This window comes from Oncorhynchus kisutch, linkage group LG17 (assembly GCF_002021735.2).
Source record: "Oncorhynchus kisutch isolate 150728-3 linkage group LG17, Okis_V2, whole genome shotgun sequence".
Taxonomy (NCBI): domain Eukaryota; kingdom Metazoa; phylum Chordata; class Actinopteri; order Salmoniformes; family Salmonidae; genus Oncorhynchus; species Oncorhynchus kisutch.
In genome coordinates, this window is record NC_034190.2 from 31,831,025 (window position 1) to 31,900,016 (window position 68,992).

Consider the following 68,992-nt stretch of genomic DNA (forward strand, 5'->3'; position numbering starts at 1 on the left):
ATATAGCAAGTCAATTATCTCACATCTCTGAAAATATTTGTAATGTTGTACTTCTTGTTGACGAAATTCATGCTAATGTTAATGTTTTCGAGCTTGCGCTCAATAGACTCCCATTCCCTCTTTGAAGGAGAGCTCTCCTTGTCACATAATCGCCCAGAATGCACCGCGCGGCCCATTGACGTCGCATGGGCAACGGACACAATGGGAGTTAATGCGATTCGAAATTGAGTTTCCCATCTCCTCAAAAGTGTATCTGACAGGAATGAACTCAGTGTTGCACCCGGAAACATAATGTTAGTTGTAGTTTTCTGCGTTTACTGCTGATGGAGCTAGCGGTTTTGTGGCGGGTAAGATGAAGTGTTGTTTTGAAAACTCCTATTCATCAATTAATTTGAACATAGTAACGTTATTCGCCTTTTGGGAAATTCGTTTGTTTAAATGTTGTTCTGTTGAGAATAATTTCCAAGCTAGTATCAAAGGCAGTTTGTTAGCTACTTAGTTAGCTAGCTTAGGTTGCTAGCCGTCATACCATCACAACTGGCACTACGAGGATGCCATTGCCACTGATTGATGCCATGGCCAACACCACTCACTCAATGAGAGCTAACATTTGTTAACTAAAGCTAACTGTATGCAAACGTGTTCATATACATACCACCTCTAGCTAGCTAACGTAAGTACTTTACAGAAGCAGCTGGGCAGATAAGTATTTACATTTGGCTTTGAATGTTAGCTAATACTAGTAGGAGTAACGTTAGCTAACACTAGTGCCCATATGTATACAAAACATAGTGTGCGTCTCATTTAAACCAATCTGAGCTGACAACTGGACAGGTAAAATCGAATTATCTGTACTTACAAGCTAGGATATTCTATTCTGCCATATGGCTTCCCCCCATCTTGTCAGATCAGTGCAGATCAAAGGGTCCAGAGGACACAAGGATGGGGAGATACTTGAGACTAGTTGTACATGCACACCATAAACTCTTTCCATGGTTGTTCTCAATCAATCTCACAGATGGTACTACACAATGAGTCTGGTCCGAAAACGCAAGTCCAGCTCTCTCAAAGGCGGCCCTGCCAAGTCTATTAGGACAGGGAAACTACAGTCTACTAGAACACCAGCATCCTACAATGCATCATCACCACTCAGAACAGAGGCCAGTGCCATCGTTACCATTTCCACGGAGGAGAGAGTCCCGGAGATCCATGGGACATCATCGCCATGGAGACGGTCTCCCAGGTTCAAGAGTCATGGCCTGATTGGCCAGGTTCCCAGCTTAGACCTTCTAGTTGCTGAGGGTAAGTAGAGGAAAGGGAGACTGGCAAAGGAGAGTAGTTCTCACTTCACATTTAGCTTTTAATGATACGTTTTATCTATGTTTTGTGCCTCCTACCTAAGCAATTGATATATAGGTAAATATGTGAGGCTCTTGGCTTTGCAGGATCTCCAGGTCAGGTAGAGAATGAAGAGGAGGCAGGCCAATGCAGCCCTGCACAGTTCCCCCCTAAGACAGAAGAGGAAACAGACCTGGTCATCACAATGGGTGAGGAGAACCTATATCTATTAACTGCCCGCCCTTAGCAACTAATACTGAAACAGTACTCACATCTTGTATACAACATGAACAAGATAAGGAACGGTGCACAAAATGACCTTGGAGCAGGACCTTATCCACAATCGATCCTGAAGTTATCTCAGCTAACCATTTTCCTTTTATAGTATGAGTAAAGCATACTGTAGGAGGGCAAGACTGATTGACTCTCTCTCCTTCTCTGTCAGATGACAGGCAGGGCGGGGGACACAAGGGCAGCAGGAAGAAGGGAGGGGTAAAGAGGAAGAAGAGAGCTGCGGACGGAGAGGTGGGGGGCGGAGAGCAGGAAGGGGCCAGTCCAGAGCTGGAGATTGACAGGGAGCTGGACCGTGAACTAGAGAACAAGTCCAGACAACACAACTTGACCACGGCCAACGTCCGCAACATCATTCATGTGAGTGCAGAGACGGACCACTCACTACGACCCTACCACTAACTCACTCATAGCTGCAACCTTGCCAATGTTACTTATGCAGCTAGTGTGGCCTGTGGAAACGTTGATTTCCTACAAAAATAATTTGCCTACAACCTCACATACTGACAGACAAATACAGACAGACTGATTGTAAGCCTGGTTTTTGACCTTTGACCCACAGGAAGTGATCACGAATGAGCATGTGGTGGCTATGATGAAAGCCGCAATCAATGAGACGGAGGCCGTGCCTGTCTTTGTGAGTGTCAACCATTGCATTTCCATGTCCAAATGAAGACTTCTTCAGTTGGTTTCAGTTGAGAATTGACACGTTCAAGTCTCTGTGTGCACTTACATTTAACATCTTTCTCATCTACCTCTTAGGAACCCAAGATGACACGTTCCAAATTCAAGGAAGTGGTAGAAAAAGGAGTGGTGAGTTCACTGCCTCTAGTGTGTGCGTTTTAGCATATATTTAGATTTGCCATGTTATGCTATTGAGCCTCTTGAAATTCAATCTTTGTGTAATTTCAGGTAATTCCCACTTGGAACATCTCACCCATTAAAAAGGTCAATAAAGAGAAGGTAAGGGGATACCTAGTCAGTTGCACAACTGAATCCATTTAACCCAACACAATCAGAGAGGTGCGGGGTGCTGCCTTATTCGACATCCAGGTCATTGGCGCCTGGGGAGCAGTTGTTGTTGGTTAACTGCCTTGCTCAAGGGCGGAACGGCAGATCTTTCCACCTTGCCTTCTCAGGGATTCGAACCAGCGACCTTTCGTTTACTGGCCCAATGCTCTTAACCTCTAGGCGACCTGCCACCACCAATGAAAATCCATCAATCGTCCTGCTAATGCTGTTAAAGTTTAGTATCAAACACTTAATACCTGACTGGAAAGTATGGCACCGTACTAGAAAAGGCTGAAGTGCTTGTCCATTTTCAGGCCCCACAGTTTGTTGACATTCAACTAGCGGAGGAAGACTCCTCTGATGAAGAGTACTGCCCCGACGAAGAGGAGGAGGACGAGACAGCGGAAGATGTAAGAGATTCATAGGATTTGTCTGTCTTGTTGTGAGCTTGTGGCCTGAATTATTATTATTATTATTATTATTTTTTTTAAATCTTTAATGCATTGTAAGGCATTCATCATGCTTACGGAGTCATTGTTGAAGTTAAATAACCTATACAAAGTGGTTCCGCTGTATCACCTTTAGAATGCCATAGATACGTTATGATTGTATATTTCAGTTCTTTAAATAGAAAATGTGTTATTTCTATCTCTATAAGGGACTGTATTGAACTTTTTGTGTGTTGTAGACATTTCAGGAGAGTGACATGGAGAGCATGGCCTCTTCTCCTAGAGGAATCAGAGGTGGCTTCCACAGGGGAAAACACACACAGTGGGACGACGACAGGAGCGTCAGCCCCATGCAGGTGACACACTCTAAAATACCATTTTAAAGATTTTTTTATTTGTAAAAATATTTTTCTTTTTTTATGTCAAATGTAATAAAATCCAGAATATTGCCTTTTGTAAATAGCATAATATGCTCTTGTTATTCTATTCTTGTGAGATATGTTTATAGAACTCCTCCTTTCCTCTTAGGTCCAACGCAGCAGGTCCAGACACCTGACGGTGGAGGTAGTCCCCATGGGCCCTCCCCCTCCCCCCCAACCTTCCTCCTCCCATGGCCTCCAGGGTCCTTCTACCACCAGGGCCCCTCCAGACTTCAGCTTCCTGGAGAAGCTCCATGCCGTCGAGGAGGAGCTAGCCATCGGTCCAGTCTGCCTGGAGCCCTACCAGGTACCAGGGCGATTCCACGCCATGATAGGACGAAAATATTTGCGCTGTCTCAGATTGTTCGGGCAATTCTCACATAGAAACTTAATTGGGAGGAATGATATTTCACATGCTTTTTTTTTGTAGGGAAAATCTTAATTTTAGGTTACTTTTTAGACCTATACTGTACATGCCTCCTGTAAAACCCTATGATTTGTGAACCGAACATGATACATACAAACTCTTGGTGTCATTATCCTCCTTATATTGTGCTCTAAAATGTAAAAAAAATGTCACATTCATTTATTCAGCATTTATAATTATTAATATCTCAAATACCCTAATTGATTTTGTTTATTGTAAGACATATTGCTGAGGACAATATACTCTATCACATTTATAGTGTGGGCTCTCTGCTAATACTGACGGTATGATTTGATCTGGTAACCTCCTGCTTTTGCTCTCCCAACCCTGTCCACCTCTCCATATTGTCTTTCCTATGTCTGTTCCTCCCTATTCCTCTCCCTCCACCACCCTCTGTCTCCCCCTATCACAGCCACCCATGGCGGACGGTCTGATGGCGTGTCGTACTCGCTCCAAGAGGCCCCTCCGGGACGTCCCCATGGGCCAGCTGGAGGCAGAGCTCTGTGCCCCCGACATCACGCCTGACATGTACGGGTGTGGCTCCGCCCCCGAGGACCTTGAGTGGACCCACTGGCTTCAGGGCATCATGACCTCTGACATGTACAATGATGGTGAGGGGGTGGAGCATGTGTGCGCTGCTCAATTCCAAATCCACTCCAAGCAACTATTCTCAGCAGCTAGTGTAGATGGGACATTCTCACGAAGCTGTCAAAAAACAAAACCAATTCTCAAGTGTCATTTTTCACAAAATGTCCTCTTGAATCACTGCGATTAGGATCTGTACTTCTCTATTTCATAATTTATTATAGTTTTTTTTATCATATGTGTTTTACCAACATTTTCACAAAATTCTCATTATCCTATAAGTCCAAAAATAACAAATCAATATTCCTAAGAATTTTTACATTGCTCCCCTAATGAGTTAAACATAACACTGAAAATAAAATTGAAATTTTTCCCAATTTGAGCTCTTCAGCCAGTTCTGTAATGAGAAGGACAAGTGGGGTAAAAGGTGTAATGAGAAGGACAAGTGGGGTAAAAGGGGTGTTTTGAAAATATAAACCTAATTCTGAAGACCTATAAGCAAATAAGTTAACTTATGGGGGTGGCAGGTAGCCTAGTGGTTAGAGCATTGGGCCAGTAACTGAAAGGTTGCTGAATCGAATCCCCAAGCGGACAAGGTTAAAACCATGTCATTGTAAATAAGAATTTGTTCTTAGCTGACTTGCCTAATTAAATAAAGGTGAAATAAACTTTGGGAAACAATTACCCAGATATGAAAGGACCGGATATAAGCATTATGACAATTCTATTCTATCTAGAATCAAATCCAACTTTATTTATACAGCACATTTCAGACAGGAAAAAGGAAAAAAACAAATTCAAATAAAAGCTGAAATATTTACAAACATAAAAAATAAAATTTTTTGACAAAAATATAAATGCAACATGATTTTACTGAGTTACAGTTCATAGAAGGAAATCAGTCAATTGAAATAAATAAATTAGGCCCTAATATATGGATTTCACATGACTGGGCAGGGGTGGGTGGAGCCAGGTCCAGCCAATCAGAATTAGTTTTTTCCCCACAAAAAGGCTTTATTACAGACATACTCCTCAGCACCCGGATGTTGTCCTGGTCTGGCATGGTTACACGTGGCCTGCGGTTGTGAGGCCGGTTGGATGTACTGCCAAATTCTCTCAAATTATGTTGAAGCCGGTTTATGGTAGAGAAATTTAACATTCAAATCTCTGGCAGCAGCTCTGGTTGACATACCCGCAGTCTCCCTCAACTTGTGTTGTATGACAAAACTGCACATTTTAATGGCCTTTTATTGTCCCCAGCACTTTAATCAGCTTCTTGATATGCCATGCCTGTCAGGTGGATGGATTATCTTGGCAAAGGAAAAATGCTCACTAACAGGAATGTAAACAAATTTGTGCATTTGAGAGAAATATGTTTTTTGTGTGTTTGGAACATTTCTGGGAGTTTTTTTATTTCAGCTCATGAAACATGGGACCAATATATTTTTTTGTTCAGTAGTTGAATAGCCCTGTCACAGCTCAGTATATATCAGGGATGGGCAACAGTCCTCAGGGGCCTGATTGGTGACATACTTTTGCCCCTGCTAACACTCCTGACACCAAGAATTAACTAATGCAATTAGTTTAATCAGTTGTGTTAGCTAAAGGGCTGAGGGAAAATTGACACCAATCAGACGAACGAGGACGAGTTGCCCATCTCTGATCTATATAATATATAGTGTTACTACTCTTTGACTTACTGACTCTTGCACACAAACTCTTGCACTCTGTTCCTCTTTCTCAAATGTCCTTTCTCTTACTCTTTTCAGAGGAAGGCGACGATGATGACGACCCGGAGTATAACTTCCTGGCAGAGATCGACGAACCCGACGTTGAGGATTACCGTAACGACCGAGCCGTCCGCATCCCCAGTGAGTTACCATGGGGACCCTAGGGACGGAGCTGCCTAGCAGCCAAGAGATGGAGTCAACTCATCTAGGCTGTGACCATGTTGGGCGCTGACCCTCATCTCCCATTCTTCGTAATTATTTTTCAGAAAAGGAAGTGAACCAGTTGATGGAGGAGTTGTTTGAGACCGTAAGAGATTCTGTGTTATGTTGTTTCGTTAGCCTCTTTCTTTACCCCTGTGTTTCTGTTGTGTGGTTGTCTATGTGTTTATGTTGTCTGTGTGGTTGTCTGGGTTTATGTTGTCTGTGTGGTTGTCTATGTGTGGTGTATTTATCTCTCTCTGTGTGTTCCAGTTCCAGGATGAGCTCACTGCTCAGGAGCAAGATGAGGAAGGACACGAGGAAGAGGAGGAGAGGGAGGAAGAGGCGCCTGCCCTGGGGAAGCCCGCCTTCAGTACCCCACCAGATATCCCGTTAGTATACCCGCACACTTGTGCACGTCATATACACACTGTTCTGCTGTTGTTTTTGTTACGGTGTCATCTTCACAAGTACACTCTGCTGCAGGAAGTTTTGGGGTCAATTGAATTCCATTTCTCAAATCAAATTTGTAATTGTGTAGACTAACAGTAAAATGCTTAGTTACGGGTCATTTTCTAACAATGCAGTGTTGAAGAAGCAACAAAAATGAAATAGTGACACGGGGAATAAATACACAGTGAATAACGAATTCATTCAAAATGTAATTCTGAATATTAATGTCAACCTCTAATCTCAACCTTCAACTCACCCACCAACCTTTATACCTTCAACTCACCTACCCAGTGAAATTTTTTCAATCTCCAATCACAACCTTCATACCTCTGAGTGACAACTTTCAACCTTGTCTGATTTGACCGCTGTATAGCTGACCCAGTTTGACCTTTGATCTCTAGGTTGGGGGACCCCATGGCGGTGGTGACAGCAGGGCGCTACCGTACGGTGAAGGAGCAGCTGGCCGCCATCCGGCATCACCGGGCCCTGCTGGAGAGCCAGGGCCTTTTGGCCCCCAGGGCCCTTGTCACCAAACCCCGTGAGCCCCCACCTCCATTCACCCCCACCCTCTCCCACTGCCAGAGACTCCAACTGCAGCAGCAAGTCCAGCAGGTCTGTGGTCTTTGTCTTTGTTTTGTGGTTAATTCCACAAATTCAATTATATTTAAATTCCCTGTCCCTGTAAATTAATTTAATTCAATTCAAATTCCAGGTCAGTCTTTGAATTCAGAGATGATTCAATTCCTCTCAATTCCAATGTTAGGTAAATTCCAAGAATTCTATTCCCAATTAAATATTATCCCAAACAATTACACAAGTATGAATTAAATAGCCTCAGGCTTTCGGGCTGATTATGTCACTGTTTAGACAGCCTAGCTATACTGGAAATATAGGAATACATGTTTAAATAATTGCAGTCAATTGTTTTATACTAAGTGCATAAATTCCATTAACTGGGAAATTTACAAATATTTAATTTCAATTCTAAATTCCAATTGAATTCAAATTCTCCACTTCATGAGTGAATTGAATTGCAATTTCAAATTCAATTGGAATTGACCTGAACCCTGCGTTGTTACAGTTGAAGTCGGAAGTTTACATACACTCAGGTTGGAGTCATTAAAACTCACTTTTTAACCACTCCACAAATTTCTTGTTAACAAACTATAGTTTTGGCAAGTCGGTTAGGACATCTACTTTGTGCATGACACGTGTAATTTTTCCAACAATTGTTTACAGACAGATTATTTCACTTATAATTCACTGTGTCACAATTCCAGTGGGTCAGAAGTTTACATACACTAAGTTGACTGTGCCTTTAAACAGCTTGGAAAATTCCAGAAAATTATGTCTTGGCTTTAGAAGCTTCTGATTTAATAATAATTTACATCATTTGAGTCAATTGGAGGTGTACCTGTACATGTATTTCAAGGCCTACCTTCAAACTCAGTGCCTCTCTGCTTGACATCATGGGAAAATCTAAAGAAATCAGCCAAGACTTCAGAAAAAAAATTGTAGACCTCCACAAGTCTGGTTCATCCTTGGAAGCAATTTCCAAACACCTGAAGGTACCACGTTCATCTGTACAAACAACAGTATGCAAGTATAAACTTCATGGGACCACGCAGCCGTCATACCGCTCAGGAAGGAGACCCGTTCTGTCTCCTAGAGATGAGCGTACTTTGGTGAGAAAAGTGCAAATCAATCCCAGAATAACAGCAAAGGACCTTGTGAAGATGCTGGAGGAAACAGGTACAAAAGTATCTATATCCACAGTTAAACGAGTTCTATATCGACAATAACCTGAAAGACCGCACAGCAAGGAAGAAGGCACAGCTCCAAAACCGCATAAAAAAGACAGACTACGGTTTGCAACTGCACATGGGGACAAAGATCATACTTTTTGGAGAAATGTCCTCTGGTCTAATGAAACAAAAATAGAACTGTTTGGCCATAATGACCATTTGTTATGTTTAGAGGAAAGGGGAGGCTTGCAAGCTGAAGAACACCATCCCAACTGTGAAGCACGGGGGTAGCAGCATCATGTTGTGGGGGTTCTTTGCTGCAGGAGGGACTGGTGCACTTCACAAAATAGATGGCTTCATGAGGATGGAAAATTATGTGGATATATTGAAGCAACATCTCAACACTTCAGTCAGGAAGTTAAAGCTTGGTTGAAAATGGGTCTTCCAAATGGACAATGACCCCAAGCATACTTCCAAAGTTGTGGTAAAATGGCTTAAGGACAACAAAGCCTTGATCTCAATCCTATAGAAAATTTGTGGGCAGAACTGAAAAAGTGTGTGTGAGCAAGGAGGCCTAGAAACCTGACTCAGTTACACCAGCTCTGTCAGGAGGAATGGGCCAAAATTCACCAAACTTATTGTGGGAAGGCTACCCAAAACATTTGACCCAAGTTAAACAATTTTAAAGGCAATACACTCAATTAGTATTTGGTAGCATGTAAACTTATGACCCACTGGGAATGTGATGAAAGAAATTAAAGCTGAAATAAATCATTCTCTCTACTATTATTCTGACATTTCACATTCTTAAAATAAAGTTGTGATCCTAACTGACCTAAAACGGGGAATTTTTACTAGGATTAAATGTCAGGAATTGGGAAAACTGAGTTTAAATGTATTTGGCTAAGGTGTAAACAACAACAAAAATATCTAAATCAACCTACGTAGTAAAATCCTGGTCAATCCTGGAATCACAATGAAGATAACCTTTGTTTGTTTCTTGATCAGTAATGACTGTATTTTCCTCTGTCTGCAGCACGTCCAGCTCTTAACCCAGGTCCAAATGTTGACCAGCCCGGTGGCTGCACTGCAGAGCGAAGCTGCCACCACCAAGCAGTTCCTGGTGAGAGAGAAACATACTGACAAACACACTTTCACTGGTGCCTTCAGCTGCACCAACTTATAAACATACTCTCATTCTCTCTCTGATACTCCCACCATATCTCCCTCCTTTTCATCTCTCTCAAAATATATATATAGTTAATGTACTCCTTCCCTACCTCTTCCTCAGATGGAGTTACAGATGTTTGCCCAGCGTGGGGAGTTGACCCGGGGCCCAGTGGAGCCAGGGTTCACCAGTGTGTTCAACGCCTGTAACCTACAGGGGGCACTGTCACTGCTAGAGGAGCTCTCACTGTCCCCAATCCCTTACCAAGAAGCCCCTAACGAGCCACGAACACGCAGGAGAGGTAAGCGATCGCGAGAGCAATGGCGATAGTCAAATTGATGAGGTAAAGGCGACTTCTGACAAACATATACTCTGTTTCATTACAACATACCCGTCTCAATTGAAAATATTTGGACTCACTTAGGATGTTGGGCCTAATTCATGTTTGTTTTAATCTTTCTCACACTAACTGGTTCGTTGTGTGTTACCAGTCCGGAAGCATCCGTCGATGCCCCCCCAGCTGGCATGGCTGTTTGCCACGCGGCCCGTGTTCCTGTACCCCGAGCTGCTGCCCCACGTCAGCCTGGACCCAGCCCTGCATTCTGCTCGCTCCGTCAGCATGTTCACCGCAGGAGAGGACTGGTAAGAATCACCTATTAAATATAATGACTAAATGTTATACCCTCCTAGAATGCCCATATTACACTGTATATGCTCTGTTAAATGCACACCGTCCTAAACCAATTTGTTTCCGTAGTCCGTAAACTTGGAATCTAAATTATTTCTGTATGTATTATTGTATTATTTCTGTATGCTTTTTTGTGTTAACAACTCTCTGAGAAATAAACTAAGTCCGTAGGCTGAGTCTTTTGCTCTTTGCCATTTTGTTTTTCCAGCCTGATCGTCCTGGGCCTGAGGAACCTCGGGGAGACCCTCCAGCCCAAGGAGCTGCTGTGTCACTACCTGCTCCGTGCCAAGAAGGTCTCTCAGCTCCGTGACCACATTTTGGAGAAGTGTAAACCCACCCATGCCAACAACGTCATCAAGGTAGAACCTGGATCTACAAATTCTATACAGTATTACTAAAGTAAGTGTTAGTGGGACTATTTATTGTTTGGGGTAGTGCACACATTTTTCTAAATGACTTGTTTCTAGTTAGTTAGTTTGCTAGTTTCTTTAACTTGGACCTGTTCTATAGGCCAGGAGAGATTACAATCTACACTCTAGATTTCTTCACATAGACATACAGTGGCAAGAAAAAGTATGTGAATTACTTGGATTTCTACATAAATTGGTCATAACATTCACAACAATAGACAAACACAGTCTGCTTAATCTAATAAAACACACAATTATACTTTTTCATGTCTTTGTTGAACACACCATGTAAACATTCACAGTGCAAGGTGGAAGAAGTATGTTGAACCCTTGGATTTAATAGTTAAATAAAAAATAACTGGTTGACCCTCCTTTGACAGCAATAACCCACTCCAGAAGGCATATTTTCTTCTGTTGAAGCCATTCTGTTGTTGATTTACTTCTGTGTTTTGTATCGTTGTCCTGTTGCATCACCCAACTTTTGTTGAGCTTCAATTGGTGGACAGAGAGCCTTACATTCTCCTGCAAAATGTCTTGATAAACTTGGGAATTCATTTTTCCGTCGATGATAGCAAGCTGTCCAGGCCCTGAGGCAGCAAATCAGCCCCAAACCATCTTTCTCCACCATATTTTACAGTTGTTTTTTATGTTTGTGTTCTGTGCCTTTTTTTTCTCCACACATAGTGTTGTGTGTTCCTTCCAAACAACTCAACTTCAGTTTCATCTGTCCACAGAATATTTTGCCAGTAGCGCTGTGGAACATCCAGGTGTTCTTTTGCGAACTTCAGACGTGCAGCAATGTATTTTTTGGACAGCAGTGGCTTCTTCTGGGGTGTCCTCCAATGAACACCATTCTTGTTTAGTGTTTTACGTATCGTAGACTCGTCAACAGAGATGTTAGCATGTTCCAGAGATTTCTGTAAGTCGTTAGCTAACACTCTAGGATTCTTCTTAACCTCCTTGAGCATTCTGCGCTGTGCTCTTGCAGTCCTCTTTTCAGGACAGCCACTCCTAGGGAGAGTAGCAACAGTGCTATCTCCATTTATAGACAATTGGTCTTACTGTGGACTGATGAACATCAAGGCTTTTAGAGATACTTTAGTAACCCTTTCCAGCTTTATGCAAGTCAACAATACTTAGTCTTCTGAGATCTATTTTGTTCGAGGCATGGTTCACATCAGGCAATGCTTCTTGTGAATAGCAAACTCAAATGTTTAGTGTTTTTATAGGGCAGGACAGCTCTAACCAACATCTCCAATCTCGTCTCATTGATTGGACCACAGGTTAGTTGACTCCAATTAGCTTTTGGAGAAGTCATTAGCCTAGGGGTTCACATACTTTTCCCAACCTATACTGTGAATGTTTAAATGATGTATTCAATAGAGACAAGAGAAATACAATAATTTGTGTGTTGGTAGCTTAAGCACACTGTGTTTGTCTATTGTTGTGATGAAGATCAGATCAAATGTGACGACCAATTTATGCAGAAATCCAGGTAATTCCAAAGGGTTGACATACTTTCTCTTGCCACTGCATCCACTAACATGAACTAATACTCAACTAAATGTTAGCGTTGACCATCAACAATGCGAACGAATGGGCCTCAAAAAGTGCCTCTCCCTACGTCTTTTTCAGGCCTACCGGCTCCAGAAGGTGGTTCAGCCCATGCCAGTGGCCTGTGAACGAGTGAACCCGGGTGACCTGCGCCCCTCAGTGGAGAGAGAGGAGAGAGCCATGCCCGGATGGCTGGGGGTACCAACCAACACTTAGAATACTACTACTTGATCCCAATCACAAATCCACACCTAGGATAGTTAGAAACTATATTGTTGGCTATCTAGCATTCCAATTTTCTTAGGGGAGCTTCTACCGTATTGCAAACACTTACTGTCTGCTAACAATAAAGGTTGTTTCGGACTGAAAGTTTGTTTGTATCAGTTAAGATAAAAGTCAACTTTGTTTGGATATTTGGATAACTAAATAGTTCATATTGATTTAAATACATGTTCTATTCCTACAGAGAAGTTTGCCTTATATCTACGAAGCAATCGAAGATCTCAACAGCTCGCCAGATACAGAAACCATGTCGGCCTGTCAATCAAAGAAAGCCCCACTCAACACGCTTCTCTTCAGTTCTTCCAGGACCTTGGACTACCGCTTCCCACCCGCGACTCGCTACCCGCCCCAACTCCCCGACAGCCTTTCATTCCAGCGCTGCGGCTTCAGGCGCTGTCACCCTCCACCAGACTGTGACCTCTCGCTGTCCCTTGCTGTATCGCACAGCGCCCCCCACAGTCTGAAAAGTGGAACTACACGCTCAGAAAATAATCTGCAACCCATCCATCCTGCAACATCCAAACCTCCTCCTCTTCAGCATCCCACCAAGCCTCATCTGAAACATCCCCTCAGGCCTCAACCCAAACCTTCCCAGAAGCCCCTGCAAGTCATTCTCAATTTGCCTGCCCCAGTGGCTGCAGCTGTCCTTTGTCCCGCTCATTCCGCCAGGGTATTGGCCTCCCGATTGTCCCATTCCGCTCCATTGGCTGAAGACCAGGTTGCTGGGAAGTTCAGCACATTCGCCAACCTCCGCAGGCTGCCCAGGCTGCTGCCAGCTCCTCCACCCAACAACAAGAACCCTCCACAAACAAACCTGAATACTGTGACCCCTAACAGTGGCGCAAACCTCTTTTGGTTTTCACATATGAATAGTAGAACCGCCTCCACTAGTACCGAAACCCAAACCTCTGTCTCTACTACGAGTCCTATCGAACAATTCAAGGACAAATCCTCCAGGACCAGCCGGCGGGTGACGAAGGAACTCAAAAGCAGCCTGAAGAGTGAGGGTCAGCCCCAGCCTTCAGCCTCCCCGGAACCCCCTGCCCTGGACCAGGCTCTGACCCCTGACGACTATGTCACAGCTGTAATGGAGGAAGAGGGGAGAGATGAAGAGAAAGAGCACTGTGGCAGGGAAGAGGAGGATGGGGATGATTTTGGAATGACCCTCCTGGCCCTGTCTGAGTCCTCGGCCAGTCCTCCGGGGAGCGTTGACTGCATTGACCCCATGGAGGAGTCAGAGGAGGTGCAGGAGATAACGCTGACCCTATCACCTAGACCGTCGGGCATGGGGGACGGAGGGAGAGAGGGTGACGAGGGGATGGGAGATCAGGAGGTAGAGGAAGCAGTATCACCAGCCTCCGAGGTGTCCACGTTGTCTGTGCCAGAGCTGCAAGTGAGTGAGATCATGTGACACGTTGATATTACAACATATTAATAAATTGTATTTACCAAGTTCTTTACACGTATATCACACGCCTCATAGTTTTGGTTTGTGTGTTATCTTGCCTTTTAGGAGACGATGGAGAAACTGTCATGGCTGGCGTCGGGGGGGAGGTCAGAGGACTCGGAAGAAGGCGAACAATCAGGCACACCCTCAGGTTAGCGTCCCGCCAATCGTTAAAAACCACAACATGTAGGGGGACACACACAGTTTTTCCACTAGGGTCTTTTTCAGCAGCAGTGTCAAAGTTAGCAAGGGCGGCGGATGCGCTCTTCCTGGGGCATATCTATAGGTCTCCATTATAAATATTATACATTTTTTGCAGTATAGGCCACACTTTGCAGAAGCAGCCGCTGCTAAATGTGTATAGGGGGGAACACTTCACATAGAATTGAATAGGTTTATGAAATATATCGATGCTATCAGATTTCTACAAAGTCCTAGGGGTCTGTTTGGAATTAGGGGGGAGTCTTTCTCTTCTCCCATCTAACCACACCAGCTGGATTTGATGTCCTTCCCAGGCTGCTGTAGTAACACCCCCAACCCTCCCAGCTCAAAGCACGAGCAGCATCACACGGGAGAAGTTGGCAGCGAGGGCATGTCCAAAATCCCACCATTCCTCTGTGACTATGACGACGTACTCGACAGCGACCCCCTGAGGGAGAAGAAGGAAATGGCTTTTGCTCAGAATTATCTCAACAGGGTAAATAATAATTTATTTTATTTATAAAGCTCAATCCTCGCACCCAAAGTGCTTAAAAGGCTTTGGGCTACATTTTCTGTCTGATTAACACCCCTAGCATTGAGCGAAGTTGGCCAAAATAACCATTTGAAATGGACTGGGGTATCATTCAATCCGATATTACATCGGAATAAGGCAGCTTGCGATTGCATGCAGTTTATCACTTGCAATACGTTGTTGCACTATTTACAGTTATATCCACCCTCTCATCAACATCATTTAGATTTCTGCCTAAATAGACATACCCAAACGTGATTATTTTTCCTGAGATGGCTGTTAACAACTGTTGCGTAGTTTCAGAAAGGTCTGGAACTCACCTTTCTGGTAAAAAAAATAGAGTTATAAATTGCTGAGGTGTACTCACTTTGAGGACACAAGTTCAAGTACGTTGCACTAATATCAGATTTTTCATAATGATTTCTAAATATAGAAACAATCCAATTTTAAGCGACTTACTATAAGATTTCACCTTGGAACAGTGAATGATCCTACTTAGTGACAGTACAATATTGGCACAAGTTCATATAACTGACGAGAGACCTTTCTCCTAAACGTCCACTGAGCGGTGCAGAGACGCCATTCAAATGTGTGCAGATTTGTTACAACTGCAGCTTTAAGCAGGAATTCATTTCGGCCATCTGTGACCCAAGAGAAAGTGGTCTTGTTTAAATTCTATGAAATGTAGTCTTTTCCTGTTGAGAGCTGTCAATCTGACTGAGAATATCACAGTGAAATGAAACCTCAACTGTTGTATTTGCTAGACTGTCCCCTTTCATATACTGTCTCCCAGGCTGGGCTCAGTCACTCAGAGGAAGAACAAATCGATTATTTGTCTGGATAGGCCAGAAAATCACTCCTTATGCAAATGTGGGGTCTAAAACCTGACACTTCAAGTCAGCGCCGCTGAGAGAGTGGTAGCACAGAGCAGACAGATGGGGGTTTCTGGCACTAGAAGGAACAGGACCGTACGACATTCACAGAGCACTTTGTACACCAGAATGTCAGTCGGAACCAGTCCAGAACCGCCCAAAATCTCCTATATAGGGGACTTAACAGCTAAGAGGTTAAGAAATCCTTAATCCTACTGCAAATATAACTCTCTTGCTCTTTATGACCAGGTGTGCCATGCCCTGCAGGAGGTGCCGGGGCGTGTGAAGGAGTTTCTGGAGGTACTCTATGAGTTTGAGCAGGACGGAGATGAGCACACCTCTGTGGAACTCTTCACCAGGCTAAAGCCTGTTCTGAATGAGTGGCCGGAGCTGCTCCGAGACTTTGCTGCCTTCCTCCATCTCGAACAAGCCCAGGAGTGTGGACTGGTATGTGCTGGCTTGGCCTTCTATTCACTTTGTAAATACACACTTAGAAACTTGTCGTGTGTGTGTGTGTGTGTGTAATTTCATCAAAACTAAAGCCCACTGGTCTGTTATTTGTGTGTGACAGACAGTGGTCAGTGTTAATATTCCTTCTCCACCTGCCGTAGCTCGCAGAACAGCAGGCATTTGAGCGGAGCCGGCGCTTCCTGCGACAACTGGAGCTGAGCTTTGGGGAAACCTCCTCGCACTACTGCAAGATAGTGAGCGTCCTTCAAGGAGGCCCTACTCTCAGCCCTGCTGGCATCAAGGAGGTGTGCTGGGTGGTGCTACATTGATTTCACATGAGCAGCATGTTCTACTTTTTGTCTTGGAAAACGGCAATATAACATAATATCAAAGCTAGCGAAGCAGACGGGAGTGAAATATCATAGTGGAGGAGGGTCCATTTATTCATCAGAATCGAAAGGTAGTTTATTAGGACATTAGATGTCTCTTTCTCTATCTTTCAGATGAAAGCGCAGGTGGCCACCCTTCTCCAAGGTCACACCCACCTGCAGGGTGAGTTCTGGGGTTTTTTCAACGAGCTCCACATACGGCCCTTACTACAGTGTCAGACTGAGAACAGAGGCTGTGGTGATGTGATCAACACAAACTCCACTTCCCAGAGGTCATCAGCAGCAAATGCCAAGAGATGCCAAGGTCCTAAAACCCCAAAAGCCAAACGAGTAAGGGAGGATGAAGCGGACGAAGAGAAAGAAGGGGATCGCTCTAACCGCCCAGTTTGTGCCAAAAACATCTCGCTTACACCCAGTGGAGAGAAAGTCATCCTCTGGACCAGGTTAGAGCCATTGTCCTCCTGTTGTATGCTCGTTTAAGGTGTGGGGTGCAAAGTGTATTCTACCATTCTGGTGGATTGTCAAATAGATGCTTCGCAATAGAAATAATTGTATTAAATCTGGTTTCATTATTGTTATGTTTTAACAGGGAGGCAGACCGTGCCATCTTGACCGCCTGCCAACAGAAGGGAGCTAATAAAAGCACCTTTCAGGCTGTCTCCACCCAACTTGACAACAAGACAGCCAATGAGGTGAGAGAGAACCACACCCACTTCTATTTCTACCCCTAACCACTTCCCATAGCCCCACTATGGGGCTGAAAGAACAGGATAGAACCATAACCATGTTACTTCCTATTTAGATCTGTGAAGGGCCAGCAGCTAGACCAATGGGTACTGAAATGGAATTGGGTCTGTGTGATTTTAAGATGTTTCCTTTGAGGAGGTGGCCATTTGACCCTTTTATCCCGTTACTGTAACTTCCCTAAACATGTCTCCTCTAGGTTGGCGCCCGTTTCCAGGACCTCATGCGCCTGTTCCGTTTCTCCACGCAACGGGTCTGCTCCGATGAGGACGTTAGTGACACAGAGCAGCCAACCAGCAGCAGAGAGCCAGAACTGGACTGAACCAGACCCAACACCAAGGCTGCGATCAGCGGGGAACCATGTGGAACGTTCAAATGGACATATACTGAGCATGGCCCAGGGGAGGTGTACTGTTATAACAGTCAGCTGGACTGACCTGGGAGCAGTCCAAGCTACAGAAAAGGAGGAGCACTTGATTTAACAATGTCTGAATACTTGGCTGGGACTGTATAAGAATCTCTGACTCAACACTATAGGGGACTGCGAAGACATGTCTCCCTTTGATGGCACTATATGGGTCCACTAATGAGAGGATTTTTTACTATTATGTGCATGAGTGCCATGTGCAGGCCACATGAGGTTCCTGGTGCTATGAACCATGTAGGTGGGAGGAGGTGCAGCAAATGTGAAGTACAATTGTCTTGATATTATAAAAGTGACCGATTGCAGAATGTGTTAATTTGGTCGTGGCTCCACATAATATTTAGTTTGCTGTTGAGGGGATTTCAATGAAAACGGACACATATACAGTAGCACAATCATGTTGAAATGATCAGCTGAAATATATATGTAATATTTTGTTAAAGGGGAAAACGGGTAATTGATTTCCAACAACCAGGTCAGGCCCCATGCATAAGCGACATAGTCGCCTTGGGATCTCAACTTACTGTTGAGTTAGAATAGTAGAATACACAAGGTGCAATTTCGAAATTTGGTTGTGCATCAGCAGTTTTTCTCATATCAGTTACTGACAGTCACTAAATTAGCTATGTCAGCTAACCATTTTTAGATTGGTAAATTAGTCTTGCCAGCCCCCCCAACCCATTCTTGCCTAGGGCAGCCCATTTTCCAATTGTACAGTTTGCCATTGTGTTTTGTAATGAATCTACTGGTATTGAGTGGGTGGGCAATTGTGTATATTTGAATAAAATGTGCATATTTGTTTTACAGTGGTGCCTTCCAGTTTATTGTTGTGTTGAAATAAAACATGAATGGGATTCTTACTTATACTATTTGATGTCTGTAAATTGATGGCGTATATTTGGGACAGGTGCTCTGTACTTGAACTGTATGAAGCCTGTCATTTGGTCATGTGTGATGATATGGACCTTGGTTGCACTATGATTGACATCAACGTGGACCGATGTACTACTTACATCGCATCAATGTATGTCCTCCTCGACCAATGACAAGGTCAGTTTCCTTCATATTCCGTTTATGTCCCGCCTTTCAATTGTCCACTCGTCTTTTTCCGGAAAGAGGAGCCGCAGGGTGACAGCGAGGGTCCTCTTTTTCCACAACATATGTGCTCTTTGTTTCTGTATTGTATTTGATAATCCTGTTCACTTGAAGGATTTAGAAATATGGCTTCCTTTTTGTTGCTCATCCCTGCTTTCATGTTATCGGTTGTAATATTTTCTGGCGCGGTAGTCGCACGGGGTGATGTGCTAGAGCTAGGGGACGCAGATTTCGATTACCTGGCAGCGGAGCACGAGACGATGTTAGTGAAATTCTACGCTCCGTGGTGAGAAATGGAAACATTCCCTTATGTCTATATCCATTGTCATTTATAGACGTGCACTGTAACTTAAGGCAAATATGTAAGTACATTATCTACTCTAGGCAACTGTCCAAGACGTGTTCCGTTAGCCAGCTAACTATATTCTTTGTTTCAGCTGTCAAACTCAAGGCAAGTAGCTACTGTATCAACGCAAGCTAGCTAGTAGCATGTTGGCCGCTCTGTGCAAATAGTATCAGCTATTGATATGTTTTCAAAATTGGCTATATTATGTCTTTATAACCCCAATTTGCTTATGAGTTTTACAGGTATAACACATTTATACCCACGCATAACTATGGTAACATTTGTATTGCCTGTCACTTCATATTCAGTTCCTTGGATTATATCTCCAGTAATCTATTTTATCATTATTTGCTTCGCAGGTGTGGACATTGTAAGAAACTAGCCCCAGATTTTGAGACCGCAGCTAGTCGACTTAAAGGGACAGTGCCACTTGCTAAGGTATGATAGGGCTACCACACCACTTTGTCAGAATAGTTACCAATTTATTTTGTTTGCCAATTTGTGGTACAGTTGCTATTTATATAACCCAGGGACATTATATGAAAGGGGCTAATGTACTTTATATAGACCCCTTTCCAGTGCACGACACAGTGACGTCGACGTTCACGCACAGATGCACCCTACTCTTGGCTGCAGTAAGAAAGGCATCGAAGTATGCGCCCATGAAACATCCTGTATTTACGTTTTTATTACTTCTAAACAAAATCACTTTTCGGGGTTCTCATACGCTTACAATGATGTTTCGATTCTTGCTTGAAAAGTTGCTAAGTTTCTGTTTGGTTTTGATCTTTGCAAAATAACTTGGATGTAGCAGTTGTTTTGCTACATAGGCTGTAGCTAAAGCTAGCCAAAGAGCAATCTTTCTGGTTGAAGTGTTAAAAAAAAAAAGTATAATGCAGTTTATTTGCGATGATGACACTGATATTAAGCAGGACATTCACGCGAGCCTTAAAATATAATTGTAATCCAAAAGTAGTGTGAAATGCACTCCGAAATAGAGCCTTTCCCCAAAAAAAGAACTCCAATGTGTTTTGCCACCAACTTGTGCATATCGCCCTCTGCACATTGCCCTCCTGCAGCAATGTTTGAAAACACAGATGGGTCTATTGCCATCTCCCTATCGTTTTCTTTCTCCCACTTTTTCTCACTCGTCCTTTGCTTTCTATAATTGTTTTACTCTGACTATCTATCCCCTTCTCTCTCTCTACCTCCCCATCCTCTGCATCTCTTCTGTCCATCTCACTCTCTCACCCCTCAGGTGGATTGCACAGCGAGCCCAGACACATGCGGGCGTTTCGGAGTCACAGGGTACCCCACGCTCAAGATATTCAGAAACGGAGAAGACTCCTCGTCCTATGACGGACCACGCTCAGCAGGTGTGTGTGATTTTAAGCGTTATTTAAAGTACACTAATCACGTAGGCCTACTAATGCATTTGTCTGCATACAAACAGATGGGATTGTCCACTACATGAAGAAGCAAGCTGGGCCCAACTCGGTTACTATGCGTAGCGAGGCAGATGTCGAGGCCTTTGTCAACCACTTTGACGCCAGTGTAGTGGGTACGTCATACTCTAGAAGAGTATAGTTGCCTGTTTGTTCTTAACTGAATCTTTGGTTCCCTGAATCTGCACTTTTCACATTGGCCATCGTTTAATTGATGTCTACTGCTCTGAAAAGCCTTGTGAGAGGTGAATGCAACATGGTGGAAGCTAACACTGGCAGTGTTGGAAAGGGCTAATGTACTTTCTCTCCATACTTATCTCTCTCCTCCCAGGTTTCTTCTCTGGGCCTGACAGTGCTCAGCTGGCAGAGTTTCTGAAGGCGGCCGGCGTCATGAGGGACCACTTCCGCTTCGCCCACACCATCAACATGACCCTGGGCCTCAAACACGGGGTGGACACTGAGTGAGTGAGTGAGTGAGTGAGTGAGTGAGTGAGTGAGTGAGTGAGTGAGTGAGTGAGTGAGTGGGAGGGAGGGAGGGAGGGAGGAAGGTGTAGAGAGATGGGGAGGGATAGGAAGAGAATGGGAAGAAGTGAGCGTGATAGAGAACCCTGTTGAGGTAAATCAGGTGTCTTAGTGCTGGGCTATAGCAAAATTGTGTACACCCAGGAATGGACTGAGAAACACTGCTATAGTGTGACTGTACAAGGTGTGACCAACAGACTGATCAACTACTGTCTTATCGCTCTCTCCTGCGTCTCTCCAGGAGTGTTCTGCTGTTCAGGCCCCCAAGGCTGAGCGGTAAGTTTGAGGAGAGCGTGCTGCGCTTTACAGAGACCATCACCACCCACACACTGCGCCGCTTCATCAGAGACAACATGTAAGACTACTGCTCCCGTCTGTCTACTCTAAATCCATCACCTGAATGTCTGTTACATTAGTGTCTCTATCTCTCTCATATCACTCTCTCTTTTTCATATCCCCATCTCTCTTTCCCTCTCTACCTCTACTTGAGTGTCTAACGTTATTGGTCTTCCTGTTTCCTTTTGTCAGTTTCGGAATGTGCCCCCATCTGACCAATGAGAACAGAGATAAGCTGAAGGGGCAGGACTTGTTGACTGCGTACTATGATTTGGACTACCTTCGGAACCCCAAAGGCTCCAACTATTGGAGGAACAGGTTGGTACACCTCCAATACCACAACACTTTAACACTTTAAACCACATTAATATTAGATGACCCACACTTAATAGCAACTTTCTCTTTTAGTTCAGTTCTGTTTTTAATTTGATACTGAATTCATAGTAGGTATGTTATTGTATTGGTTACAATTGTTACACTCATTTTTTTTTAATGGGATGATATTGAGATACTATTATTACCTTACATGGTCATTGGGCAACATAAAGTGTGACCAAGTAGTAATGTAGATATGTATTTTGATTTTATCCTACATACAGTACATATAATACCTGAATTCCAAATATTGTATACAAGGTGGTATATAAGTCTCTTATCATTATTATTAAATGTCGTTAATTTTCTCTTCTCAGAGTGATGAAGGTGGGTTATCAGTTTGCGTCCCAGGGCCTGAGTTTTGCCGTGGCCAATCGCAGGGACTTTGTGGATGAGCTAGAGGAGGAGTTTGGTCTGGGTGCGTCGGACGGAGGAGATCTGCCCTTCGTAACCATCAGAACACAACAGGGCTTCAAGTACACCATGAGGGAGGAGTTCACGTGAGTTAGACATATACTCAGCAAAAAAAAGAAATGTCCCTTTTTCGGGACCCTGTCTTTCAAAGATAATTTGTAAAAATCCAAATAACTTCACAGATCTTCATTGTAAAGGGTTTAAACACTGTTTTCCATGCTTGTTCAATGAACCATAAACAATGAATGAACATGCACGTGGAACGATCGTTAAGACAATAACAGCTTACAGACGGTAGGCAATTAAGGTCACAGTTATGAAAACTTAGGACACTAAAGAGGCCTTTCTACTGACTCTGAAAAACACCAAAAGAAAGATGCCCAGGGTCCCTGCTCATATGTGTGAACGTGCCTTGGGCATGCTGCAAGGAGGCAATAGGACTGCAGATGTGGCCAGGGCAATAAATTGCAATGTCCGTACTGTGAGACGCCTAAGACAGCGCTACAGGGAGACAGGACGGACAGCTGATCATCCTCGCAGTGGCAGACCACGTGTAACAACACCTGCACAGGATCGGTACATCTGAACATCACACCTGCGGGACAGGTACAGGATGGCAACAACAACCGCTCGAGTTACACCAGGAACGCACTATCCCTCCATTAGTGCTCAGACTGTCCACAATAGGCTGAGAGAGGCTGGACTGAGGGCTTGTAGACCTGTTGTAAGGCAGGTCCTTGCCAGACATCACCGGCAACAGCGTCACTTATGGGCACAAACCCACAGTTGCTGGACCAGACAGGACTGGCAAAAAGTGCTTTTCACTGACAAGTTGTGGTTTTGTCTCATCAGGAGTGATGGTCGGATTTGCGTTTATTGTAGAAGAAATTAGCGTTACACCGAGGCCTGTACTCTGAAACAGGATTGAGGTGGAGGGTCCGTCATGGTCTGGGGCGGTGAGTCACAGCATCATCGGACTGAGCTTGTTGTCATTGCAGGCAATCTCAGTGCTGTGCGTTACAGGGAAGACATCCTCCTCCCTCATGTGGTACCCTTCCTGCAGGCTCATCCTGACATGACCATCCAGCATGACAATGCCACCAGCCATACTACTCGTTCTGTGCGTGATTTCCTGCAAGACAGGAATGTCAGTGTTCGCTGGCCATGGCAGAAGAGCCCAGAACTCAATCCCATTGAGCACGTCTGGGACCTGTTGGATCGGAGGGTGAGGGCTAGGGCCATTCCCCCCAGAAATGTCCGGGAACTTGCAGGTGCCTTGGTGGAAGAGTGGGGTAACATCTCACAGCAAGAACTTGAAAATCTGGTGCAGTCCATGAGGAGGAGATGCACTGCAGTACTTAATGCAGCTGGTGGCCACACCAGATACTGACTGTTACTTCTGATTTTGACCCCCTCCCCCCATTGTTCAGGGACACATTATTCAATTTCTGTTAGTCACATGTCTGTGGAACTTGTTCAGTTTATGTTTCAGTTGTTGAATCTTGTTATGTTCCTACAAATATTTACACATGTTAAGTTTGCTCAAAATAAACGCAGTTGACAGTGAGAGGACATTTCTTTTTTTGCTGAGTTTAGTTGAGGTTCTAAGTCTAACCTTTAAGTTCCACCACGTACAACCCTACTAATTATGTTTGTTGTTGAATCTATTTAACAGGAGAGATGGGAAGTCCCTTGAAAGATTCCTGGAGGATTACTTTGCTGGACGACTAAAACGTTACATCAAGTCGGAGCCCATCCCTGAGAAAAACAAGGGTCCCGTCAAGGTATGTTTGTTTGTCTATGTGAACGAGTGTCTGTATTTCTGTGTTATTATTCAATACTCAATCACAGTACATTTGTGTTTCTGATTTTGTTGTCGTGACAATTCACATTTATTGTTTGTGTGTGCGCGCCCACTCCCAGGTAGTGGTAGCAGAGTCATTTGAGGAGATTGTGAATGACCCTGAGAAGGACGTGCTGATTGAGTTCTATGCCCCCTGGTGTGGTCACTGTAAGAGCCTGGAGCCCAAGTACAAGGAGTTGGCAGAACAGGTGAGAAAGACTACATACACAGACTCACCAATGCCACGTTTTAAGTAATTTAAATCTAGAACAGAATATTTTATTTACTGCCACTGTTTACTATTATGGCTTTCCTCAGAACAATTGTATGCATTGAAAATTGTGATTTGTCAGTAAACTAAGGAAAAGAGCTAAAGCCAAGTAAACCCTTTTGTTCTCATTGGTTATTTCTCCTGTTTTCTTCTCAGCTCTACTCTGACCCTAATATTGTCATTGCCAAGATGGATGCTACAGCCAATGATGTTCCACAAGGCTTTGATGTGCAAGGGTGAGACACCACACTTTATCACCTGGTTATCCTTTCCCTTCTATCAGCTCTCGCTTATCTTTCCATTCATTTTCACCCTGTCTCTGGTCATTCATTCATTGTGTTTCTCTCGCTCTCTCATGTGTTGTTCTGTAGGTTTCCCACCATCTACTTTGCTCGGGCAGACAAGAAGGACCAACCCAAACGATATGAGGTGAAATCTCCCTGAACTGTTATTTCCATTTTACATAAGCAGACACAAACTAGTCATATACCAGTGTTTATATATATATATATATGAGAGAGAGATTTTTTTGCCGAAACATGCTTTTAAAGGGATAGTGCATGATTTTCGCAATGAATACCTTTTTGTACTTACCGAGTAAAATAAACTAATGGATACCATTTTTCTGTCTGTGTGCAGTTTGAAGGAAGTTGCTAACTGGCGTTAGCGCAATGACTGAAAGCAATGGCTCGCATAACTACTTCACCCACTAGATTTGCCACCGCTGCTGAAAAAAATCCTAGGGGAAACACTGCATATACTGATGTATCAAAGATTGTATATGTCGGGTTACAAAGGGAGCTTAAAATGTTTTCCTCTGTAATTCCAGGGAGCCCGTGAAGTGAAGGACTTCATCAAGTACTTGAAGAGCGAAGCCTCGCACATCCCCGTTGTCAGCGGCGTGAGAGAAGACTTGTGAACAGAAGTTAGGCGATGGCAGGGCTGTAGGATGGGAAATGTAGCTTGAGACCCCTGGAATTACGATTGTGGATACGCTGTTCCTGAAGAGTCACAACTTCTGCTGAGATTCTTTATTTCTGATGAAATAACACTCCAGAAACTCTACCCACAATGTTTTTTTTCCCTTGAAACAACAGATTTGAATGAAATCCAAGTTACATGTTTGACTCTCCAGGAACAGAGCCCCTTGTAATTGATCAGGAGGAGGAATAGCATTTATACAGAAGAAGAGAAACAATGACTGAGGACTGCCAGCTTCTAATGTCAAGTGACCTGGAAGAGAGATGAGGCTGATTTTCTTGTCATAAACCGAACCGAACCTTCCCAATTTCCATTCGTATAAAGGCTAAATCAAAATGTACATCAACGTCATGAACTCACCAAGGATCAGTGTGTTGCAGGTTTGTCATGCATCAAATACCGTGAGATTAATATATGCTGTATAATGATACTGTAATAACATCTATTTCTATATAGATCTTGACTTATCGTCTCTCCTCTATCTCAGAACTATCCGTCTTCCTTACCATCATAAGCCATACCATCCATTCCACCAATGATGCTTGCTTGTGTAAAATACTCTGAAATGGCTCCATATTTCCTAGTTCCAAATTTTTTTTATTCAGACGGGTATAAATACCCGCTGGTCTTTATATATGTGTGCTTGAGCTACTGAGTTGGTGTCATTCCAGACAGCACCAACCAACCACTTCACTCCTGATCTATCTGCCTCCTGACTGCATACAAAACCCAAAACATCCCAACCCATTCTCCTTTTCTTTTTTTTTTCCATGCCAATATCAAATTAACCATATTGGAAATACTGTAAAGGCAATATTCAGATTGGCAAAAATTACAAGTAGCCACTATGGTGTTCTTGAAAACAAATGTTTGCACCCTATGTTTTTGAATATTCAGGTTTCTATTTATGTTTCTAACATTATATGCCATTTTGCCAGGGATTTTTAGAGCAACTAACTTCTGAAAGGCCTATACGATGTTTGGATGTGGCTATGAAGGACAGGTGTGTGTGTGTGTGTGTGTGTGTGTGTAGTCATATTTATTGAATAGAGTATACAGGAAGCAACATACTTTGTACATAATGTGTGAAAACAAAGGATATTTGCTATCTTAATTGTCTCTTTTTGGACAGAGCCTTATAATTTATTGATGTACATGTTGCTAGAGTTTTGCACTCAGAGGACCCATTATCCTTACAGTATATTTATTTTTGATCTGCTAAGAAATTGAGATATGTCTTTGGCGTTTTCTCACTTAAATGATTCTGGTACCATTTTTTAAAAATCGGTCTTTGTTGTTTCTTTGACTTTCTTCTGGAAAACAGTCAGACAATAGTCTACTGTCGTACAACGTAGAAACACAGTTACCATACTTACATCAGTGAATACATATTTTGTTTTCTGGACACAGTGCAGCGTTTCCCAACTGGTGAGCCCCCCCCAAAAAAAAATATATATATATTTAAACAAACATGTTTTTTTGTGTTGGACATACTCATTGTCGGACATACTCTGAACAAAAATATAAACGGGACATGTAAAGTGTTGGTCCCATGTTTCATGAGTTGAAATAAAATATCCCCGAAATGTTCCATACGCACAAAAGCTTATTTCACTCAAATGTTGTATTTCTCCTTTGCCAAGATAATCCATCCACCTGACAGGTGTCATATTAAGAAGCTGATTAAACAGCATGAGCATTACACAGGTGCACCTTGTGCTTTGGACAATAAAGGCAACTCTAAAATGTGCAGTTTTGTCACACAACGCAATGCCACTGATGTTGCAAGTTGAAGGAGCGTGCAATTGGAATGCTGACTGAAGGAATGTCCACCAGAGCTGTTGCCAGATAATTTAATGTTCATTTCTCTACAATAAGCCACCTCCAAAGTCGTTTTAGAACATTTGGCTTTCTGTCTAACTGGCCTCACAACCGCAGACCACGTGTATGGCGTTGTGTGGGCAAGTGGTTTGCTGATGTCAACATTGTGAACAAAGTGTCTCATGCTGGTGGTGTGATTATGGTATGGGCATGCATAATCTACAGACAACGAACACAATTGAATACAATTGCATTTTATCGATGGCAATTTGAATGCACAAAATACCATGACGAGATCCTGAGGCCCATTTTTTAAGGTATCTTTGACCAACAGATGCATATCTGTATTCCAATTCATGTGAAATCCATAAATTAGGGCCTAGTGAATTTATTTCAGTTGACAAATTTCCTCATATGAACTGTAACTCAGTAAAATCAATGAAATTGTTGCATGTTGCGTTTATATTTTTGTTCAGTATAAAAACTATTAACACTAGGAAATCAGCTCAAAGTGATTTTAATTTTAAGAAATCTGTTCCGAAGTGTTCCCACACATAATAGAGAGACGTGATCGTATAGAAATGTAAGGAAGGTCTGAAATGATTGTTTTAGACAAATATATGTTTGGGCTTCTTGCGGTCAATTTGCAGTCTACAAATTATTTGTAATTGTGTTCCGCTCCAGAAAAAAAATGACTTGCTTCTGAATCTAGTTGACACCTGCATTAGTAGGGCGGCGCACAATTGGCCCAGCGTCGTCCGGTTTAGGCCGTCATTGTAAATAAGAATTTGTTCTTAACTGACTTGCCTAGTTAAATAAAGGTCAAATAAATACAACATAGTGGTTTGGTATTGTCATTATATCATTTTTTTCCTTCAATAAAATAAGAAGGGAAACATCCTGTAATACAGGTATCCTTGAATTTCAGAAAAGGTCTAGCCAATATTGGATTACTGTATATGGAGTTGCTTGGTTTTGTACAGGGCAATGAATATATGGTACAGGGTGTGTCTCACAATCCTGTTGCGTTTACCCCGGTTCCCCAACTGGTGGAAGTCACAGTACATTATGATTTGCTCGAAGGTTATTGGTTAACACACTGGAAGAAATCCGCCCCGCATTTGGATCTTCTTCCTCTTGTGCTGCCCAGAAGTTTCCAGGCCGTTGTCCCACACATACTGTCACGATGATGGGCCAACAGGTTCTCGTGCTGAGTAAGTTGATAGAAAAACCATAAACAACGAGAAATGTAACATCTTAACTTTGATTTCGGTGGAAATGTGACCCATTTGGATGTTTTTGTCGTTTGTAATATCCTGACAAGCGGCCAGTACCGGCTACACAGGTAGCCAGCAACAAAGCATGTGCTTCTGCTTCCTTGCCGACCACTGACAGTGCTAGCTAGCGTTAGCAAGGTATTTAGCTAGTAGGCTAACTTGTTCTTTGTATGACTTTCTTGGCCGTAACGTTACAAAAACCTATCTGGCTGGTTACAGTACATTTTACACAACCGCTAACGTTAAGTGCTCAACTAAAATGTCCATTCTCAAGAATACAATTTGCAATGACGTTACACATTGACAATTTATTGCTAGCACATTTTAGCTAGTTTGGTTGCTGTTGACCAATTGGGGCTAAAAACATGGGAGTCCTGCCCATCTTTTCGGCAACATTACTGAAACTCAAAGTTTGACTCAAATCACTGCAATTTGAACCTGGTCGTCGGAGCTTCCAGGCATGTCAACATCAGACAGCTCCTGCATGTCAGTAACTAGCATGTCAGATGATTTAAGCCAACTTTGGTGCTGTATTTGTGTGTCGTTTAGTAACTATGTATCTGTTAGCTGCAAGGCATATTATTACAGTGTAAAATGTCAGCCTTCCAAAATACGAGACATCCATAATCCACACACGATACGCCTAGCTAGCTATTGTATGATGTAGGTAGGTAGCTAGTGAGCTACAGATGTGGGATCTTAATTTGTACATGGAAATCAAAAGGTGTAGAACAAACGTAGACTGGTTGGATCATAGAGGTAACTAGACTAATTGCTGTAATGATGTTTTGGTCTGCTGTGTTTTTGCAGCAATATTTTACACAATATAGTATTAACTCCGTTCTCATGTTCCCTACAGGCCAGAATATGAAGAGGGAGTCTGGACGGAAGGTTCAGACCGGCAATATCAGTGCAGCCAAGGTGAGGTCCCATTAGTTAGTGTCTTCCACTGTACTTGGTTGAATTAACATGGTTTCTAGCTATGTTATTTCAACATAATTGTATGTTTAATTGCTGACTATGGGGCCCAGTACTAGGGCTGGGATGATACCAGTATTGTGATAATTGCTAGCATGGGGGGGGGGGGCATGAAGCGGTCTAAACTTCTTTTGGAAAGCAGCCCTAATGTTGGAAACGAACATGTTGTCATCTAGAGTCACATTTATTTTCCAAGCTATAGCACGCATTATTTTACGTACAGCGGGTGTTTAAGGACCAAAGAGAGTCCGCTTTTTCATTTTTGCCATGGAAAATATATTGCGATACTGGTATCTTCACATCCCTACCCATTACATTGCTTCTGTAGCTCAATTGATGAGGACTGTAGGATAGCTATGATGCATTGCTTGTTGACACTATATAGATAAACCTTTTTTCGTGTGTGTGTTGTAGACGATCGCAGACGTCATCAGAACATGCCTGGGACCAAGGGCCATGATGAAAGTGAGCTATAGGTTTATTTTTATCCTCAGGTTTTTGTCACAGTTTTGCTTGAAACATACTTTATGGTAGCACTTGAATTGGGGAAACCATAACATGCTTTGTGTGTAGATGCTTTTGGACCCCATGGGTGGGATTGTGATGACCAACGATGGCAACGCTATCCTGAGAGAGGTGAGAAGAGCACACTTGCTATGATTCCCAATACGTCTACTTCCATACAGAAAATATCAATGTTCAGTGCCCCAGTGCAAAGCCCACCTCCTTCCCCCTGTCTCTGCTTCCACAGATCCAGGTCCAGCACCCGGCTGCCAAGTCCATGATTGAGATCAGCCGCACTCAGGACGAGGAGGTGGGAGACGGCACCACCTCTGTCATCATCCTGGGTGAGTCACCACATGCCCAATACTGTGAATAAATACACTGCACCATCAGGTCTATTCTCATAGTAGTAGTACACTAGTAATCCAATCCAGCCTATTCTTCATGTATTACTCCTGTGTCTCAACCAGGCCAATAATTTAGTGGTTTTAGGGGCAAGGCCATTTTTTTTAATTAAAAAAAACAAACATTTATTTAACTAGGCAAATCTGTTCAGAAAAAAGATGTGTTTAAAATGGCGGTCTACACCGGCCAAACCCGGGCGATGTTGGGCCAATTGCAGACCTGCCAACATGCACACGTTTTGCGTACCAACTACGCAATTATCTGTTCACGTACGAGATCTGAGTTAAAAGTATGCAGAAATGAATAGGGCCTGATTGATATTATTTTTTTAAACATTTTAAAAATGTACATTTTAACTCTGCGTCCCATTAGTTGTGTTTTCCACGCAACCTGATAGACCGTTCCTGCTAATAGTATGTTGGAACATTTATAGCCTGCTGCCGTGTGCGCATTGCTGCGCTTATAATGTGAAGAAATAATAGGTTAATCACATTTTAATATAGAAATTCTGATCTGTTGCATCAGCCTCATTGCTTTTAAAATGTTTTGATGTATGATAGTAGTATTCATTTGGGGTCTTATCATCCCACAACTGTCCCAGAGCGTCTGTTTGGAATGTTTCTTTCTTGTACAGAACGACAAGCTGACCCATAGAATAGGTCAACTTCTGTAATATGTGATATAGTAGATTGTGCTTTTGCTGTTTGTTACTCATCTTGTTAGCTGACAAAGTAAACATGGACGGATCTAACGTCTTCAATATGTGCCTCGGAATTCCGTAAGGATGCACGCGCCGTTGCATCCCCAATGTTTCTTACATCACTAGTAGTCTACTTCGGAGCTGCGATGCCTGTGAAAAGGACCTGATCACGTGACGGGCATTGACTAATAAGAATATAAATATCTGAGAGAGCCATGTGAGTGAGGGGTGCTTTGGAGCAGGGCGATTGGCATCTGGGAGAAGGGAATTTGTATTATTATATTCAGCCCAAGGGCACAACAGCCACTTTGGCCGCAAGACAGGGATTTTTTTAGGGGGCGTTTCGGCCACAGAAGGGGGCATCGACAGCCATGGCCGGGGAGACATCCATACATTTTGTGCATCTCTCTAGCGGGTGAGATGCTGTCTGTGTCAGAGCAGTTCTTGGAGCAGCAGATGCACCCGACCGTTGTCATCAGCGCCTACAGACATGCCCTGGATGATATGCTCAACCTGCTCAAAGATATCAGGTACTGTTCCAGCCTCTACCGCCCACACACACAACCTTTTAATCGTTAAGGGCTGAATTCTATCTTGACATCTGTATAACTTCACTTCTTATGCAAATCTGTGATCTGTGATTGCCATTAATCTGTGTTTTTATATGAAGTCTAGAGCTTTGGCCCAAATAGTTTTTCTGGTCAATGCATGTTTCATGTCAAACAGTGATCCACTTTCAAAATGCAAGATATGTTTTAGACCTGCATTTTAAGGTGAAAGTCATTCATCTTAGCATCCATTGTCATCTTACTTCTCTGGAGTCCAGAGCAAGCAGGTTACGGCCGAGTTGTATGTTGCAGGATCGTCTGGAAAGCATGGTCTGTCTGCAGCCTTTTTTTTCCTCACAAATATTGTAACATATTCTGGTAAATGAATTACATCTTCATCCCATAAGTATTGAAGGCAGTGCGACGTTACAGCTCTGTTATCTTTAGACAGATAGCCAGTTGCCACCCAAACTTGGCCTAGATCTGTCTGAAGTATGAAAATGATCAACGAATCGCCAGAAAGCCTATTCTGGCAAAGATGCGTCTGTAGCGCATTGCTAAACTTTTAATTTATATAAACGTACGTTTTGCCAGCAAAAACGGGAGAAAATGAAACCAGTGTTTTCTGGTCATTAACCTGGATATGCATGCCCGCCTTTGCGTGCCAAATGCTGATGACTGGTCAAGAGTCAAGACACTTTTTGGTTCTGAGGCACAGATGAGATGTTTTTGAGACAGGCCTACAGTATTGTACCAAATTATTTTGTTAGTAACCAGATCGAATAGGCAAATGTAGAAATATACAATACAAATGGTATCTGTAGACTATTAAATTGTAGGGAAAATATGTATTTTTCCCATTCAGTTTTAACGCCCCCACAAAAACCTTCTCGTGACCCCCAGTTTGAGAACCACTGTTTTAGGTGGCAACCGCTTTCACACTCATAACATTTGTTTAACAACTCTCTTCTCCTCCTCCCAGCACCCCAGTGGACGTGAGTGACAGGGAGATGATGCTGAAGATCATCAACTCTGCCATCAACACCAAGGCTCTGAGCCGCTGGTCTGACATGGCCTGCAGCATTGCCCTGGACGCCGTCAAAACTGTGGAGATGGAGGAGAACGGACGCAAGGAGATCGACATAAAGAAGTACGCCAAAGTAGAAAAGGTAATTGTCAAAGTGTGTCTTTTTTAATGTTTGTTTTCCTGTGCAGTCCAAGTTCTGCTTCATCCTTTGTGTTAATGTGTTTGTCCAGGTTCCCGGTGGGATCATCGAGGACTCGTGCGTGCTCAGAGGTGTGATGGTAAACAAGGACGTGACCCACCCGCGCATGCGCAGAATGATCAAGGATCCCCGTATTGTGCTGTTGGACTGCTCCCTGGAGTACAAGAAGGGAGAGAGCCAGACTGATATTGAGATCACTCGTGAGGAGGACTTTGCCCGCATCCTGCAGATGGAGGAGGAGTACATCCAGCAGATCTGTGAAGACATCATCCGCCTCAAGCCAGACCTCATCTTCACAGAGAAGGGCGTCTCGGGTATCCCACGCTGCTTCAAAATGCATTGTTCTTGTTAAGGCCTATGTCTGATGCAACTGACTTTTTTTTTACCTCAACTATATTTTGCCTCTCTCTTCAGACTTGGCTCAGCACTACCTAATGAAGGCTAACATCACGGCTATTCGCCGTGTAAGAAAGACTGACAACAACCGGATCGCCAGGTAAGCCAATTGAAAGCAATTTTTTACATTGGTTGACATTACATCAATTATCGGAGACAATTATCGCAAACAAAAAACATGTTTAAATTTCACCGTTTTGCTCTGTGTCATGTTACTATGTACATAGCAGCGAATGACCGAGCACTTTCATTGCGTATTGGTTTATTTCAGCTTCTTTAACAGGGTGTATGGTCTTCACAACTACTGCTCTAACCTATTTCCTTGTTACCCCTCAGGGCGTGTGGCGCACGCATTGCCAGCCGTACGGACGAGCTGCGCGAAGGGGACGTGGGCCTGGGGGCGGGCTTGTTTGAGATCAAGAAGATTGGAGATGAGTACTTTGCCTTCGTCACAGAGTGCAAAGACCCTAAAGCCTGCACCATTCTGCTGAGAGGAGCCAGCAAGGAAATCCTGGCGGTGAGAAACTGAGAATAAAGCGTTCAAAATAATATGCTCATTTTATTGTGCAACAATCACTAAGTGCTAAAAGAAAGAATTACCTTAATGGGATGAGTCTCTGCTTTTTTTGTTTTTGTTTTTTTGTAAGTCTCAGCGCATGACTAAATTAGGTTTTTACTTGTGTTCTGAAATCGCTCTCTTTCCCCCATTTACATCTCTCTCCCAGGAGGTGGAGCGTAACCTGCAGGATGCCATGCAGGTGACCCGCAATGTGCTGCTGGAGCCCAGCCTGCTGCCTGGCGGTGGCGCTGCCGAGATGGCTGTGTCCCAGCGGCTGATGGAGCTCTCCAAGGCCCTCACTGGCGTGGAGCAGTGGCCCTACCGTGCCCTGGCCCAGGCCCTGGAGGTCATCCCCCGCACCCTCATCCAGAACTGTGGCGCCTCCACCATCCGTGTGCTCACCTCCCTCAGGGTAAGAGAGCGACAGACTGAGAGAGTCAAAGGTAGAACCTCATACCATCTCGGAGGAAGACCGATGGGAGCGTGTGTGTGCAAGTGTGAGAGAGGGTGTGAAAGGGAGATGGAGGTTTTACTGTACATTGTAGTGGCCTTTTCACTGAGATCCATCCCCACTCCAGGCCAAGCACACCCAGAAGGGCAGTGTGTCGTGGGGGGTGAATGGAGAGACTGGCACCCTGGCTGACATGACCTCCCTGGGCATCTGGGAGCCACTGGCCGTCAAGGCCCAGACCTATAAGACTGCAGTAGAGGTGAGACTTCCAACCACCTGCTCAATACAATGTTGAGGGCATTGATGCGCTACACAAGTGTTCATTAGTTACAGTGCCTTCAGAAAGTATTCACACCCCTTTACTTTTCCCACATTTTTTTACAGCCTAAATTTAAAATGGATTAAATTGAGATTTTGTCTCTGGCCTACACAAAATACCCTGTAATGTTGAAGTGGAATGCTTTTAGACATTTTTACAAATTAATAAAAAATGAAAAGCTGGATTGTCTTGAGGCAATAAGTATTCAACCCCTTTGTTATGGCAAGCCTAAATAAGTTCAGGAGTAAAACATTTTCTTAACAAGCACCATAATAAGTTGCATGGCAATACTAGCATTTAACATGATTTTTGAATAACCACTTCATCTCTGTACCCCACACACAGAATTATCTGTAAGGTCCCTCAACTGAGCAATGAATTTCAAACAGATTCAACTACCAAGACGGGAGGTTTCCCAATGCCTCACAAAGGGCACCTGAAATCAAATGTTGGTTGCGTAAACATATTTTGCAGGTGCAGTGAAATGCTTGTTTCTAGCTCCAACAGTGCAGTAATAACTAACAAAACTATATATATGAAATATCAGAACGAGCAATGTCAGTCCGAAATAAATATATATTTATATGATGGTGTGTGTATAGACATTATGGACAGTATATGAATAGAAAAAGTGTGTACAGCAGTAGTTTTATAGGATGAGCCTTGACTAGAATACACCTATTGGTTGATGGGTATAAAATAAAAAGCAGACATTGAATATCCCTTTTGAGCATGGCGAAATTATTAATTACACTTTGGATGGTATATCAACACACCCAGTCACTACAAAGATACAGGCGTCCTTCCTACCTCAGTTGCCGTAGAGGAAGGAAACCGTTCAAGGATTTCAGAGGCCAATAGTGACTTTAAAACAGTTTGTGTTTAAAGGCTGTAATAGGAGAACTGAAGGTGTATCAACATGCATTAAAAGTAAAACTGCAAAGAAATTAGTTTTATGTCCTAATACAAAGTGTTATGTTTGGGGCAAATCCAACACAACACAAGAGTACCACTCTTCATATTTTCAAGCATGGTGGTGGCTGCATCATGTTATGGGTATGCTTATCATTGGCGAGGACTACAGTTTATTTTTATCCAAAAAAAATTAAGTAATAGAGCTAAGCACAGGCAGAATCCTGGTTGTCTGCTTTCCAACAAACACTGGGAGACAAATTCACCTTTCAGCAGGACAATAACTTAAACACAAGGCCAAATATAAACTGAGTGAACAAAACATTAAGAACACCTGCTCTTTCCGTGACATCGCTTTCACCTGGTCAGTCTATGATCCCTTATTGATGTGTCTTGTTAAATTCACTTCAATTAGTGTAGATGAAGGGGAGGACACGGGTTAAAGATATTTTTAAGCCTTCAGAAAGATTGTACGTGTGCCGTTGAGGGTCAATGGGAAAGACAAAATATTTAAGTGCCTTTTCAACGGGGTATGGTAATAGGTGCGAGGCGCATCGTTTTGTGTCAAACTGCAACACTGCTGGGTTTTTCACACTCAACAGTTTCCCATGTGTATCAAGAATGGTCCACCACCCAAAGGACATCCAGCCAACTTAACTCAACTGGGAAGCATCGTAGTCAACACAGGCCCACATCCCAGTGGAACGCTTTTGACACCTTGTAGAGTCCATTCCTCGATGAATTGAGGCTGTTTTGGGGGCAAAGGGGGGGGGGTGCCACTCGTGGTTATGAAGGTGTTCCTAATGTTTTTTTACGCTGGAGTTGCTTACCAAGATGACATTGAATGTTTCTGAGGGGCCTAGTAACAGTTTTGACTTAAATTGTTGTAAAAAATATATGGCTAGACTTGAAAATGGCTGTCTAGCAATGATCCAAAACCAACTTGAGGGAGCGTGAAGAATAAAAAAATCATTTTAAAAAGTGCAAATATTGTACAATCCAGGTGTGCAAAGCTCTTAGACTTACCCAGAAAGACTCACAGCTGTAATCGCTGCCAAATGTGATTCTAACATGTGTAAATGTGCTAAAATATCTAAACATGTTGTCAATATGGGGTGAGATTTTGAATTTAGGTTCTAACAATGTGTAAGTCAAGGGGGTATGAATACTTTCTGAAGGCACTGTACATATTGTTTGGCTATGCAGTTCTACTCCCTTGGACTCCTTCTTTCTCTCTCCAGACAGCCATCTTGTTGCTGCGCATCGACGACATCGTCTCTGGACATAAGAAGAAGGGAGATGAGCAGACAGGAGGAGGACAGGGCGCCGAGTAGAGGGGGAGAAGGATTGGGAACAAAGAGGAGGAAGAGGGTAATGGAGGATTAGGCAGTCTGAGCTATTTCTTGTTGTTGCATTGTTGAAGGAACCTGCAAGTAAGCATTTTGTTGGACGGTGTATACCATGTGTATCCTGTACATATGATTAATAACCTAACAGCACTGTTTTATAAACCTCTCACTCAGATATGACATTTGTTATGGTCACTAAGCAGACTGGGATAGGGTTGTTGCATGTATTACATACTGTATGAATGTACTGGATTTGGTACCAAGGAACTCAAGTTTAGTTTGGTTTGTTTGTGTGTGGTGTGTTTGTGCAGTATTTATGGCAGTAAGTGTAAGATGTGACTGAATATGTTCTCCTGGGATCAAGGTTTTACCTCTGTTAGTCTCACGAGGCAGTTCTTTGTTTGGAAGAGCTCCTTCGTGACTTGAGTTGAATAACAGTTGCCAATGGATGGTGACCAAATCATGTGACGAAGTCATTTGAATGAATTACTAAAGCACTGTGATCCTATAGAAAAATAGACCTTGCAAATTATTTATAGCCTGCAATGTCTACCTCTGAAGGTCCTTTTTAAATGCTGCATTATATGGATTGGATCATCTTGCATTTCAATGAGTGAGTGCTTTTTTTCTGCAATAAATAGTTTTAGTTACGGTGTCTCTGGTTCTGAATCCTGTTACTCCACCAGACCATTTCCCTCAATTACACTTTGCCTGGGGCTGTTACCTGTGATACAGTCAACCTCAATAAAAGTGGATACAAATGACACAGACCTATGTTTGTTTCATTCACTTTGACGCCCATGATGTGTGTTTTGATTATGATTCTCTCACCACTTTTGTTAACAATGTAGCTTAGCCTATGGTGAAATGTTTCATTAATTGCTACGGTGGCATAACATTTGCTGCATTGTGAAATCCAGAGTACTTAAGTAAAAAATACTTTAAAGTCCTACTTAAGTAGAATTGTTTGGGCTATATGTACTTTACTATTTTTATTTTTTTGACAACATCGACTTACTACATTCCTAAAGAATGTACTTTTTACTCCATACATATTCCCTGACACGCAAAAGTACTTGTTACATTTTGAATGCTTAGCAGGACAGAATATGGTCCAATTCTCACACTTATCAAAAGCTCATCCCTACTGCCTCTGATCTGGCGGAATCAAAAAATGGAATTAAGAAAAATATAAAATATTAGGATGAGCAGTGGCATTGACTAAAATACAGTATATACATATGAGATGAGTAAAGCAGTATTTAAACATTATTAAAGTGACTAGTGGGTGCTGTAGATGTCGGAGGGCAGGCAGTGTGCCCCCAGTGATGCGTTGGGCAGACTACACAACCCACTGGAGAGTCCTGCGGTTGGGGGCAGTGCAGTTACCGTACCAGGCGGTGATACAGCCGCCTTCACCACACTGGGTGGACCGTTTCAGATCATCAGTGATGTGTACGTCGAGGAACTTGAAGCTTTCCACCTTCTCCACTGCGGTCCTGTCAATGTGGATGGGGGCGTGCTCCCTCTGCTGTCCACGATCAGTCCACGATCAGCTGTTTTGTTGACATTGAGTGATGAGAGGTTATTTTCCTGTCACCACTCAACCAGGGCCCTCCCCTCCTCCCTGTAGTTTCTCGTCACTGTTGGTAATCAGGCATACTACTGTAGTGTTGTCTGCAAACTTGATTGAGTTGGAGGTGTGCGTGGCCAAGCAGTCATGGGTAAACAGCACAGAAGGGGGCTGAGCACACACCCTTGTGGGGTCCCTGTGTTGAGGATCAGCAAAGTGGAGGTATTGTTTCCTACCTTCAACACCTGGGGGCGGCCTGTCAGGAAGTCCAGGACCTAGTTGCACAGGGCGGGGTTCAGGCCCAGGGCCCCGAGCTTAATGATGAGCTTGGATTTCACTATGGTGTTGAATGCTGCACTATAGTCAATGAACAGCATTCTTACATAGGTATCCCTCTTGTCCAGATGGGATAGGGCAGTGCGATGGCGATTGCATTGTCTGTGGATCTATTGGGGCGGTAAGCAAATTTAAGTAGGTCTAGGGTGTCAGGTAAGGTAGAGGTGATATGATCCTTAACTAGCCTCCCAAAGCACTTCATGATGACGGAAGTGAGTGCTACAGGGCGATAGTAATTTAGCTCAGTTGCCTTTGCTTTCCTGCGTACAGTAACAATGGTAGACATCTTGAAGCAAGTGGGGACAGCAGACTGGGATAGGGAGAGTCAATAAACACTCCAGTCAGCTGATCTGCGCATGCTCTGAGGATGCAGCTAGGGTTGTACGTCGGACACGGAGAAGGAGAGCCCGCAGTCCTTTGTAGCGGGCCTTGTCGGTGGCACTGTTTTATCCTCAAAGCGGAGAAGTTTAGCTTGTCGGGAAGCTAGACATCAGTGTCCACTTAACACAAATGCTTAATTTGTAAATTATGTCTTGAGTGTTGGAGTGTGCCCCTGGCTATCTGTAAAATACATTTAAAAACGAGAATTGTGCCTATTGGTTTGCCTGATATAAGGAATTTGAAATTAAGTATATATACTTAAGTATATTTTAGCAATTACATTTACTTTTGATACTTAAGTATATTTAAAACCAAATACTTTTAGACTTTTGCTCAAGTATTTTACTGTGTGACTTTCACTTTTACCAGAGTATGACAATTGGAATAATTTTTTATTTTTTCATATTTTTATTTTTTTATCCATTTTTTTTTTTATTATTGGTATTTTTAATTTTTTTATTTTTTATATTTTTTATTAATAACAAATCAATACATAAAGCACATGAGGGAACACAAGCATACATAGATTACAAACAATGGACAATCGAGCTAGGGGGTACAATATCACATTACAATTACACAAGGACCTTAAGGGACATGCATATACTTACAATTCTAACAGCTTTTTTGTTAGTAGAGCATTTAAACGTCTTAAAATACAGTTCAATTTCTTTTTGTAGGGTACGAAAATGTGGTTTTCTGTTTGTAAATTTACATTTGTGTATATGAAATTTGGCCAAAAGAATAATGAAATTAATTACATAAAAATGATTCCGCTTATTTCTATTGTATGTAAAGAATCCAAACAGTACATCTCTCCACAATAGTGTAAAATCTTCATAAATGTGTTCAATTATAAACCTACTGATGTCTTGCCACAGTTTTCTTACATGCATACAATGCCAAAAATGATGCACAACTGTTTCTGGGTGGTCATTACAAAAGGAGCAATTTGAGTTGATGTTTTCCTTAAACTTCTTCATATAGTGGTTGGCAGGATAATATTTATGAATAATTTTAAAGGAAATTTCCTTAATTTTGTTAACAAGTAGGTATGTTTGTGGCAACATCCAAACTTTTTTCCAACAGATATTATCAATAAATCCATTCCAATAAGGCATGACATAAGGTATAGATACAACATCCTGCTGAAACAAGGATCGTATCGCTCTGTTGTTGAATGGACCAAAAGAGAAACAAATCTTTCCTACTGATGAGTCAACAGGGTCAATAGAAGGTAGGCTCTGAGGGTCAGCTCTTGACATGTGCCTGAATAACATAGCAACACCTGAGGGAATGGCATCTAAAACAATTGCAAAATCTTTAGGTGTTACAGGGACCTTGTAAAGTGATAAGAATTCTTTATAACTGAGTAAAAAACCCTCTGCATTTACCAGTTGGCTCACCAATAGGATATTATTTCTGAACCAATATTCTAAAAACAGAGAGGTATTTTTATACAATATATCACGATTATTCCATATATAATATCTGTGTGGAGAAAAATTGTGTTTATAAATTAAGGACCATGACAAGAAAACCTGCCGAACAATTGGGTACTTTTTCCACCACTGCTGAACTCGATACTGACGAGTCAGCTGAATACAAATCAGCTGATCAAATAAAGTACTAGGCACGTGATTCCTCCATGTGTATGCCGAAAAAGAAAGATGGCGGCGGAGATTTTGTACACAATCCACGTCTTATTTTTGCTTTCAACGGTTCGGTTGGCGGCGGAGATTATCGCCAATGGTGATAACTACCGTCGGAATGTAAGTTGGGTAGTACATTGTTGTTTACATTTCTGTTGTACAGTGATAAAGTGCTATAAAAGGTTGCTAACGTTAGCTAATCTTTTGCTGACCAGATAAAGTAGTAATAACGTACTGTAACCCGTTAACGTTAGCTAGCTGACGCTATGAGAATTTAGTTAGCAAGGTAACTAACGTTACTGCTAGATAGCAAGTTATACATTTTAGCTAGTTGGTGATTACTAACATTTTGGATTCACGTGTTTGGGTTTATATTTATAGCTCTAGCCATATTGTAATGATGACCAACAATCTATAAAACTGTAATTTACCAGTGGTGTGAAGTACTTAAGATGTTTTTGGGGGTATCTGTACTTTACTATTTAAATTTGACAACTTTTACTTCACTACATTCACAAATAAAATGCTGTATTTTTTTACTCCTTACATTTTCCCTGACACCCAAAAGTACTTGCTACATTTTGAATGCTTAGCAGGACAGAAATTGTCCAATTCATGCAATTATCAAGAGATAATTGCCTGGTCATCCTTACTGCCTCTAATCTGGCGGACTCACTAAAGACACATGCTTAGTTTGTAAATGATGTGTGAGTGTGCCCCTGGCTATCCGTAAATAAAATAAAAACAAGAAAATCGTGCCATCTGGTTTGTTTAATATAAGGAATTTGAAATGATTAATACTTTTACTTTTGATACTTAAGTAGATTTAAAACCAAATACTTTTAGACTTTCACTGAAGTATTTTACTGGATGACTTTTACTTAAGTCATTTTCTATGAAGGTATCTTTACTTTTACTCAAGTATGACAATTGGGTACTTTTTCCACCACTATGACGTGAGGCTACACAATCCCTTCTGGTTGTGGTGGGTGTGATTTTGAACTAGAGACATATGGAAAGTTGTCAGACCCCTTGACTTTTTTCACATTTTGTTACGTTACAGCCGTATTCTAAAATGTATTAGATTTTAATCCAGTTTATCACAGTATCCCATAATGACAAAGCAAAATGTATTTTGTTGTGTGTGCAAATTTATAAAAAATAAGTATTCAGACCCTTTGCTATGAGATTTGAAATTGAGCTCCGGTGCATCCTGTTTCCATTGATCATCTTTGAGATGTTTTGACAACTTGGAGTCCACTTGTGGTCAATTCAATTGATTGGACATGATTTGGAAAGGCGCACACCTGTCTATATAAGTTCCCACAGTTGACAGTGCATGTCGGAGCAAAAACCAAGCCATGAGGTCGAAGGAATTGTCCATAGAGCTCCGAGGCAGGATTGTGTCGAAGCACAGATTTGAGGAAGGGTACCAAAACAATTCTTCAGCTTTGAAGGTCCCCAAAAACACAGTGGACTCCATCATTCTTAAATGGAGGAAGTGTGGAACCACCAAGATTTACTTGACCTGGCTGCCCAGGTGAACTGAGCGATCAGGGGAAAAGGGCCTTAGTCAGGGAGGTGACCAAGAATCCGATGGTCACTCTGACAGCTCCAGAGTTCCTCTGTGGAGATAGGAGAACCTTCCAGAAGGACAACCATCTCTGCAGCTGTCCACCAATCAGGCCTTTATAGTAGAGTGGCCAGGTTGAAGTCACTCCTCAGTAAAAGGCACATAACAGTTTGGAGTTTGCCAAAAGGCACCTAAAGACTCTCAGACCATGAGAAACAAGATTCTCTAGTCTGATGAAACCTAGATTGAAGTCTTTGGCCTGAATGCCAAGAGCCACGTCTGGAGGAAACTTGGCACCATCCCTACAGTGAAACATTGTGGTGGCAGCATCATGCTGTGGGGATGTTTTTCAGTGACAGGGTAGGGACTGGGAGACTAGTCAGGATCAAGGGAAAGATGAACGGAGCAAAGTACAGAGATCCTTGAGAAAAACCTGCTCCAGAGCACTCAGGATGGCCTAGGAACAGTGGGTTAACTGCCTTGTTCAGGGGAGAACGACAGATTTTTACCTTGTCAGCTCAGGGATACTCTAGCAACCTTTTGGTTACTGGCCCAACGCTCTAAAAACGAGGGTACCTGCCGTCCCAGTTGCTGAGATAGCTAAATCAAATAGTGCTGAAACAAATATAAACCAAACACTACTCTGTGCTGGCAATCCAGCCATGTCAAATATGAATAAATATTGATTAGGAACGATCTCATTTGAGACCTGCTTTTTTTGACCAAGTCAGGAGCAATCAATATGTTTTTAGTGTTGTTGGCATGAGCAGGACTCTGTGTAAATCTGTTATTGATTCATGAATCACCTCTGTTTACAATTTCAGTTTGCTTGTATGATTCTCACCTGTGTCGCTATAGAAAAATGAGAAAACATACTCTGTTTCACTGACCTCTTCCCAGGTATCCCTGGAGCTGAACCCTGGTCTGAACTCCTTGCTGACACTGCTGCCCCCTGGTGTTGGCTTGCTCCATGTGCGGGCGCTCGGCAAAAACAACACACTGCATTACCTCCTCTGCAGCCAGGGGGCGCCCGCGTTACTACTCGTGCACACAAGCTCCATTTCATCCAAGGTGGAGGTAGACTGGCCTGCATTCCTTATGCAAAATACCACAGGCAGCCTGAAAGTGACTCCAGAGAGCAGTGTTCTGTACAGCAACGCACTCGTCTTTACCAGGGTGAGTCACAAGTAGTTCTAAATGGATGGTCATCGTTTTCATAAGTGTCAGTTGAGGTGATATTCTGGTGGCTGATACAGGTCACATGACTGTATTTCATCCAAATGCATAAAACAAAGACGAGGTGCTAGGTTTTGAACCATAATCCAGGTTATGGAAAGTAATCATTTGCATGGTCAAATTCTAGCTCTAGACATTTCTTGTAGATCATAAATGTTTGGATGGTTGTTAGCAATATGGTAATAGCTCTAACAAACACCTTGGTTTTAAAAACGGGTTGATTTCAGACTGGGCAGCCATACGTAACCCCTTCACTAAACCAACTAATTTGTCTGTCATCAGCTGTGGGAGTATGACGATGTCAATGACACAGCTGACCCTGAGCACCTACCCCCCTCCAGCTTTTTCCAGCCCTACGAGCTGCAGAATTTCACCTGGGGCGACCTGAACAAGACATTGGAACCCACAGGCCACACCGCCCTGCTTTGTGGAAGAGACGCCAGCGAGAGCTTCAGCAATGGCTCGCTCTGTCTGAAGGTAGGTGGAACTGGATCATCTAAAGCCTGCATGATGAAATTAGACATTTCATCATGAGAGATTCAGACCGTTGTCTGGATCCACTCAAGAGATCGCATGGGACATGGTCTCATCTCTACATTACACCACTTTTAAAGTTCTGAAAATGTCTGACAAACTTAGATTTTATGATTTTAAACTTACTGAAGTGAAGTGAGTACTACTGATCAGGCAGATTGTACATTTTATTGCATGTTAGCTAGCCTGTATTCAACCATTATTTTCCTAACGTAGTTCTCAGCCTTTGATGTTGAGGGGCGTGACCAAGGCTGGCCCAGTCTCCTCCACAACGCTAACTCCTCCCAGCTGAGGGTGGGGCTGGACGGCGTGGCCCCGAGGTCCAATCGCTCCCGCTTTTCCCTAGAGCTACAGGCCGTAGGAGACACCCAGCCCATGAGCAGAGTGGACATGCTCCGGTCAATAGATGACGAATACACACCCTCCATATTCAAGGTAATGTTTGTGTGTGTTTATAGACATGCAGTTATACTGTAGTAAATGTTACTGAGTAACAGAGTGTTTAGATGTTTATATTTCAACATATTTTGTGTGGTTGATCATTTATGGTTGATTCACTGTTCTAAACCTTCTCTCTGAGACTGTCACTAAAGCTGTCAGATTCTACAGTGATCTTGTGTTTCCTCTCCCTTAGGTATCTCAGTGGGTGTCCTCTCCAGTCAACTCCACCTCCCCTGTTCTTGGCTACGCCCAATGGAAGCCCGTGGCCTACCGCAGGCCGTCGCCTGTCTTTGAGGATGCCACTCCCTGCCGGCACTCAACGCCTGTCCCTGTAGCCCAGCTTCCCCCCTCCGGCCTGGTGCGGTCTTATTTTGGAGGGGAGCACCAGACCACCGGGCTCAACATGACCTTCAGTATCACTGGAGACCCATTCTACAACACCACCAACTACCTTAGCTGGTAGGTAACTGTTTACATCCTATTGGTTCATATGTTGCATTTTAGCAAATTGAAATGAATTATAGAGTAAATTGCAGTTTATAGCCCCACTGTTAACCAATCATCTCACACCACCACCAACTACCTGAAATTATAATGAAATTGTCATCACTGATGATATTCTTCCTTCTCTTGCTTTTTCTGTCTTATTGCCTAACCTTTTCTTCTTCCTAATTCAGGACTGTGTTGGTGGGACTGGGCTCTCCTCCTGTGGACTTGTTTTCTCCTCTGGTTCTGGTCATCATGGTGTTGGGGCTGGGCACTCCCATGCTGATCATCCTGCTGGGCGGAGTGTGTGTGTGTGTCCGCAAGAACAGGCCCCAAACGCAGGTTTACGAGCCAATCCAGGCCAAGCCAGGATATGTGTCCCACCTTTAACCATTTTCTAGCCAATGAACAGAGACACCTCTGGGCACAGTTTTTCAAAAGTTATCTATCTGGATTTACCCTATCGGATACGATTAAATGCATAGAGAAAGTGTCCGGCGGGTGTCAATCTTTTTTTAAATGAGGTGCACTCATACATGTGGAATACACCACTTGCACGGAGCTCTGTCTAATACGGCCATCCATTGTTGGCACAATCAACCAATAAGTCTTTGACAGAAACTCATTTCTAACCACTGGCATAATTTGGGAATGGGCTGAATCATCCTGTGGACGAGAGCCAATTAATGAGTGCGTTTATTTGTGCTTGTGAATGCCAAAGGCTCCCATCTCAACCCTAACATTCCATGTGAGCATTTTTATAGGGCAAATTGTAAAAAGGCTTCTTACTGTAGTTGTACTTTGTTATTATAATTTTTTTAAACTCATGATTAAGTACACACTTTCAGTTCTGTGTAAAACAGTATATTATCTTATCATTGTTGCTCAACAAACAGTACACGATGATATGTTACACTGAAGCTGTCTGTTTGGCACTGCCAAGATAGGAAATACTGACCTGACTTGGGTCCTACACTGTCTAATGATCGACTCACGCACATATAAATATCTGACGACATTAGAGGAGTCAGAAGGGAGCAGGATTTTTTTTCCTCAAACACTGATCTGAGGTCAGTTTCTATTGTAATGGTTTAATAATTGGTGAAGATAAGCTAATCCTGGATCTGCACCTGAAGGAGACCCACACCTGGAGCAGTGAGAGGAAAATAAATCTCAGGGAAGAACCTTTTAGAAACTAGGTTTGTTGCTTTCTTTCCCAACCCCCTGGATGTTAGTTATTTTTTGGGGAAATGGAAGCATAGTTTGGGTCCATGTGCTCTTCAAAGTAAACTGAAATGTGATCATTCTAAAATATGTTTTAGGCTTGTTTTAAATTCTTGATTAATGTTTATTTGAGCTTCAATGTGTCAGCTAAATTAAGTTAGAAATCGGTATGGGATTAGAAAATGTTTTGTATCATCTTGTAATTAATGTTACTTTGACACCCAGTGTTGATTGTTGCCACACAAAAGAAAATGGTCAAACTTCTCCTTTCGAATGAATTTAAAACATGCTTCATAATCAGGTTGTAATCACAGAGTAAATTACCTTGTGGAGTTTTTACCTGTGTTTTTCAATTAGGCAACAATATGTTACCTTAATTTCAGAGCTAAACGCAAAATGTAATGCATGAACACCAGTACCTGAAATATTATTATGCAATCTAATACACAGGTCATGTTCATTTTTATTTTGAGGAGACTTTACCTTTAAATTAACTGAATGGTAATGTATTGTCTCAATCCATACAATTGTCTTTTTTTTAAAGAAGAAATGGATAGGCAAGTTATTTACTGCTCATTTATTTTCTTTGTTAAACAATGTCTGGTACAGAAATGTCAACATGTTTTAAAAAAGCAACAAGGACCTCTAAATATAACTGGTTTCTTGGCCACGTTTTATATACACAATATTGTTTTAGATTATATATATATTTTCCATCTCTATAAGAGATGGGGAAAAGGCAGGCTGTTAGAATGTACATAATTGTATTACAAAATATATTTTTTCTTTACAAACTACACATCTGTTTTCATTATTCAACTACATTAACACTAAGACGCAGATGATGCCAGCTCTTGGCTGCATTTTTCCATTGCAGGCAAGCATTAAATTACAACTAAGAAAAAGTGCAGGCAGCTAACCAGTCATGTGAGGCAGTCAATGTCCAGTGACATGCTTTTCAAATCCCATGACATTGGACCTGTCCAATCACATGAGGATGCTGTAAGAAATACCATGTCCAATCAAATTATGTCCAGCAGTGAGAGATCCTGAAACGCATAGTTGGCTGTAGTTTATCTACAACTGACATTGCTGCCATCAGAGGATACCAAGAACGCCATCTTAGTTGAAAATAGTGTTCCTGGATGCATCCAATTCCCCAGGTCACCTAAGTATGTTAGAGCAGTGTCCTTTCACAGAGTCCTCGACCATGTCTCCATCTGCCAGCTTGTTAAGCTCCTCCAGGTCTAGGGGATCGATCTGAAGGGGGTTATCCATGGCAAATGGGTCTGCATCAAATCCCAGCATGGGCAGAACTCCAGAGAAATCCTCAAAAGCTGTTTTGTCTATTAAGTGGGAAACAAAGATAAAGTGGATAAGAGAGAAAGATTATGACCGGGATTAAATCCCGAATGCGGGTTACAGGCATTGTGGCTTTTAAAGGTAATGCTCCCGTACGCGGAGTTCCCATTCACGGTAAATGCTGCACATGTCGGCTCAATCGGAAATTGCCTTTAAAAGCCGCAATGCCTGTAACCCGCAATCTGATTTAATCCCGCCCAAAGTTTTAAAATAGACAAGATAAGCTTTATAAAAGGTTAAAATCACGGTGGCAATAAATATAAAAAAGAAAGTGTATGATTCAATTGCCAGGTCCAACATTTCAGGAAATGGACTTGTAACTGTCTGGATGAAACAATACCCTGTGTAAATTGAAAATAAGGTAACACTTCCCCCAAATGTTAACTATTTAACTGCAGCAAGTGATTAAAAAGTATAAGAGGGGGGAAGGAGTGGGTCCTACCTGTCATAAGGATGTTATGACAGTCCACACTGCTTTGGTTCTGGCAGTGGACGGACATCTGAGGTACTTGGATCCCACAGTAAACCCCTCCATCTTTCCCAACCACAGATTGAGGCCCAGAATCTCCCCAGAGAGGCTCCTTACTGAGTTGTCCCAGCTGGGCAGAGTTGTGGACAACCAACAAAGATTAGAGACCGTTAGATTAAAAGTATGGACACTGAATGAATCGACAGGTAAAATAGAGTTGTCCTTTCAATACGGTTAGATTATTTACAGTTTTAGGTCTTAGGTTACCTGCTGGGAAAGCGCCTGAGTCTGGCTGGGTGTGAGGTGTAGGCCCATGTAGGACTCATTCTGGAAATGATCCAGTATGGAAGAGTCCTAAGAAAGCAGAAAGGGGGCGAGTGAACCATTAATAGGGCTGCACATTGAATTTCAATATTGACATGTGCAATACCCATATTGCAAGAGATCGATATCGCATGCAATACATCCATTTTGATAGTTGACTTGTTTTTTCTATCTTGCGGCTGCTTCCCTCACACAACAAGCCCGCACCCTGTCACTCTAGCAGTACAGTTCCCCAGTTAGATTCACTATACAGATTTGAGCCAGTTTGCTACAGTAGGAGAATAATCCTGCAGCAACAGGACATTTGAATTATTATGTGGATTATAATTAATGGACATGTTTGTAGGGGTTGATACATTTATGGTAAGGGAAAATCAAGTCTGAAATTTCAAAGTGGAAATTACAAACTTCAAATGCCTTTTTAAACCTAAAATACAATACAAGTTTTACAGGTACGTTCTCCTGCAACAGGGTTATCAAATTAAGATCCTACATCTATGTTTGCCTGCAGTTATGTTAGGTCAAATGCATTCAACTGATTGTTCCAAACAAGAACGATGCTGTTTTCCACTTCTTCTACATTCTATTCCAACACCAAAGTGTTTTGATCTATATCGCACATCAAACCGCAAAATTTGATTAAAAAATAGCAAATCCATTTTTTGCCCATATTGTGTGGCCCTACATTACCATCCCTTACTGATAGACCAAACATCAACACCTAAACTGACCATAAACATAGCCTAAACTGACCCTAAACATAGCCTACACTGACCCTAAACATAGCCTAAACTGACCCTAAACATAGCCTAAACTGACCCTAAACATAGCCTAAACTGACCCTAAACATAGCCTAAACTGACCCTAAACATAGCCTAAACTGACCCTAAACATAGCCTACACTGACCCTAAACATAGCCTAAACTGACCCTAAACATAGCCTACATCACAGACAAAACAAAGAGGCTGATAAAAGTGCAAAATGTACACGGACACAAAGTCAAAATATACAAACTCAAACTAGTGAAAACAGATGGGGTTATTCTCACATTGTAGAGGTCCGGACTGTTGTCCATGAAGGAGTTCATCTGTGAGGAGAGTTTGGTCGACTGAATCTGGTCCTTCTGACCTTGCACCTTTTGATGTGCCCAGCTCCTTCCCTGGACTTGGGTCTGATGCTTACGAGTCATCTGCATCGTTGGTACTTTTTGTGGGTTTGACATGTTCTGCCCACTCAAGTTGAGGCTCTGAGATGGCGGGTATGCACACTGGAGATGCCACTGATGTTGCTGCTGTTGCTGCTGCTGGTTGCCATTTTGCCGCTGCTGCTGTTGGTATGGTTGAAACTGCTGTTGCTGCTGTAGCACCTCATCTTGTCGAAGTGCTCGGTGTTGCTGAGGTTGTCTTTGGCATGCTTGTTGTTGATACTGTTGCTGGTGTGGGTGTTGCGGGTGCAGCTGGTATTGTTGCCTTTGCTTCTCTTGCTGTTGCTGTGGGAGGTTTTGGTACACTTGTTTCTGTTGTTGCTGGTGCTCTTGTTGTCGTTGATGCTGTTCCTTTTGTAATTGATGTAAGTGTTGTTGCTGTAAGTTCTCACACTGGTTTGACCCACTTTGACGTTGCTGTTTTGTGTCCAGGTCCTGACCTTCTGTCTGGACATGCTGGATCTGGCATTGATATACTTGATTTGGGTGTTGGTACTGTTGTTGATGGTGATATTCCACTCGTTGGAGATTGTGTGTCTGTGGGAGCTGTTGCTGTGGGTGTTGTTGAGGATGTTGTTGTTGCTGCTGCTGCTGATGTACACCTCGTTGTAGATCCCTGGATTTCTCGTGGGGTGGTGGCGTTTTCTGCGGTTCCTGCCTGGGTTGCTGCTGCCCCTCTGTCAGAGAATGCTGCCGCTGTGGCAGGCCTCTATGCATGGGCTGCTGAGCTGCTGGAGTACCCTCGTGTTGAGGTTGGCAGTGACGATACCCTGGTGGCCTTGATTCCTGTGGTAATTGGTTGGTGTTCAGGAGAACTCCCTTGGAATTTAAATAAGAGCAATACATCAAACTGTCTTAATATGGAATTATATGAAATAATCGTATTAACGAAAACAATGATGTCACTTAAATTCCAGTTTTCTGGAGATACCTGAGTTATAGAAGATAACTTTGGAGACCCAACCGGTGAAAACTGTTTAGATTGGAGCCAGCGAGACTCTCCACCAGTGGGAACGACCAGTGGGCTGAGGGGAGTCCGCCTCCTTGACGGCGGCACCTGAGTCTGGCTCGTTGGACGTGGGGAGCAGGATAGCGAAGAGGAGGAGCAAGAGCGGGATCCACCAATCCCACTGCTGTAGCTACAGTGGCTAGTTGTGGATTGCAGGGATAGGCCGCTTAGGGAAGAACTGCTGAGGAAGGACTGGAGGGATTGGTTGCTAGGGGATGACTGCAGGGAAGTGTTGCTGAGTGAGAAGTTCAAGGAGGTGGAGCTCAGAGAGCTGGAAAGGGAGTGGCTGCTGAGAGAGGATTGGATATTGGGGATGCTGTGGGAGGACTGGAGCAATGGGTTACTGTATGAGCCTTGGAGAGACAACGACAAACCTGAGAATACAGAATAAATGGACACCATCATCACCATGTGAACATACCTCAACTGGCACCGACATACAGTAAGAACTTAGCACACAGACAAACACACCTGGCAAGGGAAATTCATGGTCCCTGGCTCCAAGGTGAGAGGGAGTTCCAGGTAGGTGGCCAGTGCTGCAGGCTGTGGGTTTGTCTGGGTCCACACCTACTGGCTGTGGGGAGGGGAGGTGCAGGCTGGAGAGGTCGGGCAAGGAGCCACTCACATTGAGAGCGGACGGGACGTTGAGAGCACTGAACTGCTGATCTGGTGAGGTCAGGATGCTGGGGAAAACCACAAGAGGGAAAGATGGGAGGTTCAGCTAGGGCCCAGGGGTTGACTTTCCTTTTGACCATATTCATTTGGAAAAGCAGAACTTACTTTACACCAGGGAATTTACGTGATTTGATTCCAGTAGGAAGTGCAGGACACTAGGATGAGAAACAATTAGCAAGGAAACATCAGCTACATCAATGGGGAAAATAGTCACGCATCTGCTAGACTCAACAGAGAAATATCGCACCCGTTCGTTCGCATAGGAAATATGAAGCATTGTGGATGGTTACATTGGCAGGAAAAAGGAGAATAATACCTTCTTGGTATTTCTTAATGGTTTTCCCTCTTCTAGGACATTCTCCTCAATCGGAGGCACTGGATATGGAAAGACTTGAGTTGACAAAGAGGAAACCATCAAATTGGATTAACGCATGGCATAGAAAATAAAGGCATTCGCTATAATTAACTAAGGACTAACGCAAGAACACTGAACACAATGCTATGACTATTTCAATATGACCGGAGGCATTGTGGACTTACCACCACGTCTGTTCCGTGAGGATAAAGCCTGCTGGTTGGGGCTCAAATGGTCCCCTGTGTGGGTGTTCCTCACACTGGTGTGCAGGGCCGAGTCTGAGTTAGTTCTGGGGAGGAGAGCACACATCTTAAGAGGGGAAAGCAAAGAGCGTAGAAGAACAGCAGAGAAACACCATGGATACATTGCTCACCTATTAAGTGCTGTGATGGGAAGGTGCATCTGTTGGCTTTTGTCCACTGTGCTTGACCAGTTCCTTTTCGTGTGACAGAATCAGAGTCAAAATATGTATTAAGACATTTATTACGAAGTGAACAAAATATATCAGTTTGGATCCGTTACCTTCTCCAGCTGGGCTCGGGTGGTGGAGACAGATGAACTGAGCGGTAGGGAGAGTTGTCAGTCTGTGACGGAGTGTTAAGGCTACACACAGTGTCCTTAGAAAAACCTAGGCATAGACCTACTGTTGGCAAACAATGGTACGAAAAGTTGACAGGGCATTGTCTGCACTGTGCGGTGTGCATGATTAATCCCCTCCATCGGTTTCTTAAGTGGGTCAACTTTTAACCTCTTAGAAAAAAAGGTGCTATCTAGAACCGAAAAGGGTTCTTTCGGCTGTCCCCATAGGAGAACCCTTTGAATAACCCTTTTTGGTTCCAGGTGGAACCCTTTTTCCACAGAGAGTTCTACATGGAACCCAAAAAGGGTTCTACCTACAACCCAAAAGGGAACCAAAATGGGGAGAGCCGAAGAACAGTAGTGTGGCATTTGACCCCAGCCCGCTTTTACACACAATAGATGTTTGGTCATCTTGCAATAGGCAGGAAGTAGTCTACCGTGGATTTAAGGCTAGTTCACCCCTTTATTGCAATATATTTATTGCTTTACATCCACTTTTATGGTCGTCCTCCAGTGCTTGACTTGGGCAGGAGCTCACCGGAGCTGAGTACTGGCACCAACATTTTACTACTGTTTTACCTTTATTTAACTAGGCAAGTCAGTTAAGAACAAATTCTTATTTTCAATGACGGCCTTGGAACAGTGGGTTAACTGCCTGTTCAGGGGCAGAACGACAGATTTGTACCTTGTCAGCTTGGGGGTTTGAACTTGCAACCTTCCGGTTACTAGTCCAACGCTCTAACCACTAGGCTACGCTGCCGCCCCTGTTTGAGCTCCTGTTCCTCTTCTAGAATATTAGCTCAAAAGTATTGTGGAGCTCCTGCATCTAAATGTAAACAGTGCTGGCACCCAAAATGAGCACAGGCCCCTATTTTAGTCCATGTCAAGCACTGTCGTCCATGCACTTCAGATATCTGGAGTGCATGGAGGACGAGCATCATTTCTGTGTGCTTACTTTACTAGAGTAGCAAATGGCTAACGTTAGCATTGGCCATTAGAAAACCTTGCCCTAATAGCTTCTGTTTGTGCTTTAGCCAACTATGAATCACAGCCAGTCCTATGTTAGTGTTCACCAATCTTTTATTAGTCAAGATCACTTTCTAAGTCAAAATGCAAGCCGAGATCTACCGCTCAGATTTTAAAAAATAAATAAAAAATGTAAAAAATAAATAAAAACATGACTTAAAAAACATAAGCCTATACAACATTAACCCATTGAAAACAGTACTGTAGCAATGAGGTTTGTGCAGTAGGCTATAGGCCCAATACCTTATCACTGCATATTGGTGACGCTTGAATTGCCCTGCCAATGTTGTCCTTCTCAGACCCTTTTGAAGTTATATTTAAAATAAATGGTATATAAAGGAATATGATCACACTGGTAATATATCACTTAATGTATTACTTGTGAAAAACATTTTTTTTACAGGACTGAAGGCCTGCATCTGATGCTCAGTCTGAGGGGAGGTATTGGTATTTGGTATTTTATTAGGATCCCCATTAGCTGTTGCAAAAGCAGCAGCTACTCTTCCTGGGATCCACACAAAACATGAAACATAATACAGAATGACACAATACAGAACATCATTAGACAAGAACAGCTCAAGGACAGAACTATATACATTTTTTAAAAGGCACATGTAGCCTACATATCAATGTATACACACAAACTATCTAGGTCAAATAGGGGACTCACCGTCCCTTCTCTCTCCCTCCGCTGAGAAAAGGGACACAGTCCTCCAGCTGATGGCGAAACTTAAGTCGAACTGCATTACTTCTGCCTCGTGCACCAATTCATGTTGTTAGTCCTATGACCAGAGAAAGTGAAATATTCCTCGATAATAAAAAAGACACAAGCCTGCAAATAATAACGCAATTTTATCGAAACAAACATTTTATGGCTTATTAAACTTTTGAACAAAGTGTTTACAGTGCTGAATAACAACTTAAACATGAACTTACTCATGAAAACAGCAGCTCTTTGCTATATTCATTGAGTCTCTCTCTAGCCATGGTTTTAAAAGCTTTGAAATTTCACATGATCAACTTCGCTGTGCGTTTGAGGCTTCTTTTTACAGTCTATGGCACAAGGAAACTTTTGGGACACAGTGATCTGAGCTATCTGATTGGCCTATAGGTGCACTTGATTTGCTATCTACTATGCAGGCTGGGCCGGCCGGGTAGGCGGAGTTCTACCTTCATAGATATGAAATGGTTCAAAATGGGAACACCTTGCCTTCCCGGCGCTAGGGCTGCTGAATCAAGTGCACCTACCGTCAACAGCACGAAACAAATACGAAAATAGGAACGCAAGGCTTTATCGTTGTTTTTTTAATGAAATGTTTGGTGATTGACTAGGACTGGCTGGACCGGTTGGTGACCACTGTCCTATAGGATCAACTAAGCAATACAGACATTGTTACACTAGCAGTGACCTCACTTCACTTTGTCACTTTAAGTGACCCGTCACTGCCTGCCCTTGACTGAGGATAAAGGATACATGTCTCCTGTTTGGCCTGACTGGGAAACTGAGCCGCCCCTCTCCTTGTGTCCGCTCTGCCATTGGGTGAAGTCTTATGGGGCAGCCATTGTCTGGACTACAGGGGAGCTGAACCTAACAGTCAGACAGATCAAGGGTTCATTTGACTTTCAGTAGCCTACAGTTGAAGTCGGAAGTTTACATACACTTAGGTTGGAGTCATTAAAACTAATTTTTCAACCACTCCACAAATTTCGTGTTAACAAACTATAGTTTTGGCATGTCGGTTAGGACATCTACTTTGTGCATGACACAAGTAATTTGTCCAACAATTGTTTATGCAGACAGATTATTTCACTTATAATTCACTGTATCACAATTCCAGTGGGTCAGAAGTTTATATACATTAAGTTGACTGTGCCTTTAAACAGCTAGGAAAATTCCAGAAAATTATGTCATGAATTTAAAAGCTTCTGATAGGCTAATTGACATAATTTGAGTCAATTGGAGGTGTACCTGTGGATCTATTTCAAGGCCTACCTTCAAACTCAATGCCTCTCTGCTTGACAACATGGGAAAATCAAAAGAAATCAGCCAAGACCTCAGAAAAAAAATGGTATACCTCCACAAGTCTGGTTCATCCTTGGGAGCAATTCCCAAACACCTGAAGGTACCACGTTCATCTTTACAAACAATAGTATGCAAGTATAAACACGATGGGACCACACAACCATCATACCCCTCAGGAGGGATACACGTTCTGTCTCCTAGAGATGAATGTACTTTGGTGCGGAAAGTGCAAATCAATCCCAGAACAACAGCAAAGGACCTTGTGAAGATGCTGGAGAAGATAAGTGCAAAAGTATCTATATCCACAGTAAAAACGAGTCCTATATCGACATAACCTGAAAGGCCACTCAGCAAGGAAGAAGGCACTGCTCCAAAACCGCCATAAAAAAGCCAGACTACGGTTTGCAACTTCACATGGCGACAAAGATGGTACTTTTTTGAGAAATGTCCTCTGGTCTGATGAAACAAAAAAAGAACTGTTTGGCCATAATGACCATTGCTATGTTTGGAGGAAAAAGGGGGAGGCTTGCAAGCAGAAGAACACCATCCCAACCGTGAAGTACGGGGGTGGCAGCATCATGTTGTGGGGGTGCTTTGCTGCAGGAGGGACTGGTGTTCTTCACAAAATAGATGGCATCATGAGAAAGGAAAATTATGTCGATATATTGAAGCAACATCTCAAGACATCAGTCAGGAAGTTAAAGCTTGATCCCAAATGGGTCTTCCAAATGGACAATGACCCCAAACATGCTTCCAAAGTTGTGGCAAAATGGCTTAAGGACAACAAAGTCAAGGTAATGGAGTGGCCATCACAAAGCCCTGACCTCCATCCTATAGAAAATTTGTGGGCAGAACTGAAAAAGCATGTGCGAGGTTTGAGGCCTACAAACCTGACTCAGTTACACCCAACTTATTGTGGGAAGCTTGTGGAAGGCGACCCAAAAAGTTTGACCCAAGTTATACAATTTAAAGGCAATGCTGCTAAATACTAATTGGGTGTATGTAAACTTCTGACCCACTGGGAATGTGATGAAATAAATAAAAGCTGAAATAAATCATTCTCTCTACTATTATTCTGACATTTCACAGTCTTAAAATAAAGTGGTGATCCTAACTGACCTAAGACAGATCATTTTTACTAGGATTAAATGTCAGGAATTGTGAAAAACTGAGTTTAAATGTATTTGGCTAAGGTGTATGTAAACTTCCCGACTTCAACTGTACATCATATAACCATTGCTATAGCCTACATGTACGTAAATAGGCTAATAAATAGACAAATGGTTGTAAATAGTAAGTCATGTAGTTAAAAGTCATATGTTAGGAATAACTCTCACCTGTCCATCTGAGGTGCTTCTCCCAATCTGGTTGACATTGGGAAGGGAGCCTCCGTAATAGGTGCCAAAGCTTCTGGCCTGCCTCGCTCTCTGGACCTGAATCTGAGACCCGGAAAGAGTTGGGCGATTGAAGGAGGAGTGAATAAAGACAACAACTAGTTTCATTTGGTTAATTACCAGAAAAAGCTAATGGCATTTACAGTCAATGTTATAATAGTCTCACTTGTATAATGGAATTACTGGTAATTGTAAAACTGAGACAAAGTATATTCCGTATATAGTGACACTATAAGAGTGAGTCAAGGTTACTGTTGGCTCAGTCTCGGAAAGAATACCCCCTAACTGCCAACCCTTGGCATGAACATGGAAATCAGATACTACAGGAGAAATACCCTGGCATACTTCAAAAGCCAATGTGTAATAAACCATAAGTGTAGCTGACTACCGTCTCCTATTTCTATTTTAAGGATAGTGTTGCATGGTGGTTAGGTAACATGTTGAATTAGGGTATTAATGATATGTAAAGTGTAGGCTATGCAAGAGGTCAAAGATCTACATTAAAACAAGTGCCATGAAGTCTAGGCTCCTCCATTTCAAGCCAGAGCAGTGGGCTGCAACTCATTGCACCTGACACCCAGCCTGGTCTCATTGACTAAACGTAACATAGTAAATGTATATCCAGGACACTCAAATTTGTATGATATGTTTTTCCATTTGGTATGGTTACATAAGACAGATGGTTACTTAAGGAAAAAACAAAACTAGGGTGGAACCCGAATATCTAGCAACCCAAAGCTTACGTGTTTTAATCTCATCACGGACAACTTTAGCATTTGAGCTAATTAGCAACTTTTCAGCTACTTACTTACTTTTATCCAAAAACTTTCCTTATCCCAGGATACTTCAACTTGTGACTAAAAGGAGCATTCAGTTGCTGTGTAAATCTGATACATTTTTTGATGGGACAAACAAACAATAGGCTTACGTTTTTGCATGAATCGCTTACGCTTTCGGCATGGTTCACCTTCATCGGACACTCTGATGAAGGCAATTCATGCCAAAACGTAGGCCTATTGTTTGTTTGTCCCGTCAATAAATTGATCCGGTTTATGCAGCAACAGAGTGCTCTTTATTCTCCCATAGGGTAAGGGATGTTTTTTGCATTTTCAAGTCCTTCAGTCAAGCACCTGATCCCCCCCCCCCCCTTTTTTCATTTAAGCTGTGCTGAAGCGCATTTGGGTATACCTTTTTACCATTGTTCGTTTTATCTACTTTGCAACTACTTAGCATGTTAGCTAACCCTTCCCCTGACACTAACCTTAACCCTTTTAGCTAACACTAATCTTAACCCTTTTATCTAACCCTAACCCCTAGCCTAGCTAATGTTACCCAGCTAGCTAACGTTTGCCACCTAGCCTGAATTTGTAACATATCATACGTTTCCCAAATTCGTAACATATTGTAGGTTTTGCAAATTCATAACATATTGTACGTTTTGCAAATTCGTAACATATACCAACTGTAATTTGTATCATGTCATACGAAATAGGTGATGGACATCCACAAATTAATACATTCTCATACGAAACGCAACATATCATACTAATGGAGTGTCCCAGATTTACATACAGAATAATACAAAATGCTCTGAGACCAGGTTGTGACACCAGAGGCTTATTCAATAGGATTCTGCATTGTGTTCACAACATTGAAGATTGAGGTGCAATGTAGCCCAGCTATAACATGGACAGTGCGCTCTATAACGCAGAATAGGGGAACGAAAACTTGCGCACTTTACACATACGTCTACCATGTTTCAAACATATATTTATTACACCCCTGACTCAAAAAAAAGCTGGAGTCAAATTCACAGAAGGCAATTAGATTCCAAAACGATAACATAAAGTATCATATTATCCACTACTTAATACACTCACTGAACTCTGAGGTTGTAGCACTCCAACTGTGTACTTGGACAATGACACACACTCCCATAGAAATAGAATAGTAATTATATTTAATATTGACACAATAACAAATCAGCACACTCCTAGCCTAATAGACACCCCCATGAATAGCAACGTGAGGACATAGCCCATAACTCTTAACATATTTACATTGTTCAAATCTACTATGCAGGCTACCCCAAGATTGCAATTTGTAATTCTTGCCTTGGAGATTGTGGGAAGCCTGCAATCCATGCAGCTCTATGGCAAATCAACAGGTGTTATAAGCATGCAATAAATGTGGTATAAGTATATATAAAGCATGTATTATGTTTAAAGATTACAGTTAGAGTGTTTTGAAGTTAAATTATATCGACACTTTGGATTAAACTGAGATTTGTCAACCAGGGTATAGACTATTTGCGGTGATAGTCTCTATATTGCAAAATCGAGCGCGCTGCTTAATATGGCCTGGAATGTATTGCGTCTCTGAAAAGTAAAAACAAAGTCCTCTGACTGTCTGGTGGTCAACATCACTGACGCTTGATTTTTTTTTCTCACGGCTTTGTGGTTACTCAAGTTTTATCAACACAAAGCGCGTAGGCCTGTACTCTTGACTCACCCTGGTGGAAGTGATGTCCATCATAACCTCCTGGAAGGCTGCGGTGTCCTCAGCTTGCCGCTGGGTGAGGAGTGCTATCTTCTCGCTAAACTTTCGCGGATTGCAGGACCCAGAACTAGAGCCTGGCCCCTGGCCTACCCCGCAGCCCCCGTTGCCTGTACCTGCCATAAACATAATGGATCACAATTAGTGTACAATTAACTTGACACAAGCCCCCAGAGAACAAGTTGCAAGCCGAGAAGGACGACTTTATTCACGTCATTTCGAAGCGCTTTGTGGGATATGTTGTTCTTTAATAGAAGCGGGAGGGGTGTAAACCACAAAATTAAACTACAAGACCCATGCTTAGTTTTTTCATCACAGACAAAAACAACTTTGTTGATATGGGATATGTGGTTTTGAGTGTTGTGTCCCATGACATTGTGACGACGTTGTAATTACATTGTTGTTACATAGTGCCTGTTTATAGTTTCTTACAGGTTAACTATGGCTAATTTATTATATATTTATATATCAACCACACCATAGAACAATTGTCCTTTTTTTTAATCACTTAGTCCTCTCTTTTGAGAGTTTATTTCCAAATCATTGGCCACAACCAACCTGGTATAATTGTATTATAGAATCTAGTATATACCATTGTTTCTACCATTATAGTTATATATTATATCTACCATTATAGTATCTACCATTGTTTATGAATAGACACCGCCATGGTCTACCAGTATATAACATTATTGGAGACACAGTGGACCTGTATTTCCAATAATCTGCTGTACCTGCTTATGTATCACCCTTACAAAAAAAGATGGCAGTTTTGAAACTTCAGTTAAAAGTGCAGTAACTGCTGTCAACTGTGGTATGTTGGACGCAGTAATTTCAGAATAACTGCAGTTGAACAGCAGTTATGCTGCACTGTAACTGCAGACACACTGCAAAATTAATGCAGTAAAAAAAAACGGTTCTTTTGGAAGCAGTATTTGAAGCATACTGCAGTTACACTGCACTCTCAATACAGTTATACTACAGTGTACTGCAGTTATACTGCACCCCGACAGCAATCTTTTTTTTTCATAAGGGCAGGTATTGGGGACGTGCATTGGCTACGGTCAACTGGAAATGAAGTAGGCCTACATTTGATCTGACATGATCAAATATCAAGTTAGATACTACAGAGCAATATTATACATAAGGCCAATGTATGCCCAAAAGATACATTTGAATGAAAGTGTAATAGAGTAGAGTTGGTCATCATCTGGGCAGACCGGGCCCCTAGACATTTCAGTTATCCAACATAATTTGTCATATAAATTGTTTTCCAGTTCTTTCACTAGCAGCAGACCTAGACACAGGTTATTAAAGGCCTGCTTTCAAGACGAGTGCTAGGGGGCGCTGTCGGTACTGGGAACGGGTGCAACGCATTTGATGACGTGTGTATTCATCAGCGTTTACAACATGACTCAAAATGGCTGTGCTCTTCTCCACTGGACGGCTACTCCGGAACTGAAAGAAAAAGCAACCTAATCACACCAACAATTTGTTCGACATCTTAAGGTTTGTTTTTCAACGAATAATATCGTAATCTAAGGGTACATTTTTATGTTAAATTCTTTCCGCATGTGTATGAGAAGGGCTTTTGGTGAGTTATGCTGGCTAGCTATCTTCTCACTATATAACGTTGTTACTAGCTAACGTAGAGTTAGTTGTTAACCTAGCAAGACTATTTGGAACAAAATAGCCAGCTACTAATCATCTTGTTTGGTATGTCATGTAGCTAACTTGTTGGTTAGTTAGTGCCTAAACGAAGTTATGATAGTGCTACTAGCTAGCTATTCTATAATTATTACTTTCACGTTGTCAAAAAAAGTTAACACAGTTTACTATTGACGTTACCTAGCTAACAGTTAGCTAGCTTCGTGATGCATACATTGGCCAGGCGTGGTTTTTACGTTCAATTCTTTCAGCATTTGTATAAGGGCTTTTGGTGAGTGTGCTAGTATGCCATCTTCTCACTATATAACTGATAATAGTTAACTAACTTAGCTAGCGTTGTAACTGTTTCCAGCTGTTAGCCAGCTAACGTTAGTTGGCCACAACTGCACTCCCTAAAAGCGACCCGCGTTATTTGCTTTGCTCACAAGGTTAAGGAGCTGCCTAATATCGCTATTGGAAAGATGAGATCAAGGTTGAAGTCCAGTTGACTGTTGAAATATTTACTGCATTGTCTCATTCACTGGTGAGTTCAGAGATAAATTGCTGGATAAACCACACCTGGCTAATGTATTCATCATGAAGTCGGTTACAGCTGTTTAGCAGCAGACCTTCCCCACAGAAGTAACGTTAGGTGTCCACAGTCGACCTACGCTGTTACTGTTGGGGGGGGGGGTCGTTTTAAATGACTGGAAGACAGAGGTCTGAGGTCCAGCTCTAGACACAGTTGAACTTGAACCAGCATGCTTCAATTGGACATGTAATGAGATTAACAGTGGCAACTAGATAAGCTTCTTTGACCTTTAAACAGTGTCTTAGTGGTTGCTAATTATAAAAGGGATAAAGAGGTGTTTAGTTGTTGAACATGAGCATCGCCCTTGCCCATTGTTTGTCTCTTAGTGGTCATTTGATTGTGTGACAGGTATCAGCCATTTTGGACCATAGAGGATAATTCCACTATGACAAGCTTCCAGCCTTGGTTGTAATTGTGGCACACATCTCACACACCTGCATGGGGAGGATGGAGAGCGATTGCAGAATCCCCATGTTGTGCTTGAGGCCCAGAGTCCTGGCTTTGCATGCACTCTTCTGGGGTTTGGTGTCTCTCAGGTGAGTGTACTGGTGTTGTACTTCTTGCTGATAATGCTTTATGCTCTGCATTGCTTCAGAACTTAACTGTCATTACTGTCTCTTTCAGAGTGTTTGGTGCAGCTCTGCTGAGTGAGGAGAAGACCACAGGTACTATACTTTTATCTGTATTTAAGAATGAGTTGGAGACCTTGAGTACAGGATTGATGTGGTGCTGCAAACACAAATGAGAGTGCTCATACATTTTTAGTATAGCAAGTTAGCAACATGTTTCACGGAGAAGCAAATGTTTGTGCGTGGGGCTGATATGTGCATCTACTATTTGCAACATATATCAATGTTCCAGTAGAAGCTCCAGTTTGCTTGACTCCTGTCAGGATAAGAATATGTGTGCCTCTGTTTGTGTCATTAAGCACAATTTCTGTCAAAACTATTCTCAGCCCTTTTCAGATACTGATTCAAGGCTTTTTGTTTTGCCTGTCTTCTAGTGGCCAGGCCGGTAACCACCCCCTGTTGGCAGATTGAGGAGTTTGTGGTTGCGGTGGAATGCTCCCAGTGCAACGCTTTCCAGTCGGTGAGATCTCTCTCTTTGTCCATCTCCCTCCCCACACTTCTGCTGACTTTTCCTTTCATCCTCCAATAGTTCTCTGCTTAATAGTTTATTGTTGGGTGATGTGAATGTATGCCATTAATGTAGTCATGGTTTAAGCCACCTCACAGTCCAAATGGTTGCTTATGACAGTGGATTTCAAGCTGCAACAAGGCCTTTTAACTGTTAGCTATAGAGAAACTTAGATACTCGTATCTGATTTTAAAGTGGACAGGTTTTGAGATAGCTCAGTGAAAGAGAACACTGGTATTGTTTTCTGGTTTAGGATGCTTCCCAGCCAAAATAGATCCCTCTCCCCAACTTTTCTGTTGGACTTGTAAATTCGGTGTAAACCCATTAAATTGCCTTGCACCTTCCACCAACACATTACTGTAATTAAAACATTGTTTTGTGTTTGTTGATGCATCATTTAGCAGTTGGTAGGCTAGGCACCCTTAACCATCCTGTCCTCACTCTAGAAGTCATGGGCAGCATGTACTCAGACGGGATACGTGGAGAGGATCAACTGCACCAAGTCTAATAAAGACGAGTACAAGAGGTGAGTCCCTACAGCTCCTATTGACATTTCTTTGTGATCGTTGCTGTGATGCCGAGCGATCTCTTGATTTGACAGGTTGGATCCAGATCTTGTGTGAATTGGATGTAATTAACCTGCGTAAACAGTTGACTAATAATAAAAAGTACGCTATGAAGCACTTTTTCATCATAGATTACAGGAGACAAACTCAAATGTTTAGACTACTACACAGACTGATTTAAGTTTGAATGAAGATCTATTTATGATTTTTACATATCAGAAATACTATTCAGTCAAGCTAATATTTCCATAATAAAGACGCTTGTTTCCCTCCTGCACATAGCTGCCGCTCTACCCTGATGGAGGAACACCTTTTCTGGAAGTTTGAGGGAGCCATGTTGGGCCTTACCATACTGTTCGCCCTCGTAGTGGTCGCTAGGCAACGTTCGCTGGATCGGCTTGCCTCCGAGAAAGTCCGCAGGCAGATCGAGTCCATCTAGCGCAGTACACCAGAGTGAAGAGACTAATAGACCTCAACATAGTCGCTCAGCTCATTTCAAACTCTTAAGAATGAACAGAGCCACTGAATTTCAACAGCATGGAGGTCTGGAGAACGGTATATCCGACAATGGGCCAGGCTTACTGGAAAACGGTTTCTAAATTTTGTTATTGAAGAAATGAAAATGAAATCAAGATTGAGAATGAAACTCCAGCCCTAATTATAACCCGCCAAAGGACAAATGATGAACAGTGTCTGGCGTTTTGTCAATGGAATTATTATCCCTAAAGGGAATGGCTCTTCTGAGCAGTGAACTTGCGGTACTTTGATCTAGACAAAGTCTGTGAAATTGATGAACGTTGGGAACTGGCTGCATTCTAAGTAGAAGACAATTGATGGATTCGTTCAAGCCACATACATGGTTCTTTAATTACGTTTGAATTTATTTATTTTTTGCCTGTATACAGAATTGTCTGACAAATGCCAAACAAGTTTCTGGCACATGTTTCTGTTCTCTGAGAGAACCAAGAATATAATATAGTGTCAAATGCCCTCTCTCACTTGGAAACATGGACTAATAACTATGTCTGTGACTCGAATGGATCAAAAATCAGTCTTATGGGGGCATAAATAAGAGTTTGTTCTTAACTAACTTGCCTAGTTAAATAAAGGTTACATTAAAAAAAATAGGGGATGGGTTTGCATAGTGTTACCGTGTACTGGAGTATGAGTGTCATGCTGGTTTCATATTTCCAAGTTTCAGTATTGGTGTTCTACTGAAAGTCTACAATCACTATGTTGTGAAATCTTGTGTGTTTGGAGATTCCATTGCAGACATGGTTCTAAATGCAAACACTAACATTTGACTACTAGTGTTTTTGATAGGCTATAGAGTTTCCAATATACACGACACACATTCATTTAAAAAAGGGTTGGATTTCCACTGATTGTGACTTTTTTTTTTTTATGTTGGTTGGTCTCTGAGCTTAGTGATTGCCAAGATTTTCCAGATTTGTTCAAAGTAATGATTATCATATTTTTAAATTTCAACTGTAAATAATGTATTTTTAGGAAAGGTGTACGATGTTTTCAAACCTCAGCAGCTGACAGATTACAAAATAAATGAGGGGGGAAATCTGGGTTTTTGTTGTAATTATCCACTTTTCGGGGATATAATCGACAACACAAGTTGAATATGAAAAAGATGCTTCCCGGAGACAACTTGGTCTACAGTATTCGTATCAATACACTTTGATGTACCAGGAAAGCATTCATTGTATTTTTCACTTGAAAATGTGCAGTTCTGTTATCAATACAGTTGGAGGGAGACAAAACAGCACAACTGACATGGGCAATCTAGATTAGGCTCCACAGACTCTTTTGATGCTCTTGGACAGCAGATAATGTGGCCATGTTGAGCTCCATCTTTGACAGAACAGTACTTTCCCATGTTGGAATTGCACTAAAAGAGAAAAGTAAATTACAAAGTTGATTTTGTTTGTGAGCGATTGCAATAACCAAACAAGGGCACTGAAGTTGGTGTAGGTTTCTGAGTAACCACTAGATGTTGCTCTAGTACTACAGAATCAAACTGAAGGCAACTAGAGAAACTTGGAGCCCTACTCAAAGCTGGTAGGCCTAACTGGGATATCCCAGGAACCTGGTTAAAGGTTTTGATTGGGCCTTTGGTTTATAAAATACAAAAATTAGGAAAGGAGACAGGGTTAGGCTCCTAAAAAAAGTTGTCCAACTGCATATTAAAAAAAAAAAAAAAAAACGGCTCAACAAAAAAGCAGCTCTGTGAGGCATATAAGATAGGCCTAAGCCTGTGGTTAGTTACAGACCATAATGTACAATAATTGTGATTCGCTTTCTGCGTAACATTAAACGTTGACATACTCCAGGAATTTCTCAAAACTAAGGAAGACCATTCCCTCTGAAGCTGTCCCCTATCTTGGAACTAGAATAGAAGAGTGAAAATGACAGCTATATTGGGGCCGAGACCATAATAAAAATCATCATACTCTTACCATTAAACAATTATACTAGACAATTGATTCGTAGCATTAAGTTATTCTCTTAGCCTTATCAAATGACTATGCTGTTTGAATCATAGCCAGGATACCTAACCTAATTTACCAGTTTATGCTCGTGTGAGTCACGCGTTTTCAAAGACAGGATGTCTGGTAATCTTGCCTCTACTCCAACAGACAGAAAGTGCACAACACAGCAGAAACGATACACTGATGAATTTCACGGTAATTTCCACAGTGGTCAGACAGTTGCGCTCCAAGGTGCTGAGCGGATTCCTGGTCAAATGGTGAGTCGTTTGATGGCGTTGTCCCCAAACAATATTTGTCTCGACGTCGATTACTGACACAATGCACAGTAATCTTCCTGTTTCTTATGTCTCAAATCCCGTTAACGGGATCGATTTGACAACATCCGGTGAAATGGCGCCAAAATTAAATTATAAATATTAAACTTTCATGAAATCACACATGCAATACACCAAATTAAAGCTACACTTGTTAATCCAGCCAATGTGTCAGATTTCAAAAAGGCTTTACGGCGAAAGCAAACCATGCGATTATCTGAGGATAGCACCCCACCAAACAAACACAGACAATCAATTAAATCTGCCAGAAATAAAGATATAATTAATCCTTTACCTTTGACGAGCTTCTTCTGTTAGCACTCCAATATGTCCCATAAACATCACAAATGGTCCTTTTGTTCGATTAATTCTGTCGTTCTATATCCAAAATGTCAATTTATTTGGCGCGTGTGATCCAGAAAAATACTGGTTCTAACTCACGCAACATGACCACAAAATATCTCATAAATTACCCGTAATCTTTGTCCAAACATTTCAAACAACTTTAGGTATTTTTTAATATAAATAATCAATCAAATTTAAGATGGGATAAACTGTGTTCCAAAACTAGAGGAAAGCAACATTTTTATTTTACCTTTATTTAACTAGGCAAGTCAGTTAAGAACACATTCTTATTTTCAATGATGGCCTAGGAACAGTGGGTTAACTGCCTGTTCAGGGGCAGAATGAAAGATTTGTACCTTGTCAGCTCGGGGATTTGAACTTGCAACCTTTCGGTTACTAGTCCAACGCTCTAACCACTAGGCTACCCTGCCGCCCCAGAGTGGAGCGTGCTTTCAGGTCACGTGCCTCAACCACAACAGTACACTTCACTCGACCCTCGTTCTGAACGGGGCTACTTCTTCATTACACAAAGGAAAAACATCAACCAATTTCTAAAGACTGTTGACATCCATTGGATGCGATATGAACTGCAAGCAACTGCCTTAGAATTCTAGATTCCCATTGAAAAGAGAGTGACCTCAAAAAAATAAATACTGGATGGTTTGTCCTCGGGGTTTCGCCTGCCAAATAAGTTCTGTTATACTCACATCATTCAAACTGTTTTAGAAAAGAGTGTTTTCTATCCAAATCTACTAATAATATGCATATCCTAGCTTCTGGGCCTGAGTAGCAGGCAGTTTACTTTGGGCATGCTTTTCATCTGGACGTGAAAATACTGCCCCCTAGCCTAGAGAAGTTAACGGATTTAATGATCACATCAGGTGCAATGACACTTTGACAGGTTGACACAGGCTGTAGGCCTTGGCGTTTAGCTCAAATGAACCAAACATGGTTTATATCCACAAGACAGGACAAACATTGCCTATTAGCTAATCACACAATTTAATTTTTGTTAATCTACAGTGCCTTAAAGTGTTCCCACCCCTTGACATTTTCCACATGTTACATTTAGATTGTCACTGGCCTACACACAATACCCCATAATGTGAAAGTGGAATTGTTTTTCGAAATGTTTACAAATGAATGAAATATGAAATGGCTTGAGTCAATAAGTAATCAACCCTTTTATTATGGCAAGCCTAAATAAATTCAGGAGTAAAAAGTCACAATTTAACAAGTCACAATTTGCATGGAATCACTCTGTGCAATAAATAGTGTATCATTTTTATCACTATCCACTCATTTCTGGGTAACAACCTTACTAGCTAGGTTTCCATCCAGTTGGTGACATTTTCATGCCAATAGTCAAAATAATCTGCATAAAAACAATATGCTCATTTTCCCACCATGTTTTTCCATCTAATTTACTTGTTGCGGATAAAAGCATGATGAGGTAGTGGACATAAAAATAACTTTTGTGTTAAATTCCCACATTTTAAATGGCTTTTCATCACATTTTAAACTCTACTGTTGGTTTTGGAACAAACATTTTGCGTTATATAGTATATGTGCCCACCATGGTCTTGGCACGTGCGCTCAAGCCAACAGCTTGCAGATATAGCCTACTACATGATGAGATTATTATGGACAAAAGCACTAGAATATTTTTATTTGTCAAACGGCAGTCAAGCATCTATCCTCCATTTAGATTGGGAGTGGCAGTGAAGTCTTTCTGTAGATGTTCAACTCTGAAGCAAGTTCTCATCAAGGATTTGCTTTTATTTGGCTCCATTCATTGTTCCCTCTATACTTACCAGTCTGCCAGACCTTTCCGCTGAAAAGCATCCACCTAGCATGATGCTGCCACCACCATGCTTCACATAGGGATGGTGTTAGACGGGTAATGAGCTGTGCCTGGTTTTCTCCAGACATATAGATTTGCATTCAGGCCAAAGAGTTACATTTTTGTATCATCAGACCCCAGAATCTTTTGGCCTCATGCTCTGAGCCTTTCACATCTTTTTGCAAACTCCAGAAGTGCTGTCATGTGCCTTTTTCTCAAGTGTGGCTTCTATCTGGCCACTCTCCCATGAAGCCCTGATTGGTGAAGTGCTGTAGAGACTGATGTCCTTCTGGCAGGTTCTGCAGTCTCAGCCAAGGAACTCTGTTCTTTGGGTTCTTTGTCACCTCCCTGACCAAGGTCCTTCTTTCCCGGTTGCTCAGTTTGGTCAGACGGCCAGCTCTAGGCAGAGTCTGGGTACTTTAATATTTTTTCAATTTCTCAATGTGGAGACCACTGTGCGCTTGGAAACTTTCAACAATCTACAAATTGTTTTTATACTGTTCCCCAGATACTGTATATGCCTCATCACAATTATATCTTGGAGCTCTACAGACTTCATGGTATAGTCTCTGCTCTGACATGCAATGTTAGCTTTAGGACCATATATATATATATATACAGGTGTGTTCATTTCTAAATGTCCAAACAATTGAATTGGTCACAGATGGACTCCAATCAAGTTGTAGTGGCATCTCAAGGATGATAAATGGAAACAGGATGTACCTGGGCTCAATTTGGAGTGTCATACTAAGTG

At 42.3% G+C, this 68,992-nt stretch overlaps 6 protein-coding genes across 10 annotated transcripts; 5 read left to right on the forward strand and 1 right to left on the reverse strand.

Moving 5' to 3' along the window:
- The first annotated feature begins 221 nt into the window (after positions 1 to 221).
- On the forward strand, positions 222 to 18,613 carry LOC109907466 (GON-4-like protein). Its single transcript, XM_020505431.2, has 28 exons — positions 222 to 347; positions 1,019 to 1,302; positions 1,446 to 1,547; positions 1,784 to 1,989; positions 2,192 to 2,266; positions 2,392 to 2,442; positions 2,542 to 2,592; positions 2,955 to 3,050; positions 3,329 to 3,445; positions 3,618 to 3,815; positions 4,348 to 4,546; positions 6,290 to 6,391; positions 6,517 to 6,557; positions 6,722 to 6,840; positions 7,303 to 7,513; positions 9,683 to 9,769; positions 9,938 to 10,115; positions 10,306 to 10,456; positions 10,711 to 10,861; positions 12,548 to 12,664; positions 12,933 to 14,141; positions 14,262 to 14,346; positions 14,711 to 14,892; positions 16,050 to 16,247; positions 16,412 to 16,555; positions 16,754 to 17,082; positions 17,229 to 17,331; positions 17,583 to 18,613. The coding sequence occupies exons 2-28, from the start codon at positions 1,032 to 1,034 to the stop codon at positions 17,703 to 17,705; spliced, it is 4,896 nt and encodes a 1,631-aa protein (XP_020361020.1). The 5' UTR covers positions 222 to 347; positions 1,019 to 1,031; the 3' UTR covers positions 17,706 to 18,613.
- Positions 18,614 to 18,898: 285 nt separating this feature from the next.
- On the forward strand, positions 18,899 to 26,889 carry LOC109907467 (protein disulfide-isomerase A3). 2 transcript variants are annotated; one of them, XM_020505437.2, is made up of 13 exons: positions 18,899 to 19,188; positions 19,608 to 19,686; positions 20,507 to 20,624; positions 20,702 to 20,809; positions 21,025 to 21,154; positions 21,457 to 21,570; positions 21,744 to 21,869; positions 22,244 to 22,426; positions 24,016 to 24,124; positions 24,264 to 24,392; positions 24,611 to 24,690; positions 24,826 to 24,883; positions 25,284 to 26,889. In XM_020505437.2, the coding sequence occupies exons 1-13, from the start codon at positions 19,028 to 19,030 to the stop codon at positions 25,371 to 25,373; spliced, it is 1,485 nt and encodes a 494-aa protein (XP_020361026.1). In that variant the 5' UTR covers positions 18,899 to 19,027; the 3' UTR covers positions 25,374 to 26,889. The 2 variants fall into 2 exon arrangements, with proteins under 2 accessions (XP_020361026.1, XP_020361027.1); XM_020505438.2 differs by lacking the exons at positions 18,899 to 19,188; positions 19,608 to 19,686 and adding an exon at positions 19,725 to 19,900.
- A 1,453-nt stretch (positions 26,890 to 28,342) lies between these two features.
- LOC109907468 (T-complex protein 1 subunit gamma) lies at positions 28,343 to 37,646 on the forward strand. The gene is made up of 13 exons (XM_020505439.2): positions 28,343 to 28,470; positions 29,393 to 29,454; positions 29,926 to 29,976; positions 30,085 to 30,147; positions 30,263 to 30,359; positions 31,533 to 31,650; positions 32,651 to 32,837; positions 32,926 to 33,208; positions 33,309 to 33,390; positions 33,627 to 33,807; positions 34,016 to 34,261; positions 34,428 to 34,559; positions 36,773 to 37,646. Exons 1-13 carry the CDS (start codon positions 28,443 to 28,445, stop codon positions 36,863 to 36,865), a joined length of 1,623 nt encoding a protein of 540 aa, XP_020361028.1. The 5' UTR covers positions 28,343 to 28,442; the 3' UTR covers positions 36,866 to 37,646.
- A 3,159-nt stretch (positions 37,647 to 40,805) lies between these two features.
- LOC109907470 (glycosylated lysosomal membrane protein-like) lies at positions 40,806 to 47,113 on the forward strand. Its single transcript, XM_020505443.2, has 6 exons — positions 40,806 to 40,942; positions 43,296 to 43,571; positions 43,914 to 44,108; positions 44,382 to 44,600; positions 44,800 to 45,065; positions 45,284 to 47,113. Exons 1-6 carry the CDS (start codon positions 40,841 to 40,843, stop codon positions 45,480 to 45,482), a joined length of 1,257 nt encoding a protein of 418 aa, XP_020361032.1. The 5' UTR covers positions 40,806 to 40,840; the 3' UTR covers positions 45,483 to 47,113.
- Positions 46,879 to 59,510, reverse strand: LOC109907469 (CREB-regulated transcription coactivator 2). Of its 3 annotated transcripts, none has more exons than XM_020505440.2 (14): positions 59,249 to 59,510; positions 56,681 to 56,782; positions 54,795 to 54,908; positions 52,238 to 52,299; positions 52,089 to 52,151; positions 51,901 to 52,004; positions 51,677 to 51,750; positions 51,466 to 51,515; positions 51,157 to 51,368; positions 50,608 to 51,059; positions 49,521 to 50,495; positions 48,415 to 48,501; positions 48,121 to 48,277; positions 46,879 to 47,662 (listed from the first exon to the last, which is right to left on the reverse strand). In XM_020505440.2, the coding sequence occupies exons 1-14, from the start codon at positions 59,420 to 59,422 to the stop codon at positions 47,481 to 47,483; spliced, it is 2,808 nt and encodes a 935-aa protein (XP_020361029.1). In that variant the 5' UTR covers positions 59,423 to 59,510; the 3' UTR covers positions 46,879 to 47,480. The 3 variants fall into 3 exon arrangements, with proteins under 3 accessions (XP_020361029.1, XP_020361030.1, XP_020361031.1); XM_020505441.2 differs by having other exon boundaries at positions 46,882 to 47,662; positions 51,677 to 51,735; XM_020505442.2 differs by having other exon boundaries at positions 47,107 to 47,662; positions 49,521 to 50,462.
- A 1,146-nt stretch (positions 59,511 to 60,656) lies between these two features.
- On the forward strand, positions 60,657 to 64,814 carry LOC109907471 (protein JTB-like). 2 transcript variants are annotated; one of them, XM_020505445.2, is made up of 6 exons: positions 60,657 to 60,802; positions 61,881 to 62,068; positions 62,157 to 62,197; positions 62,536 to 62,621; positions 63,116 to 63,195; positions 63,518 to 64,814. In XM_020505445.2, the coding sequence occupies exons 2-6, from the start codon at positions 61,971 to 61,973 to the stop codon at positions 63,672 to 63,674; spliced, it is 462 nt and encodes a 153-aa protein (XP_020361034.1). In that variant the 5' UTR covers positions 60,657 to 60,802; positions 61,881 to 61,970; the 3' UTR covers positions 63,675 to 64,814. The 2 variants fall into 2 exon arrangements, with proteins under 2 accessions (XP_020361034.1, XP_020361035.1); XM_020505446.2 differs by having other exon boundaries at positions 60,673 to 60,802; positions 63,119 to 63,195.
- The last annotated feature ends 4,178 nt before the right edge of the window (positions 64,815 to 68,992 follow it).

Excerpts from the sequence above, each read along its gene's own strand:
- LOC109907466 (XM_020505431.2), top strand. The coding sequence starts at position 1,032 with ATGAGTCTGGTCCGAAAACGCAAGTCCAGCTCTCTCAAAGGCGGCCCT. Across the intron at positions 10,862-12,547 it reads ATGCCAACAACGTCATCAAG|GCCTACCGGCTCCAGAAGGT; the intron begins GTAGAACCTGGA and ends CGTCTTTTTCAG. Across the intron at positions 17,332-17,582 it reads ACAACAAGACAGCCAATGAG|GTTGGCGCCCGTTTCCAGGA; the intron begins GTGAGAGAGAAC and ends TGTCTCCTCTAG.
- LOC109907467 (XM_020505437.2), top strand. The coding sequence starts at position 19,028 with ATGGCTTCCTTTTTGTTGCTCATCCCTGCTTTCATGTTATCGGTTGTA. Across the intron at positions 21,155-21,456 it reads AAACACGGGGTGGACACTGA|GAGTGTTCTGCTGTTCAGGC; the intron begins GTGAGTGAGTGA and ends GCGTCTCTCCAG. Across the intron at positions 24,884-25,283 it reads ACCAACCCAAACGATATGAG|GGAGCCCGTGAAGTGAAGGA; the intron begins GTGAAATCTCCC and ends CTGTAATTCCAG.
- LOC109907468 (XM_020505439.2), top strand. The coding sequence starts at position 28,443 with ATGATGGGCCAACAGGTTCTCGTGCTGA. Across the intron at positions 29,455-29,925 it reads GCAATATCAGTGCAGCCAAG|ACGATCGCAGACGTCATCAG; the intron begins GTGAGGTCCCAT and ends TGTGTGTTGTAG. Across the intron at positions 30,360-31,532 it reads CACCTCTGTCATCATCCTGG|CGGGTGAGATGCTGTCTGTG; the intron begins GTGAGTCACCAC and ends GCATCTCTCTAG.
- LOC109907470 (XM_020505443.2), top strand. The coding sequence starts at position 40,841 with ATGGCGGCGGAGATTTTGTACACAATCCACGTCTTATTTTTGCTTTCA. Across the intron at positions 40,943-43,295 it reads GTGATAACTACCGTCGGAAT|GTATCCCTGGAGCTGAACCC; the intron begins GTAAGTTGGGTA and ends ACCTCTTCCCAG. Across the intron at positions 43,572-43,913 it reads ACGCACTCGTCTTTACCAGG|CTGTGGGAGTATGACGATGT; the intron begins GTGAGTCACAAG and ends GTCTGTCATCAG.
- LOC109907469 (XM_020505440.2), bottom strand. The coding sequence starts at position 59,422 with ATGTTTATGGCAGGTACAGGCAACGGGGGCTGCGGGGTAGGCCAGGGG. Across the intron at positions 52,152-52,237 it reads CCCGAGCCCAGCTGGAGAAG|GAACTGGTCAAGCACAGTGG; the intron begins GTAACGGATCCA and ends TCACACGAAAAG. Across the intron at positions 51,751-51,900 it reads CTCACGGAACAGACGTGGTG|TCTTTCCATATCCAGTGCCT; the intron begins GTAAGTCCACAA and ends TGTCAACTCAAG.
- LOC109907471 (XM_020505445.2), top strand. The coding sequence starts at position 61,971 with ATGGGGAGGATGGAGAGCGATTGCAGAATCCCCATGTTGTGCTTGAGG. Across the intron at positions 62,622-63,115 it reads AGTGCAACGCTTTCCAGTCG|AAGTCATGGGCAGCATGTAC; the intron begins GTGAGATCTCTC and ends TCCTCACTCTAG. Across the intron at positions 63,196-63,517 it reads AATAAAGACGAGTACAAGAG|CTGCCGCTCTACCCTGATGG; the intron begins GTGAGTCCCTAC and ends TCCTGCACATAG.